At 34.8% G+C, this 72,089-nt stretch overlaps 2 protein-coding genes across 3 annotated transcripts; both read right to left on the reverse strand.

The window, feature by feature from the left end:
- Positions 1-34,732: 34,732 nt before the first annotated feature.
- LOC141689269 (DExH-box ATP-dependent RNA helicase DExH1) lies at positions 34,733-50,484 on the reverse strand. 2 transcript variants are annotated; one of them, XM_074493518.1, is made up of 16 exons: positions 50,201-50,484; positions 49,944-50,089; positions 43,421-43,520; positions 43,129-43,341; positions 42,939-43,034; positions 42,239-42,514; positions 41,666-41,869; positions 41,408-41,569; positions 38,886-38,978; positions 38,500-38,714; positions 36,897-37,056; positions 36,513-36,786; positions 36,236-36,428; positions 35,971-36,157; positions 35,348-35,716; positions 34,733-35,221 (listed from the first exon to the last, which is right to left on the reverse strand). In XM_074493518.1, the coding sequence occupies exons 1-16, from the start codon at positions 50,471-50,473 to the stop codon at positions 35,090-35,092; spliced, it is 3,093 nt and encodes a 1,030-aa protein (XP_074349619.1). In that variant the 5' UTR covers positions 50,474-50,484; the 3' UTR covers positions 34,733-35,089. The 2 variants fall into 2 exon arrangements, with proteins under 2 accessions (XP_074349619.1, XP_074349620.1); XM_074493519.1 differs by lacking the exon at positions 50,201-50,484 and having other exon boundaries at positions 43,421-43,524; positions 49,944-50,082.
- A 1,279-nt stretch (positions 50,485-51,763) lies between these two features.
- On the reverse strand, positions 51,764-52,953 carry LOC141691787 (uncharacterized). The gene is made up of 3 exons (XM_074496542.1): positions 52,463-52,953; positions 52,231-52,312; positions 51,764-52,111 (listed from the first exon to the last, which is right to left on the reverse strand). Exons 1-3 carry the CDS (start codon positions 52,951-52,953, stop codon positions 51,764-51,766), a joined length of 921 nt encoding a protein of 306 aa, XP_074352643.1.
- Between the last annotated feature and the right edge of the window lie 19,136 nt (positions 52,954-72,089).

Consider the following 72,089-nt stretch of genomic DNA (forward strand, 5'->3'; position numbering starts at 1 on the left):
GTTGACATGATAAACACATCACTTCCAAATTCTCCATCTTTAACTCTCTTGGAGAAGCCAAAAATCCAAGCAAGTGAGCATCATCTTCTAGATGATTTGTTGGCTCACTTGCCATTTCTTTCTGAAACTATTGAGATATCTGTGCCAAAATTTTCATCAATCTGCACAAAGTCCACAATAGTTTCCACTCCAAACTCATTCATTTCTACTCACTCGATGGATATTGTTCATCCGTCGAGTAGTGATTGTATCCCGACGGATGTGCCTAACAGCAGTCATCCGTCGGTTAGCAAAATTACTACCCTGATGGATATTCCTTATCCGTCGAGTGTCTCTACACAACTTCAAATTTCATCAATTATTACAAGTGCAGAAGATTTGGTAGTAGTGCAATCACTCCTAGGATTGAGGGAAAGGAGTGAAATAAGTGAGAGTCTGGGTTGCTCCCAGGAAAAAGGAGAGGAGAAGAGTGAACCAATGCAGTCCATTTCTTCAGGACTGGAAAAAGTGAGTGTGAGGAGTTCCACCTTAGATGGTGAAGGTGAGGGTGTGAGGATGGGGAGCCAAGGTGAGACCTTGATGCAACAAAAGAGAGATCAAGAGAGAAATGCAGGTACATGAGTGATAAGGATGGAAACCATTGTAAGTGAGTCAATGAATGTCAATGAGGCAGAATAGGGAAAGACTATTTCAGCAAGAATATCAAGTTGTTATAGATTCCATTTCCCTGGATGCTGAGACATTTACTCACCCTGTGACATCTTACCAAACTCTAGCTGTACAGGGCAATGAGGAGGCTGAAAGATTGCTGAACTTGGTGCATACTACACAATCTTTAGAAAGAGCAAAGGATGCAATCACTGCTATGCCTTCCAACATTGGTAATGATTTTGAACTGGATAAAGCTTCTTTTGGTGATGATGGTGGGGATGATGAGGAAGATAGCATGGACATAAGGAGATATGCAGATGTTCCTGCCTGGATGCTAACAGAAGAATGCTCCTACTCACATCTCCAATCAACATTATTCAAGCTAATTCATGACACCCAAGCAGCCATTCAGGCATCTACTAATGCCAGCATCAAGAAGCTCCTCACAGCACATCTTGAAGCACTCCAGCTACATAAAATTCAAGCCCTCCCACACAGTCAGAGTGTGGATGCAATCAAGCAAGAAATTTCTGAAGTCAAGCAAGATGTCATTGAAAGGATGGATTCTAGACTCCCTGCAACCACCATGACTGAAATTGTTCAAAAGCTAAGGAAGGATGCTGATCTCAATAGGAAAGTTGAGGCCATGGACTCAAGAATATCTGCTGTAGAGAAGTCAATGTCCAAGATACTTAACAATCAAGAAACTCAGACTGCTCTACTCCAACAGTTGGTGGCTGCTCAACTCCCTCCCACACAACTTGATGATAACAAAAAGGGGGAGAAAAGCTCAAGTGAGGGGGAGCAGCAACTTAATATTCAAGTTAGCAAAGTAATTGTGTCTATAATGCTTTCACCAAGCCATCAACTAAGTACAACATTGATCTGATTAATGAAGCAGCAGCCACATTGAGAGCAGTTGAAAAGAAGCAGTTGAGCCCAATCAACTGGGAGAAAATTGATGGGGATATTCAAAAGAGGTTTGGGCTAGCAAAGAAGCCAGAAAAATCAGCCATTCATCACTCTCAAATCAGGCAAATCTCTGTGAATGATATGAGCATGAATAATCTGGAAAGAGGACAGCCATCCTGCATCAAATCTCCAAAAGAGGAGCAAGCTGCTATCTTAGCCAAGTTACAAGCTGTGAAACCCATACAACAAATTTCCGCACAACCATCTAAAATTGTTGAATCTCAAGATCAAGTAATGCAAAATGAACCTCCACAGACAAAGAAGCCAAGGTACAAGCAAATAATCAAGAGAAAATTGGATTTCAGTGATGAGAAGATGGAAGGATACTTTCCAAAATAGTCTATTTCTACAACAACTCAAACATCCATGCCCTCTGTGGCACATGAAGAATTCAAGATAGATCCATCCAAGAATTTCCATGGCGAACCTATCATTTCAAAGGATGAGCCAATAGACTAGGATAGTCTACCAATTCCTGAACTAAATCTACCTCACTTCATGAAGCTAAAGAAGACAAAGACCAGATCAGTCAAGAAAGTGAAGCCCTCAACTCTCAGATCCAAGTCCCTAACAAAAGCTCAAACCAAAGTCAACAAGGGAGACATTATGTACATCTGTGATATCAAGGAATTCTCAGATTTAAACCTCTATCTAGATGAACTGGAAGAAGTTAGAGGGATTGATGCTTACAGGAATCTACCTGAAAGGTTGGTCTTCAAGTACAAGGGAGGAAAAGAGATACAATGGCCACTTCACAGGATCCCTCAAGAAAGCCAATTTGTGCTGATAAAGGTTTATTCATCCTTCAAGAAGAACTTTGGATTCAATGTGACAGCTAGAAAACTAGTTCTAAAGAAGATTGAAGAACTAAGGAGTATTAGAGACAAGGATGCACTCCCAAAGACTCTAACTATTCCTTACACTAAAAGTAGAGTGCATCTAAGGCCCTACTGGCTGATGGAATTCATGGATGATAAGGGAGTTAGAAGATTCTTCAGATTAGAAGACCAGTTGAGCATCTCTAGCAATGAGACTCTTTTGGAAATTCAAGGAATGCTAAATCTCTTAGATATGATGAACTGGAATTCCACAGATAGCTCCAAAATCAGATAGAAGAAAACAACATAAAGCTTGGAAAGAGATCTAGATCATCAAGGAAATAGATTAATCTGCTCAGGCTAGAGGAGCACCTTGAAAGTGACTGTGAGCAAATATTTGTACATTTTGTTATTTGCAGCACTTTACAGTTTTATCTACTTTCATTTAAATTTGTATTTTTAGAATGTTTTGTTATCATCAAGTTTCTCTTAATTTATGGCTACAATTCAAGTAGACATAAATTGGGGGAGATTGTTGGGAATATGTTATGAACTTGATGATTTCATTAACAAAATACCTTAGTAGATTCAACTTAGTGTATTTTGTAGCACTCGATGGATAAGCAAATATAGTCCCGACGGATGGGTCAATACAGTCCCGACGGATGATGATTTGACATCCATCGAGTGAGTAGCTTATGTAACAATAAGTCATGTAGCACATTTCTGTAAACACCTTTGAATAGATTCTGTAGTAGCATATAAGTCATGTTGATTTTAATTAGATATGCAAAATAGGTTGATTAATTGTACATAGATGATGTCTTGTAATTCTGCATAAATGAAATGAAGTCAAGTGCCAAATAGCTACCCGACGGATGATCAACAAAGCTACCCGATGGATGATCAACAAGGCAACCCGACAGATGATCATGTACCCGACGGATAATCAATTCAAACATTTGTTGACAGTGACAACACAATCACATGCGTCAAGTGTATGCAAAAGGAATGTGGAAGCCTATTCATCTGGGTTTTTGAGAATAAAGAAGCATTGACATTTTCATGCTATTATGAAGATATTCAAAGATGCTGGAATAGAGTAATGAAGCAGCATAGTATTAGACTTGATAGGTTTTGTTTTATTATCTTGTCTTATTACTATGTAATCTTGGTGATATATAAACCAAAAGTAGCAAGTAGAATAACAAGGAGACTAAGCAAATATTCTCTCATAGAAATAATTATAAGTTGTATCCTTTAGCATTTCTCTGTAAGTTTAGTTGTTCTTATATATATATATATATATATGGTGGATACATTTAAATCCACCAGAAAGTTTTAAAGACTTGTGTTTTTATTACTTTGTGTTTTGATTCATATTTAACTTGTCATTCCGCACTTTGCAAATCAAAACACTGACATATATATTTTAAGTTAGAACATTTTATAATTGAGAAAAAGTTTCAAGAATTCCATTCAACCCCCCTTCTGTAATTCTTGTTGCATTGTTAGGGACTAATAAACATTTTCTTTTTCCAAAGAGTGTAATTAGCTTTGTCAAAAGTAGGAATTTTGATGCTATTGATCTTCTGTGTATTCATTCTTCCAAAATCTTGAATCTATTTTCTTTCAGATTTTACTCTGATACCACTTGTTAGGTAATGAATTACACACATGGGGGTAAATGTGTTTTAGTATTTTTATGCTTTTCTTGAACTGTTTTGGTTTTGAATAAAGTAAATCAAATCTTGTAGTAAGATATGTTATAACAGAAATTAAACATGCAGCTATGAATAACGCAGATCTTTCAAAACTCACTTAATTTTATATTGAAATTAAGAATATTTTGCTACAAAATTTCTAGGCTCTTTGTTGATAAAGAGCTTAGCTTCTACATGAGAGAAAATACAAGAATTCATGATCTAATTGTTACTCCTAACAAAGGACCAGTGTTAACTTTATATCACAGTTAACTTCTGATTTACACAGTGTATAATAAGACATGTTTTTTACTTTAGTAAACTATCACTTATTATTTCCATTTTAGGAAAAGTATACCTTCCATTTCTGGCTTAGCATATCTTTGCATACTGTATTAACTTTAATCTTCCTTTGTCAGTTAATCTTCACCCTTGATCTTGCACACTCTTCAACCTGCTTTTTGTAGACTTGTCAATCCAACTGGTTGGATTGTTTGTTGATTGTTAATCTTGGATATTGAACTGGTCTGCAATTTGTACTTTGAGATTTTATCTCGAGATGTCCAGTTAGGCATATAGAGATCTTGACATCTCGATAAGTATAATGAAATATCGAGTCTCCAATACTCCATAGTTGATTTGACTTGTAGAGGTCTCTGAATTCTCTATAAGAGAATTTGTCTTATCGAGATCTCTAATCTTCATATCTTCACTTTGACTTATCGATATCTCTGAGTTCTCTAGTGGCTTATTGACTTGTCGATAACTCAGAGTTCTCTAGTTAAATTTGACTTGTCGATAACTCAGAGTTCTCTAGTGAATTTTGGCTTGTCGATATCTCTGAGTTCTCTAGTGGAATTTTGACTTATCAATAACTCATATTTCTCTAACAAATATTGACTTTTCAATAATTATGAGTTCTCTAGTGAGGAATTGACTTTCCGATATCTCCAATCTTCATGTCTTCAATTTGATTGTCGATATCTCTGAGTTCTCTAGTAGCTTTCCTGAGTTCTCTATAAGTCATTTGGAGTTCTCGAGTGACTTCTCTATAACATTAAATCTGTGACTTGTAGATGACTTAAAATATTTTTCTCAAAACAGATTTATTAAACTCCAAGCTTCTTCATAATTCTTCTGAGACATGATCTTTTTGATCTTCTTCCGGATAGAATTCTTAGGCTTGACACTGTTTACTGAAAAATACTCAAGTATGATCTTTTGACATTTTTACAGACTTTAAATGTTACAAGTACAAAATATAAATTAAGATTACGATACAACTTACTTAGGGTTGTCAATTTGACTTAGTCTTGTTAAAGTACAGGCATGTCTTGCACAATATATACATATATATTTGTAAAAATATCTAACAATTCATATTAAATAGGTAGTACTTACACCGTAACTGCAAAAAATTGGTTAAGATCACTTTATGCATATTATATAATAAGAATATAATTTGATTTTTTTATTTAGATGTACTTAAATTTGAAAAAAATAAATTACTAGTTAAAATATATAGTACTATTGTTATTTCTATGTGTATTTACAAATTATTATTAATTTTTAATTTAAACGATAAGTTTTATAATCATTCAATAGTATATGATCACATTTAGTTTTATTTTAATCTTTTTATCCCCAGGTCCTTTATTTGTTTTAACTGGCCGGATTTTATTTTGATTTAAAATATGTTTTATTTTGGATTAGTTCTATAAATTTTTAGCTTTGATGAAATAGTACATATAATTTAATTTTAGTCCGATATTATTATTCCGATCGATGAATTACGAGTTCAATGATATAATTTTTTATCCAAATTAATAATAGTCAATTTTTTGTTTTAACCTGAAATTCATTACACTAATAAATAAATTCAACTTATTATATTTAATTTGATTTAAATCTATTTTAACCTCGACCAGTAATATAATTCTGTTTTAGTCAAGATAAATTATTTTATCTTATCTGAATTATCTCTACTTAATTTTTGAAATAATTATAACATAGATATCAAAGCAATTTCTTGTATTAATCTAATAATTTTATAAAAAAAAGAGAGTATATTTAATCATAAATAAGTTTAAAAGGTTAAAAATACAATATATTTTAAATTAAACATCTATGGATTTGATTATTCATTGTAATCATTCTTCGATTGACCAATTAAATCCTAATTTAATTAGTTAATATTTAATATTTCTATTTTTTATAACTGCTTTATAACAGTTATGAAAAGTACTTTCTTTTATCAGTTACATGTTTAACACATCATAATTTTAAAAGGAGTTTTGACACAATTAAGGGTTCCAGGTATGAATTTACTTGATTCAAGGCAGGGAAATGTTATTTTAAGGATCCGATTCAAGATCATTGAGAGATAATTCAATCATAAGTGTACGCGTTTTCTTGATTCGACGCCTTTAAGTTTAGTGAAATATTATTTTAAGAGCAAATTTTCTATTTTTAGAGAAAAATAAAATAAAACTAGCAAATTACCCATGAACTCAAAATACATACCTCTTGAAAAGATTAAGACAAAGGTAATTTGATGACTTGACACTATTTTGCTCGTTACTCTTGAAATGACATATTTTCAATACCGTGTCTATCTATCAATTTTCTTGATTCTAACCAGTTTGGTTGAGAATTATATTTTAAAACATATTACTCATATGTAGGTATTAATTAGAAAACTATTTTCGAAAAATTTATTACTCAAATTCAGGCACGAAAAATCAGTATCAAATCTAATACAACACCTCCGTCCAAATAATTAAACATAAATATTCAATAAAAATGTAAATCAAATAATAAAAAAAATATACTAAATAATAAATTAATTATTTTTTAAAATAAATTATTAAAAACTCTTTGATTCAAATTTATTCAAATACTTAGCCAAATACAATATATCATAAATTATATTTAAGTACATATTATCGGTACAACACAATAATCACAAATGGGCTCATATCGTAATGGATGAATGGAACTAGTGAAAACCATTTGTCTAATTTAAAACCACAAAAGATTATTAATTTGATGAAATTATTCGTTATCTAAATTCATCGAGTTTCTCCTTTAGCGTAAAATGATCAAATTCAAGTTTATATTGATTTTACTAAGAAGTAATAACTAAAAAATAAGAATACTTTGTATTTAAAGATGGGCATTGACTCTGACGCGCCAGATCCCCGATCCTCGCATCGAAAATGGCAGGAATTCGAAGATTTTTTTGGTAACGAGCCAGGGAACGGGCATGATTTCAGAAAAAAAATCGGGGAGTGGGTTGCGGGCGGTTTTTTATGTTTACCCGGCCCAATTCTCATTCCCGATCCCGATTTTTCCCTCCTCTATAATATAATTATATAGGTCAATGTTCAAGAGAGAGCCCTATTTTATGGAGGTCCGTGGAGAACTTTGATTCTTTAATATAATATTATCACAAATTCTAAAATTATTTTTTAAAAAATATAAAATTGGATGCTAACATAGAATAGAAATTATATTTAAATATAATAAAAAGTTTAATAATTAAAATTGACTAAATAAAAAAATTGCGCACCTTCATTTTATAATTTGGTAAATAAATTTGTAACCATATATAATGAAAAGGAAATAAATTGTATATTTTATATATTTTTAATAATTATCATTTACGGAACTCATATAAGGGAGCCTACATAGATGGATTCGGGTGTTTGCTCCAAATATCACTATTTGGGAGAAAAAATGACCCTCAATGTCATTTTGTGGAAACATGGCGCTAAATGTTAGCAAAGAGCACGGTTCAGTTTTCGGCCAAAATCAAAACCACATATTTTTCGGTTTTTAAAATTGAAAACTGAATCCGCAATCGAAATCGTCGAATCAGTTTCGGTTTAAAAAATCCCGATTAAAATTTATTCAGATCGATTTTGATTTTAAAACTGTATCAAATAAAATAAATAAAATGAATATGATTGCATGTTTACTATAAATTATACTATTCCATGAATATTTCTTGATCGTGATTAATATTACGTTGCCTTTATTGTTAAGGAACATAGTATGCAACTATGCATGTTTATGTTTATGTTTTTAGAATTATACTTCTACATTTTAGAATGATTTTTATAAGGCCAAAATAATATATTAATTAAAGTATCTTCATTTTTGATATTGCTGCTGGGATTGTTAAAGGGCTTCAGTTTGTTCATTTTACTTGTACCCCTAGGATTATGCACAACAATTTATATAATAAATATATTATTAATTTATTTATTTTTGATAATCGGATCGGTTCAGTATTTTTTTAGTTTGGTTTTGACATAAAACCGGAACCGAACAATCGATTTTGGTTTTTAATATTTCGGTTTCGGGTCAAATCGATTTTCATCGGTTTTTACCGGTTTCGGTTCAGTTTTATTTCAATTTTTTGTTCAGTCCTACTAAACGTCACCCAAAAACGGAGTCTCGATTTCAATTTTTCAAATTAATTAAAAGCGCAGTTGCGTTTCACGTTTTATTTTTTTTCTTTTTATAATGCAAAACGCGACTCCAAGTTAGGTTATTGGAGTAACGCTATTTAATTAGTGTTTTGCATATATTTTTTTTATTTTAATTTTTTTTACCCAAAATATTAGATAATGTCATGTTTTCAATATTAAAACGTTATTTCGCCAACAAGGTGTCGGTGCGGTGGTTGAGCTACTGTACTCCTTGCAGGAGGTCAAGAGTTCGACTCTCGGCGTGTGCGTGTGTAATCAATTAGAAAAAAAACGTTATTTCAAGGCATGTTTTGGCATATTTTATACAAATATTTAAATATTTTAAAACCTAAACCCTAAAATTTTAATAACCGTTAATAACTAGAATTTGTTTCTTAGCCCTAACCCTAAATTAAATTAGGGTTTAGGCTCGAGGGTCTAGGGCTAAACCCAAAATCAGTATATTTTTTATTAATTTATTTTTTAATTTTATTGAAACATAAAAAAGGATTGATAAATCCTAAAATGTTAAAAATTGTTAAATTAGGGCCAACTTTTTAATATTTTAGGGTTCATCAATTCTTAATTTAGATTTTAAAAATATTAAAATAATTGTAAATATGAATAAAATACGAATAAAATACCTCTTAATAAAATTTTGAGTTTGGAAACATAACATTATCTAACATTTCGAGTAAAAAAATTAAAAAAAAATGAAAAATGGAAGTTCATGAAGCGTGCCTGTTAGGTCACACAACACTGTCGAAGGGGGTTGAATACAATATTTAATACAATCAAATCGATTTTAAACACAAGTAACAGTAAACAGATATATTCAATAAGATAAACTCTGTTACAATGAAACTGTTCTCTCTCAGTGATGTACAACTATCACTAAGAGCTGTTAGGTTACAATGTATAATCTTCTCGATAATGATAACACATCTAATGTAAACCCAAAGTCTGTGTTTATATAGTATACAGTTACAAGATAACTTCTAATTAATATGGAATATAATTCTGTCCCCTAAAATATATCAATCAGATATCTTCTACAAGTCTTCCGGTCTTCTAACTCTTTCCATGCATATCTTCTTTTATTTCAGTCTCGATCTTCTACTGTAAATCAGCTTCCTTCCTTATATGAAAGTCTTCCCGCACTTAAGTTCTGATATGACCTTAAGTTCTGATATTAAGTTTTGACTTCCAGTAAGTCCTGATTTCAGTAAGTCCTAATATATCCCGTTTGTTAAGATCTTAAAACTAAACATGAATCATATTAGACATGACATCTCAAATATATCTAACAATCTCCCCAACTTGTAAATTATGCAAAATATATAAGTTAATAGATTTGATGATGTCAAAAACATTTAAGTACAAATGCAATAAGAGTTTAACTAGATAACTAACTACAACTTACAGCCCTTATAGCTTTTACCAATCTCACTGAGTCAATCTGAATCCATAATGATTCTTGACAAATCTTGATATCAGCTTTTCTTCTTTAATCCTCAGGACCTGAGAGAGTGTAGTCATGACTTACTTCATCTCTTCATTCTGACTTCCAATCTGATAGATTGCAGTCCTTAAAGTAGAGATATGGTTTCTTTCTAAACCATCATTTAGTCTTATTACCCTAGGATGAGAAGAATCTTCATTGTAGCATAGACATTTCTCTTTTAGTATCACTTCAAGCTAAGCAGAATTCTTCTTCATTGGAATTTCACTTCCATCATCTTCAACAATACTAGGAATAAATTCTGTAACTCTTGAACCAGAAATTCCTGCTTTATCTCTGATGGTCTTCAATATAAAGTTTGACCATCTCCTGGTAATATCAGACTTTACCTTTAAAAGGTAATGAAAGAATTGAAGTTCTTTCAGCGATTTGTTCAGCACATCGGATTCTAACATTTGATATGTCCTTCCATCTTCAAGAAATAGAATCAGATTTTCCTTGACATTGTGCTTGTCATGAGCATCCAATACCACTTGAACAGAGATAACCTTATCAAGATGTTTCTATGTAACATCTTCAAGCGGTCTATCAGTCAATAAAAATGGATCTCTAGTAGCAACTTTAACTCCTGTTTTAATCTTAGCTTCATCAGAACCTAGTCCAACCCTGTCTCTTGGTTCTCTAGCATTTAACCCAATAGTCATGAAAGTAAAAATCATTTGGCTTTTCTTTGGATGTGATGGTTTGACATTTTTCCACAGAAGTTTCTTTTTATCAGCTACTTCCATCTTGTCTAAATCAACTTGAGCAATGTCAGAGGTTGACTTGATGACTTTATCAGAACTTGTTGTTTCAGTTATAACTTGTTGTTCTTCACTCTGAATAACTTGAGCCTTGTCAGAGATTGTCTTTGATTCTTCAGAAATCTTCTTTCTTTTCAGAGTTTGAACATCTTTATCTTCAGCAAGAATATCATCAGTAACTTGAACCATTTTGTACACTGTCTTTATCAGAATTTGAGGAATTTTCATCTCTAGTGGTTTGGTTGGTTCATCAACTTTTCCTTTCCCTTTGTCTTTGGGATCAATCTCAGATTGTGATCTTGGTTTGGGCTTTGATGCCTCAGTTTGTGATTTCTCCTTGATCACGATACCTTTTACCTTAGCCCTTGAAGGTTTCTTTGCAACAGAAGCTTTTGGCTTTAGATTTTTCTTTTCAGCTTTGAATATAGCTTCTTCCTCCTTGAGATTTTTAAAATCCATTCCTCGATTATGCTTCAGAAATAATCTTCTAGCAATTTCCTCATCAAGTGTCTGAATCTTGGGATCCTTGTAGTAGACAATAGTCTGCTTCCCCTTGAGCTTCAGAGTTTGCATGAACTTTTGAGAATCTTGACTTCCACCTTGTATCAGAACATCAAGCGTTGTCAGACTTTGCTCATCAGAACTTGATATCAAATTTTGAGTTTCAGTACTTGCTATCAGATTTTGAGTTTGAGCAGCTTCAGAACTTGTCTTCTTATGAGTAGAAGATTTGCTTGCTTCAGTAATTAGTTTCCTTGAAGAAACCTTGTTGCTCTGCTCTTTTCCCTGAACTTGACCTTTACCCTTGCTAGGGTTTCCCTGGTCATCAGTTTCATCATCTTTCTTCTTCGGTATTTGATCATTAGAGCATTTGGAATTAACTATCTTCTCCCTCTTTTTGGCATCATCTGATAATAGGAGTGAAAGAAGAAGTTCTACTGAAGATTGAATATCATTCAATTGAGCCTGTTGAGAAGCTTGATTTGCCAGGACCTCAGAGATTTGGGCATGTTGCTTCTCCTGAGCTTTCTCCATTGCTTCTACCTTTTCAGACATAGGTCTGATAAACCTCTTTTTATCAAGCTTGGTCTCCAAATCCATCTTTTCAGCCTTTTCTAGAAGTTTGTCAACCTTTTCTTGAGTAGAATAGTGTAGACCTTGAAGATTTTTGGTAGAAAGAGCTGTGACTTTGAGTTTTGTCTTGAAATCAGCATTAGTGAGCAACTCATCAGCTTTACCAGTATGCTCTATCAAAACTTTAGAGCTTGGAATGAAATCAGTTTCATTCCACTTCTTGGTCCACTTCACACCTTTGTGAGTATCTTCCCAAGGAATAAGAGCAGCTTTCTCAACAAACTTCTCAATTAGTGCCTCCTTTCCTAGAATGGGAGCAGGAGTATCAACAGAACCACTATCATCTGAACTTGAGGAAGACTCATTATCTCCTGACAGTACTAGAGTGTGTGAAGCAACTGGAGATTCAGGAACAACTTCTTCTAAATTCTGAGCATCAGAATTTATCTCCAGAATAGGTGTTGTTGGAGTAGATGGTATCTCAGCATCAGCATTTAAAATTGGAGAATGAGTTGGAGATGACTGAGCTGCTGTTGGAGCTTCCAAATACAGAATTGTAGGAGTGTGCAGCCTGTTGATGTTAATTTCAGGACTTAAGCCTAAATCTTCAACTGTAACATCTTCATGAAAAGGAGAGACTAGAGGTGTAACCACTATATCAGGAACAATGTCTTGGTTTGTATTTGGAGGTGGCAGAGATTCAATGATAATTGGCTCTTTTGAGATCAGAGATTCCTGATCTCCTTCCTCAGCTTCTTTAGTATCTTCTGATGAAGGCTTAGCATTATACCTCTTTGCCCACATTTTCTTCAATCTCCTTGCCAGTGAAGGAGTTTCTGTAGCAGCATCAGAGTTTACAGTTCTCTTTCTTTTCAAGGAATCAGAATCTTGAGCTGCAATTTCTTTCTGAGAAGTGATATTCTCAGCTTCAACTGTCACAGGTTTTGATGCATGAACCTATGCTTCCTCTTCACTATCAGATTCATCCCTGAGAATCATTTTCCTTCTCTTTTGTGGAGGCTGAGGAACAGACTTTGTCCTTTTTGTCCTCGAAGGTGAAGGTCTGATGGTATGTGCTGATGATTGAGATTGAGATGACTGTGTTGGTTTGAAATATGTCCTGATGATAGGTTGTGGTTGTGGTTGATAAGTGGTTGGTTGTGTAGTGATTGGAGGTTCTGATGGAGGTTGGGATGGTTGGACATAAGGATATAAGGCAGTGTAGGTGGCTGGAACAGAATTTACCAAAAACTGTCTGACTGATATGGGAATTTGAAGGGGTCTCAAAACAGTTTTCTTATTATCAGCAGATAATAAGTCAGTAAAAGCTCTCTTAGCTAGCTTAAATGGTTCAATTAACTCACTAGCTAATTGGGGTGCAGTAGAGTTACAAGAACTGTAAATAAGTTGACAGAATCTAGCAAACTATACAGTGTTTCTATCTTCTGTCATCCTATCCTCAATAAAGCCTAAAACAACATTTGCATAATCAAAATGAGTTTGATTTATGAGAGCATACCCGATTTTTTGACTGAGAATTGGGATTGCATTAAAATTGGAGCACTTGTTTGCTAAAGTCCTAGTGATGCAGTCGAAGAAGAAACTCCATTCCCTCCTTATGTGAGGTCTCTTCAACTGTCCCAGCTTCGCTAGAGTCTTCTCATAGCCCATATTGGCCATTAGTTGTTGAAGAAATGGCTCTTCAACTGTTAAATATGTGCAGTTTTCTGGCAGATGGAGTGCTTGTCGAATTGTGGCCAAAGTCACCACATGGGCATCCTCCCCTGTTGTAAAGATAATACTTTGGGACCCATTGGCACCACCATCATCATACACGCCTGACCTCCAGAACTCCAGCACTTGAGTTCCTGAGAATGTGTCTGGTTGGGTCAGTGCATAACCTATCTCAGAGTTAGCGAGGAAGTCCTGAACGAAATGAAGATCTGATGGGGCTTCACTCTTGCTAAGAATAGCCAAGTAATTGTTGGGGACAAACTTCGCTCCATTGAAAATAATATCTTTTGGTGCCATTTCTATAAGAAATAAGTGAGAAAATATATTATGCACAATGTGTTTGATAAAAGTCCTGAATGAAAAAGCTTCAGAGAATATTAGAGAGAGAGAGAGAATAAGAGAGATTAATAATAGAAAAGTAGGTAAAAGATTAGAAAATCTTTTAACTCCCATATATATACTCTCTCCACTAAACAGTCCTTTTCAGAAGTAAAACAGACACTTGTACACCTGTCAGCCAGTAAATAGTTAAAGCAGAGTTAGTGGGCACGAGAAATAAGCAATAATTAACGTGCACATGCAGTTTTTCAGGACAAGCACGTTTACCACTAACCCAAATGATTATGACTGTTTTTATCTCACCTAATTATATTCTGATTAAATATGATTGTTACAGTATTTACCACAAATAAGTCAAGTAAAGAATAATGTCACGTAAGCATCAGAGTTTCCATCAGGATTTAATATCAAAACTTGACTATTATCAGATTTTAACAGTCATCGGAACATGGCTTCTTAACTCAAAAAGTGAATGTTTGTATATGTGATTCTTCATATAAATACTAACTTATTTCTTCAGAGTTTAATCATCAGAACTTCCAACAGAACTTGTCCTCGGAATTTATGCATATAACACTTAACTGTTTATTTAAAACAACTTGATCACCATAGTAATTTTCATCATTCATATGGAGTGAGAGTGTGTGTATTTGCAAAATATCATATAAAGATTAAAGTCTGATAAACTTCAGTACATCTTAGAAATAAGACATAACTAAGAAAAGTGCTTAAAATCTATCATTAATAATGAAGTCTACTATAGGATAAATTTGTGCATGAGTCCACCTCAACTGTTTGTGCTCATTTTATGCATCTTTTAGAAAAAAAATTCACAGTGGCTTCTCAGTGTAAGTGAGTCACAACTGCTATCAGAATTTATGCTATTATCAGAGTATTTCTCCAGTAATCAGAGAATGTGAAAAGTCACCAAGAAAATTCATTTGCTTTTCTAATGCATATTACTTAATACCAGCAATGCACTTGGGTCTTCCCTTCCACATTTTACTCTAGATCTCAAAGAAGTACCTGACTTTAATTTTTCTTTTCTTTTCTTTTTCTTTTCTTTTAATAAGTGAGGCTTATCAAGCATGTGGTTCATCCTTAAGATTTACTGAAATCAGAATTTGACAGATAAGAAGCAAGAATCTAGTTTGTGACTTAGTAATAAGATACACAAAATAAATTTGACTAAGTTCAAAATCAAAATTTGCTTGTGTTAATGAGTTTCCACATAAACAACTAATTCAAACATGAGATTTCTAGTATGTTAAAGACTACTAGGTCAGCATCTAGCACAGTAATCCTCATTGGATTGAGTAGTCACAGAACATTCAAATCAATATCAGAGTATAAAGATCCACATCAGATAACAATCAGCATTTAAAGTATTTCAATTTAAGCACATATTACATGAAGATAAGATAATATGTAAACACTGATCATAAAGTCTGATGCATGAGAGCAAAAACTAAGCAGATTTAGAGAAATAACCTAAAACCATTCCAAGTTCATTTACCAGTCTTGTAAAAGTAGCTTCACATAGTGGTTTTGTGAAGATATCTGCTAGTTGTTGATCTGTTGAAATAAAATTGTTATTCCCAGTGGACTAACAATGAGATTTACAGAAGGGGGGTTGAATGTAAATCTCAAAACTTTTTCAAGTTTTGAGTAGTTTCTAAGGCTAAGTGTTTAAGTGAGCAAATGTGTGTGAATGGCTTGAAGCTGATACAGACAGATATATATTCAAACACAAATGTAAAGAACATAAAGAACTTAAAAACTTTTCTGGTGGATTTGTTGTTCCACCAGAGATGTGTTATTTCAGAAAATCTGTGATTCAAAGAATTAAATCACAGCTGCTTCCTAGTACAAACTAGATGATTTTCTCTCTGGATTTTTCTAAACAGCTCTTGAAAATTCACACCTAATTACTAGCTGCTACTTGGTTTATATATCACCAAGTTTATAAGTGAAGACAAAATTGTAAAATACAATTAAAGAGGCTCTTCACATGTTTCTTCTTTATTTCTCTATCCAATGCAATTTGGGTTTAGTTGTTGATCTTTGAATACTCCCTTATTTGCACCAGAATGAAAATGCTGCATTTTCTTGATTCCTCCTAGAGGCTACCACATTCCAGTTTGTCTCTGTCAACCCATGTGCCTCTGTTAGCTTATGAATTTTCACTATCAACTGCTATTGAACTAAGCATCCATTGAAGCTTTCATCTGTTGATGCCTTATCCGTTGAGGCTTTATCCGTTGAAGCTTTATCCGTTGATGCATTAGCAGTTGAAGTCTTATCCGTTGAAGCACTTATCCGTTGATGGATATTATCCGTTGAAGCTTTAGAGACGTCCGTTGAAGCTTTGTTTCTTATCCGTTGAAGGTCTTTAATATCAGTTGATACTTCTTCACTTATACAAAATTACAAGGCATGAAATATTTATAATTAGCCTTCCTATTTGCATATCCACTAGTAGTCAACATGACTGATAATTTCCAACAACATCTAAGAGTTACAACTTGAATCCAGAGAATGAAATGTGCTACAATACTAAACTTATTTCTAAGTAAAGCTACTCCTTCAACGGATAGCCAAGATGGTCTTATCCGTTGAGGCTACAAACACTAGATTTCTACTTAAGTGTTTTGTTTAACTTATCGTCAAACTAATACACATATTCCTAACAATCTCCCCCTATTTATGTCTACTAGAACTGTAGGCATAAATTTGGGTTTAGCTTGATGATAACAAAACACTTGATAAACATATTAACTGTAATAAAGCAGAAATTCAAAAGTGCTACAAAAATATGTATGCTGAGATGGAATTGAAGAATTACATTGTTTCCAAGGGTGCTCCTTTAGTCTGAGCAGATTAATTTCTTTTCCTTTGATCCCTTGTTTTCTTTCCTAGCCTCCTATCATTCTCCTCTATTTGAAGTTGAAGTTGTCTGTAGAACTCAGCTTCATCTTCTTCATTGATGTCCAACTTAGATTGCATATCCTTGAGAGTTTCATTACTGGCAATCTTGAGCTGATCTTCAAGTCTGAAAAATCTTCTGACTCCTTTGTTGTCTCTGAACTTCATCAACCAATGAGGTGATTTGTGAACTGTAATTCCGCTTTCTTGAATGAGTAATGTTCTAGGCAAGGCATTGGGCTCCCACTAAGTCTTCCTTATGTTGGCAATCTTGTTGAGAATCTTAGTCTTGGCAGTCCTGGTAAAGCCAGAATCCCTTTTTATGGCTGAGTAGACTCTAACCAAGGTAGAGTAGCCTTCATTCAGAATCCTGTAGAGAGGCCAAGTTCTTTCCCCACTTCCTTTGTATTTGAACACTAGTCTTTCTGGTAGCTGTCTGTAAGCATCTATTCCCCTCACTTCCTCCAGTTCATCCAGATAGAGTTCAATGTCTGAAAATTCTTTTATGTCACAAATGTGAACATAATCATCCTTAGAGGCTTGTGGCTTGGGCTTAGGCTTCTGAGTGAATTTGATTGAGGTTGGAGGAGGTGTTGATTTGATTTTCCTTTTCTGTTTCTTTGGTGGAGAAGTGGTTAAGAAGGTGGGCAATTTGATGGTGTCCCAATCAATTGGTTCCTCCTTAGGAGTGATTGTTTCACCATGGATATTTATGAAGGGGTTAGGCACAATGGGTTCAGGAATAGAAGGTAGTGGTTTGGATTTTGATTGGGTTTCTTCAGTCTCATCTACCATCTTTCTTTTTGCATTGGCCTTCTTTCTGTTCCCTTTCTACCATTCCTCTCTTTCCTTACTTCTTTCTCCCACATCATCACTAAACATATCCCCCATACCTACATCTTCACTCTTGTCTTCAATTTCTTTCTTTTCTTCAGCTTGACTTGACTTTAGCTGTTTTTCAAGTTTTGCTTGTGCTCTTTTGTCAGCCTTTAGCTTTTTGGCTTCTTCCTTCAACCTTCTGGCTTCTTCCCTCTTGGCTATTGAGAATTTGGGATGTCCTTGCATCACACATATGCTCTTTCCCTCTCTAAAGATAATAGCCATACTCATCCTTTCAACCATATCCATGGTCTCTTTGTGCCTTATGATACTTCTACCCAAAACCTTGTCTTCATCAGGCTTTGGAAGAGGAAAATCCACTTCTTTCATCTGAGCAAGGCTTAGAGGATTCTTTGTAGAGTCCTTATTGGATCTGTTGTTGGGCTTGAGAACCATAGGTTTCATATTCTGGAAGAAGTTTCTCCAACCTTATTCCTCCTAACTGGCTTGAGCTCCAAAATGATTGATTCCACCTTTGTGCTATGCTTCACAGATTGTGATTTAGAAGTTGTAGAACCAAAAATTTGTTGCATCTTTTGATCAATTTTCCTCCTTTGCTCTTTGACTTGCAATTCAGCTGCTGCTATCTGGATTAGATCAATTCCATCAAGCTTTCCTTTGATTTGAATAGTTGGAGAAGTGGTGATGGCAGGAACTAGCACTTGAGATATTTGAACTGTTGTTGATGGCTCTCCTTCCCCTTCCCTTTTATTCTCCCCCTTTTTGTTATCATCAAGGGTAGGGGTCAAGCCTTGTGCTTTTGCCAGCTGCATTAGTAGATTTGTCTGAGTTTGTTGATTCTGAAGAATGATGACCATAGAGTCTTCAATGATCTGAACTCTATTTTCCAATCTGGCCAGCCTCTTGTCAGCATCAGATTCTTTCCTCAGTCTCCCCAACAAATCTTGCATAGTACCATAAGGCATGACTGAATCCAACTTCTCAGCATTGTAGGATTTCAGATCAGCAATGTCCTGCTTGAGTTCATCCACACTTAGATTCTGTTTGAAATACTGCAACTGCAAGAGATGCAGAGAGTCCAGATGAGCTTGAAGAATTGCCTTGGTACCGGCATCTGTAGACTCCTGAAGGGCCTTCTGAATAGTCATTACTTGCCTGACCAAAGTTACACCAAACTCTCCTGGTGTAGAGGCCTTTGCCCATGCCCAATCAGGTAGATCTGGAACAGAACTTGGGCCTGCTTCTCCCCCTAAGTTCATGCTCTCACCCAAAGAATTAGAGTCATCATCATTAGAATTTACTCCAAATTCTTCAGATGGCTCACCAGCTTGAGAAGGCAGCCTGTTAACAGCAGCTTTGTCTCTGAGAAGAGATTCTGAAGTGTGTACAATGTTCAAAGTCTGTTCTGCCTCCACATTGCCCTGAGCAGCCAACAATTGATAGGCTGGAATAGGGTGAGTAAAAGTGTCAGCATCCAAAGAAATGTTATCAATTACAGCTTTATAATGTTGCTGAAATTGTCTTTCCTTTTCTGCATCATCCACTATCATTGACTCACTAGCAATGGCTGGATCCATCCTTATAGCTTCTGTAACTGCCTTTCTCTCATTTTCTCTATTTTCTTGCATCAGGGGCTCCCCCTGGCTCACACACACCCTCACACCCTCACCCTCACCTTCTAAGGTGGCACTCCCCTCACTCACTTTTGCCATGCTGGAAGAAATAGCATGCATATGGTGACTCTCAACCTCTCCTTTTGCCTGGGAGCAACCCAGCCTCTCACTCAAATTATCACTCCCTTCCCTCAAATCTAAAAGTGATTGTACAGTAACCATGTCCTCTACAGTTGGAATTGTTTCTGTTATTTGAGTAGAGACCATCAACGGATAGGGAGTATCCGTTGAAATGGAAACTGATGATATCAACGGATAACTGCTGTTAAGCTTATCCGGCGAAGAACAACCACTTGTCAACGGATGAGAGATATCCGTTGAAGAAGGAAAAAATGTAGATATTGAAAGTGACATAATTGTTGAATCTATGTGAATTGATTTTAAGTGAGGTGACACAGATTCTTCAACTATATCTGAAAGAATTGGTTGATGATCCAATAAATCATCTAAAAGATGATGATCATCAGGTTTTGAGTGGGGCTCCTCCCTGAGTATTAAGGAGGGAGAATCAGGAATTGATGTGAATATCATATCCACATCCAGAGAGGGTGATGGAGAGTTTGATGATTGATGTGTTTCTATTATGAGATAATGGGGTTGTGACTCCATATTTGCTGGAGTCACATCAAGCTGAATTTGAGAAAACAAAGATACAGGTGGATGTATCTGTGCTGTGTGTGCCCCCTGTGTGGAAACTAGGGTCTTGGCCTTCTTCCTTGAAAAGGCTTTGATTGGTGAATGTGTGGCTCCAGTGTCCCTCCCTCTTTTGTTCTGTGTCCCTGGTTGGGGACTATTTTCAATAGCTGCATCCTTTTGGGAGGATGCAACTAGGGATGTGTTTGACTCCTTTCGAATCACCACAGTCTTTTGAGAGACTGTGGCTTGGCTGGCTGGGGTACCACTCACCTCTCCCACCTTATCCTGGGGGGTTTCTTGATGTTCACCCCTCCCCTCACCACTCACACCATGTTCCCTCCCTTCAGGGTTTATGGTAGTTGTTACAACTGTTGTCTTTTGAGAAACAACAGAGGTGGTTTTCTTTGACTTATGTTTTGAAATTTTAGTTTTGGTGGCTTTGGTAGGAACCTGTTTGGACAGAGACACAGATTATATTGCCACATTGGAAGGCAAAGAAACAGTGGGGTTGGAAACAGTAGGAGTTATTGAAGTGTTTACCTCACTTACCTGTGGTGCATTCATGATTGGCAAATATACCAATGGCACCTGGCTGTTGAGGTTGATTCTCAAAAGGTCTGCACGGACCCTTTTCTCTTGTGCCCAGCATTTGAGTTTATTGCTCTCATTAGATATAACCAGTCCTTCAGCAACATGGTTAGCCAATAACATAAAGAATCTAGCATAGTAGATGTTATGTGGTCTATTAGCTTTGTTACCTAACCTGGAACCTAATTCTAGCATGACATAGTTGCTAAAATTAAAGTACCTATCAGAAACTAGCATATAGAGCATATTAACAAGAGATGAAGTTATGGCATCAAAATTGCTAATCTTCCCAGAGAAAACCTTGATAAATGCATCTCCAAGAAAACTCCATTCTTTCCTAAGGCCCTTCCTTCTAATACTACCTAAGCTAGCAGAATCAAAAGCATAGCCTATGGAATCTAACATAGCAGATACATCTTTATCAGTGTGTGGTGTCATGGCATTATTCTCAGGCAACTTGAAGCAAGACTGTATATCATCACAGTTAATGCAATAATCCTTACCTTTGAGAGAGAAGGCAATAGTCATATATATGGAGTTGAACTCTGCAGTTATCCAAATCTCCTCAATTACCTCGCAGTAAATGGTTGGGGCTTCCAGCATTGCATAGCTTAGTTTGCAGTTTTTGATGAAGTCCATCATCTTATGATAGTCAGTATGGGCTTCATTCTTTTCAACCAAGGCTACGAAATTGTTCTTTTCATAAACAAATCCAGACTGAGACATAATTTTGACTACTGGTGCCATTGTTGTGAGTAGAGGTTGCAGAGAAAAACTTGAGAGTTTTGGGAGAGAAGGAGAATAAAAATTACAAGAAAGCGTAAAGTGAAAATAAGAAATCAATGAGCTTTTATACTTCCTTGAATTAAAAAGTAAATAAAATGATTAAATGATACTTTTAAATAAATTACAGCCGTTTAAGAATAAAGAAAACTGTAGAAATTCTGAAAACTGCCTTTAATACAAATATATACAACAGTGTATATCTGTATCAACGGTTGAGTAAAAGAATCAACGGCTGTGACTCACTTAAAGTAACTGATGTGACACTTCAATGGATAAGGTAAATAGTTATCTATTGATGATCAACACTATTTTATCCGTTGAGGGATAAAATTACCAGAAATGTATTTGTCTTTCAACGGATAATGAACATCTGTTGATAGAACAATTTTGGCTTTCAACGGATAGGGAATATCCATTGATAGAATAATTTTTACTTAAAGCCAACTTTGTTCTTGCAGCAAATTCATTTCAGGCTTCAGGGCAGATTATAAAGAGGACATAAATTTATGAATAATTAAGCATACCTAGCTCACTTACTAATCTTGTGAATGTTGATTCATCAAGTGGCTTGGTAAATATGTCTGCAATCTGCTTTTCACTTGGAACAAAATGAAGTTCCACTGTACCTTTCATCACATGATCCCTAATGAAGTGGTACTTGATGTCAATGTGCTTGGTTCTTGAGTGTTGCACTGGATTTTCAGTAATGGCAATGGCACTTGTGTTGTCACAGAATATAGGAATTTTGTCAACAGTTAGTCCATAGTTAAATAGTTGATTCCTCATCCATAGCATTTGTGCACAACAACTACTAGCAGCAATGTACTCAGCTTCAGCTGTTGATGTAGAAATAAAATTTTGCTTCTTGTTGAACCATGACACAAGTTTGTTCCCTAGAAATTGACAGGTGCCAGTTGTGCTTTTCCTGTCTATTTTACAGCCTTCATAATCTGCATCTGAGTAGCCAATTAGATCAAAACCAGACTCTCTAGGGTACCAAATTCCTAGATTTGGAGTCCCTTTGAGATATCTGAAGATTCTTTTAATAGCCACTTAAGTGAGATTCTTTAGGGTCAGCTTGAAATCTAGCACAGAGACATGTAGAAAACATTATATCAGGTCTACTAGCAGTTAAATATAAAAGTGAGCCAACCATGCCTCTATAACTTGAAATGTCCACAGACTTTTCAGCCTTGTTTAGTTCAAGCTTGGTGGCAGTGGCCATGAGAGTTTTTGCAGGTGAACAGTCCATTAAGTCAAACTTCTTAAAAAGATCATAAATGTATTTAGTTTGACTAATGAAAATTCCACCACTAACCTGTTTAACTTGTAAACCAAGAAAATAAGTTAGCTCTCCCATCATGCTCATTTCATATTTACTTTGCATTAACTTAGCAAACTTTTTACAAAGCTTATCATCTGTAGATCCAAATATAATATCATCTACATAAATTTGAACAAGTATTTTAGAGCCATTAACATTTCTAAAGAAAAGAGTTTTGTCAACAGTACCTCTTGTGAAGTGATTATCTAGAAGAAATTTTGACAAAGTCTCATACCAGGCTCTAGGTGCTTGCTTTAGTCCATAGAGTGCTTTCAACAGATAATACACATAGTCTGGAAAGTTTGGATCTTCAAATCCTGGAGGTTGGCTTACATAAACTTCTTCCTCCAATTCCCCATTTAGAAATGCACTCTTGACATCCATTTGATAGACTTTGAAATTGGCATGGGCTGCATAGGCTAGAAAGATTCTGATGGCTTCAAGTCTGGAAACTGGAGCAAATGTCTCATCAAAATCTATTCCCTCTTCTTGAGAATAGCCTTTAGCAACCAATCTTTTCCTTGAAATTGACAATACATTGACTGGTCCAAAAAGATCCATGTGTAGCAGTTGTAATGGTTCATCAATTGCAGATTCAAGCTTCTTACTGAATGATACTTTCTTTTGCTTTCCTTTCTAACAAGCATCACACAGTCCATCCCTTGTGAATTCTACTAGAGGCATTCCTCTAACTAAGTCCTTTTTGACTAGATTATTCATTGTCTTGAAATTCAAATGGGACAGCTTCTTGTGCCATAGCCAACTTTCAACTGAACTTGCTTTGCTGAGAAGAAAAGTAATAGATTCTGCATCTGTAGAGTTGAAGTCAGCTAAATACACATTCCCTTTTCTAACTCCAGTTAGAACCACTTTATTGTCCTTCTTACTTGTGATAATACAGGCTTCAGAATTGAAGGAAACAGTATTCCCTCTGTCACATAATTGACTGATGCTCAATAAGTTGTGTTTGAGACCATCAACCAATGCGACTTCATCAATGATGACATTTTCTTTTGAAATCAAGCCATATCCCATAGTGAATCCTTTGCTGTCATCTCCAAAGGTTATGCTAGGGCCAGCTCTCTCCTTAAACTCTGTGAGCAGGGTGAAATCTCCTGTCATGTGTCTTGAACAGCCACTGTCCAAGTACCATAGATTCCTTCTTTTTCCCTGCACACAATAAAATCAATCAAGTTGATTTTGGTACCCAAGTTTCCTTGGGTCCAGCCTTGTTAGTCTTTTTCCTAGACTTCATTCCTCCTGCATCTTTTGACTTGGGTAACTTTGGATCAACCTTGGTCTCAGATGTAGTTGGTTGAAGTGTAGGGTTAGTCACAGAATTATTTAGCACATTTGATTGAATTTGATAAGGCATAGATTGTGCAAATATGTTATTCCACATAGGCATATTGTATGGCATTTGAGGCATACTGAATGCAGTAAAATAAGGATTATTAATATATGACATGTTTGCAAAATGTGTATGGGGATTCTGATGAGACATAACAGGCATGACATGCAGAGGTGACATAGACATGTTAGGCATGGAGGGATTTAAAGGCATGGGAGCATTCTTAACAGATTTGCAGTTATCAGATAGATGATTAACACTTTTACAATGCACACAGCTTTTTCTAGGAGCATACCTATCAGGTGTGTAATTGTTATGTTTATTAATCCCTACCTTCCCATTTCTTTTAGATTTTCTTTTAGTTTTCTTTTTATCCTCAACCAACTTAAGCCTATTTTTCAGCTGATCTAAAGTCATGTGTCCTATATTCACCTTACTGGCATCTTTGGATGTGCTAGCTCCTTCTTTGACAAAGTTCTTGAAAGTTGAACCATCCTTCTTATTGAGATTTTTATTTTTAAAATTACTTGCCTGTTTTAATTGATGAGCCTTCAACGGATGCTCTTTTTCTTCCTTCAATGGATAACTTTCATCATCCGTTGACAATCCATCAATTAATTCTAACTCCTTTTTGTTTTTCTTCCAGGCATCCTCACAGAATGATTCAATTCCCCGAACCTTGGCAATCTGAACACTAACATCCCTAGATGTTTTCCAGGCCTTGATTACCTCTTGCTCACTCTCTAACTGTTTAGAAAGAATTTCTACTTTCTTAACAGCTTCTTCTAGTTCACTCTCAACAGTCAAGCATTTAAGTTTAATCTTTTCAAACTCAATTACCCAATCCTCTAACACATCATTTCTATCACTTAAAAACACATTATTCTCTTTGATCCTAGTGTTTTCTTTGGCTACTGATTTAAGGGAAACTCGCAAATGATATAATTCATTGGACATATCATTTATGGCTTCATTGCATTCATTTTTAGAAAGCTGAGAGAGATCAGTAGTAATTACCTGGTTGCTTGATGAACTAGTTTCATTTTCATCAGAATTAGCCATCAGGGCTAGGTTGACATATTCCATATCATCATCTTCATTGACTCCATCTGCTGCCCAATCATCTTGAGTGAGAAAAGCTCTTTCCTTTTGTTTGAGCAAATCAAAATACTTCTTTTTGTAATCAACTTGCTCAAATTTCTTCTTATCAGAGGTTGGCTTCCTACACTCACTTGTAAAGTGTCCACTAATGCCGCAGTTATAACATTTGAACTTGGATTTGTCCACCATGTTTTTGTTTGGCTTAGTGAATTTTGTATTTTTCCTAAACTTCATCTTTGCAAACCTCCTGGACAGAAAAGCCAGATGTTCATCAACATCATCAGAGTCATCCTGACTGGAATTGTCTTCATCCTCAGCTACTTGCTCTTTACCCTTGCTTGATTCTGATTTGTTTGTGCCAATTTTGAGACTTGGCATTGTCTTCTCCTCATTCCTGGCTTCAATTTTCTCACTGTCAGCTACAAGTGCAACTGTTCCTCCTTTTCTCTTTCCCTTTTCCAGCAGCACATCCTGCTCTATTTTAAGTTCATAAGTCTTCAAAATTCCATATAATCTTTCAAGTGTGAAGTTCTTATAATCTTGAGAATTTCTTAGAGAGACAGTCATAGGCTTCCATTCCTTTGGTAGAGACCTCGGAAATTTTAAGTTGGAATCCTTGACTTGGTACACTCTACCATACAGCTTCAATCCATTTAACAGTTTCTGAAATCTGTTGAAGGTATCATTTAATGATTCTCCTTCTTCAAAGTGAAAATATTCATACTGTTGAATAAGAAGCTGCATCTTGTTCTCTCTAACCTGCTCAGTACCTTCACAGATGATTTGTACAGTATCCCAAACTTCCTCTGCAGTTTGACTATTGATGACATTGTCAAACATATCTTGATCTAAGCTATTAAACAAAATGTTCATGGCTTTCTTGTCCTTACGGATTTCTTCTATGTCTTCAATAGTCCATTCTGCTTTTGGCTTGGGAATGGACTGTCCAACAGCAACTGTTGCAGTAGCAGCTGTGGCCACTTTGTGAGGGATGTGAGGACCATTTTCAATACAGTTGATGTAGCTTTCATCTTGAGAAAGAAGATGTAAATGCATCTTCACTTTCCAGTGATGATAGTTATCTTTTTCCAGGACTGGAATCTTTATTCCAATATCCTTCCTAGCAGGAGGATTCTTCTGTGCACTCATGATGTTAGCAGAATAGATCTTTAAACTCTTTGTATGTTAAGAGCTTGCTCTGATACCAATTGTTATTCCCAGTGGACTAACAATGAGATTTACAGAAGGGGGGTTGAATGTAAATCTCAAAACTTTTTCAAGTTTTGAGTAGTTTCTAAGGCTAAGTGTTTTAGTGAGCAAATGTGTGTGAATGGCTTGAAGCTGATACAGACAGATATATATTTAAACACAAATGTAAAGAACACAAAGAACTTAAAAACTTTTCTGGTGGATTTGTTGTTCCACCAGAGATGTGTTATTTCAGAAAATCTGTGATTCAAAGAATTAAATCACAGCTGCTTCCTAGTACAAACTAGATGATTTTCTCTTTGGATTTTTCTAAACAGCTCTTGAAAATTCACACCTAATTACTAGCTGCTACTTGGTTTATATATCACCAAGTTTACAAGTGAAGACAAAATTGTAAAATACAATTAAAGAGGCTCTTCATATGTTTCTTCTTCATTTCTCTATCCAATGCAATTTGGGTTTAACTGTTGATCTTTGAATACTCCCTTGTTTGCACCAGAATGGAAATGCTGCATTTTCTTGATTCCTCCTAGAGGCTGCCACATTCCAGTTTGTCTCTGTCAACCTATGTGCCTTTGTTAGCTTATGAATTGTCACTATCAACTGCTATTGAACTAAGCATCCGTTGAAGCTTTCATCCGTTGATGCCTTATCCGTTGAGGCTTTATCCGTTGAAGCTTTATCCGTTGATGCATTAGCAGTTGAAGTCTTATCCGTTGAAGCACTTATCCGTTGATGGATATTATCCGTTGAAGCTTTAGAGACATCCGTTGAAGCTTTGTTCCTTATCCGTTGAAGGTCTTCAATATCAGTTGATACTTCTTCACTTATACAAAATTATAAGGCATGAAATATTTACAATTAGCCCTCCTATTTGCATATCCACTAGTAGTCAACATGACTGATAATTTCCTACAACATCTAAGAGTTACAACTTGAATCCAGAGAATGAAATGTGCTACAATACTAAACTTATTTCTAAGTAAAGCTACTCCTTCAACGGATAGCCAAGATGGTCTTATCCGTTGAGGCTACAAACACTAGATTTCTACTTAAGTGTTTTGTTTAACTTATCATCAAACTAATACACATATTCCTAACAAAAATGCAATTCCACTGTACCTTCCATCACATGTTCCCTTACGAAATGGTACCTAATGCTGATGTGCTTTGTCATTGAGTGTTGAACTGGATTACCTGTCATAGAAATAGCACTTTGATTATCACAGTAAATAGGTATTTTAGATAATTCTAACCCATAATCCAATAACTGATTCTTCATCCAAAGAATATGTGCACAATAGCTTCCTGCAACAATATATTCTGCTTTTGCAGTTGATGTGGAAATTGATTTCTGTTTCTTGCTAAACCAAGAAACTAACCTGCCTCCAAGAAATTGGCAGCTTCCACTTGTGCTTTTCCTGTCTATTTTGCATCCTGCAAAATCTGCATCTGAGTAACCTATTAGCTTAAAATCTGATTCTATAGGATACCACAATCCTAGATCAGCTGTACCCTTGAGGTACTTGAAAATTCTTTTCACAACTATTAGATGAGGTTCTCTTGGATCAGCCTGAAATATTGCACAAAGACAGGTAGCATAAATGATATCAGGTCTACTTGCAGTTAAATAGAGTAAAGAGCCAATAATACCTCTGTAGTTAGTAATATCTACTGATGAACCAATATCTTTATCTAACTTGGTTGCAGTGGCCATGTGAGTGGATGCGGTTGAACTGTCTTGCATTCCTAATTTCTTGAGTAAATTTCTGGTGTACTTGAATTGACAGATAAAAGTACCTTCTTCATTTTGCTTGACTTGAAGTCCCAGAAAATAACTAAGTTCTCCCATCATACTCATTTGATATCTTGACTGTATTAGCTTTGCAAACCTTTTACAGAGTTTGGCATTTGTAGACCCAAATATGATATCATCAACATATATCTGTACCAAAAGTAAGTCATTTCCATGGTTGAGGTAGAACAGTGTTTTATCAATTATACCTCTGTGAAATCCACTTTCCAGAATAAATTGAGCTAAAGTCTCATACCATGCTCTTGGAGCTTGCTTAAGGCCATAAAGTGCTTTGTCAAGCCTGTAGACATGATTTGGGAATTTTGAATCTACAAAGCCTGGAGGTTGTTCAACATAAACCTCTTCTTCCAATTCTCCATTGAGAAAAGCACTTTTCACATCCATTTGAAAGACTTTAAACTTTTTGTGAGCAGCATAAGCCAAAATGATTCTTATGGCTTCCAATCTAGCAACTGATGCAAATGTTTCATCATAATCAATACCCTCATGTCGAGAGTAATCCTTAGCAACCATCCTTGCTTTGTTCCTTGTAATTATGCCATCACTGTCAGTTTTATTTCTGAATACCCATTTTATGCCAATAACAGATCTGTTCTTTGGTCTTGGCACTAGGGTCCAGACTTTATTTCTTTCAAATTCATTTAACTCTTCCTGCATTGCTTGCACCCAATCAGCATCTTGAAGAGTTTCTTCCACTTTCTTTGGTTCAGCCTGAGATAGAAAAAAATGATAGAGACATTCATTTGATGTTGCAGTTATAGTTCTGACACCTGCTTCAGGATCTCCAATTATCAAGTCAGGTACATGTGATTTAATTCACTTCCTTGCAGATGGAAGTTGTTCTCTAGAACTGGATCCTCCCCCATGATCCATGTTGTCCCCATCAGCATTTTTTGATGCTCCCCCTGTAGTTATGCTCATTGAGACTTCAGAATTTGAGTTAGATCCTTCAGGATTTGAAGAATCATAGTTTACAGAATTATCAGTATTTGGCTTATCAGAACTTGATGAATCAGAACTTGAAGAGCCAGTGACAGGTTCTGATACTTCTTGAGAGTCTTGAGTTGTGGTAGGATCTTCAGCTTGCTCCCCCTGGACAGGTGCATTTTCCCTTGCAGTTTTTACCACAGTTTCAATGACATCAGAACTTAACCCGTTTAGAACTTACAGGATTAGAGTTTAAGTCATCAAAATTTACAGAATGAGAATTTAAATCTTCATTTTCAAATCTCAGCTGATCATGATCATTGAAATCTTCAAGTCTAGTAATCTTCTTATCATCGAAAGATACATTGATAGATTCTATGACAACCCTTGTTCTTAAATTGTAGACTCTGAAGGCTTTTGTGGAAAGTGGATATCCAACAAAAATTCTTTTATCATCTTTTAGATCAAATTTTGACAGCTGTTCAGGATGAGTCTGAAGAACAAAACAATTACATCCAAATACATGAAAGTATTTCAGATTTGGCTTCTTTTTCGTCACCATCTCATATGGTGTTTTTCCATGCTTGTTTATGAGTGTAGCATTCTGTGTAAAACAAGCAGTGCCCAAAAGTAGGTTGGTATCTTTGCTTCATCAAGTATAGTTCGTGCAGCTTCTATGAGAGTCCTGTTCTTTCTTTCTAAAAATCCATAATTGAATTCTTGAACTCAGTGCCATTATCACTTCTTATAATTTTAACAGAATCTTTGACCAACATATCCAGCTGTTTGACATGATCAGTTAGAGTAGATGCAGTTTCATTCTTCTTGTACAAGAAATACACCCAAGTGTACCTTGTGAACTCATCCACTATAACCATAGCATATTTCTTTTTTACAATAGACATGACATTGACTGGACCAAATAGATCAACATGCAGTAGGTGATAAGGCTCAAGAATTGAAGATTTAGTTTTGCTCTTGAAAGAAGATTTTCTTTGTTTTGCCTTTTGACAAGAATCACAAAGGCCATCAGGAGCAAATACTGATTTTGGCAGTCCTCTCACAAGATCTTTCTTTACAAGCTCATTTATGTTGTTGAAATTTAAATGAGAGAGTCTTTTGTGCCAATTCCAGGTTTCTTCAATTGATGATCTACTCAACAGACAGATTGCAGAACCATCAGAACTTGTTGAAAGACTGGCTTCATAAATATTACCATGCCTGTAACCTTTCAGAATCACTTTGCCTTTAGAATTGCTTACAACTTCACAGTGTTCTTCAAAGAAATCCACATGATAACCTTTGTCACAGATTTGACTCACACTTAGCAAATTGTGTTGAAGTCCTGAGACAAGAGCTACTGATTCAATGATGACATTCCCAAGATTGATATTTCCATATCCCAGAGTTTATCCCATGTTGACATCTCCGTAAGAAACTCCTGGGCCAGCTTTCTCCACAAAGTCTGATAGCAGGGTTTTATTTCCAGTCATATGTCCTGAACATCCACTGTCCAGAACTAGGATGTTTTTCCCGTTGCCCTGCAATCACAAAGACCACTAATGGTTAGTTTTAAGGACCCAGACTTGCTTGGATCCTTTGGCCTTTTTAAGTTTGTTAGCATTTACCGCGGATTTAGTTTCAGAGTTTATGCTAACATGTTGTTTATCAGAACTTATATCAGACTTTGCATCAGACTTTACACTAGAAGAAATAATACTAACTTTCTTTAAAGAAGGTTTTATTTGATAATAATCATAGTACAAACTATGATATTCCTTCCAAGTATAAATGGAATGCCATAAACTACCACAATGAAAACAAGCATTTTGTGGCTTAAACCTAACAGACAGACTCTTAACTCATGATCTAGGAGGTAAAGAGTTTATTTCTTTATTCTTCCTGCAAAAAGAAATAAGAAGGTTAGAGTTTCCACAGTTATAACATTTCTTTCTAGGAGCAATAGGAACAGACATATAATTATTGCTTTTGTTCACACCTTCCTTTCCATTCCTATTTTTCCTAACTTCCTTTACCTTGTTGACATTCCTAATCTCTTTCAGCTTATGCTTAAGCTGCTTCTTTGTCATTAAGACTATGTTGACTTCAGCTGGTTTATCATGTTTTAATTTGTCAGAAGTTGACTTATCCTTAACTTCTGTCACAGACTCTTTCATCTTTTCAGAATCAGACTTTACAATTTTTGCTACAAACTTAACAGGATTTACCTTTGGCTTAGCAGTCTGTTTAACAACAATTGGATCAATTTGTTCAGTTCCTTTTTCACTTTTATCATCTCCATAACCTAAGCCCTCTTTCCAGTTTGCACTACTTAATAAATTCTGAGATATTCTGCCAGAGTTAGTCCAAGTTCTGATAATCTCTCTTTCCTTTTCTAAGTCAGCTTTTAGAGATTCATTCAATTTTAACACATCATCTCTAACATATAAAGCATCATCTTTTTCTTTCTTAGTTTGACGAAGAACAACTAACTCCTTTTCTAAATAATCATTTCTCTTTTTATAAGCAAGATTTTCAGATGTTAATCTTTCACATGTTAAAGTCTGATCTTTATAACTAATAAACATGGTTTTAAGATATAATCTCAACTCAGTAATATCATCAGTATGAAAGGCATAAGTTGTTTGAGGTACCTTTAATTCAGCAGTTTCAGGGCTGCTGTCAGCATTTGCCATCAGGGCATAGTTCACCTCATGTTCAGAATTTGAAGTGTCTGTCCAGCTTTTCTTCTTTGTGACAAGTGTCTTGCCTTTGTCACTTTTTCCTTTCTTGCAGTCAGGAGATATGTGGCCTCTTTCACCACAGTTGTAGCATTTGACATTTGAGTTGTCTCCTCTGTCAGACTTTTCTTTACCTTCAGACTTTCTGCACCCTTTCTTATCAGAACTTCCACTTTTCCTGGAAAACTTTTTGCCTTTTCTGAATTTCTTGTAGGCTATCTTTGTGATACCCTTCACCATAAGAGTACACAATTTCATCATCTCTTCATCAGCATCCATCTCAAGTAAACTTTCAGTTTCTGAATCATCATCATCAGAATATGATGACTCTGAATCAGACTTTATGATGAGAGCCTTTCCTTTGCCCCTTTTTGAGGCAGCCACTTTAGGAGATTCCTCCTCAGCCTTAAGAGCAACTGTACTTGACTTTCTTTCATGCCTCTTACTCATTTGATCCATCTCAAGTTCATAAGTCTTGAGCATACCATAAATTTCATCAAGAGTAGTTTCCGTAAGGTCATAGTTGTCTCTTATGGTAGTAGACTTCAAATCCCAATTTTCAGGAAGGGCTAAAAGGAATTTTAGATTTAAATCTTCAAGATCATATTCCTTGTCCACCAGTGACAGATCATTCAAGAGTTTGACAAACATGTCATATAAGTCAGTTAATGACTCATCAGCTTTTAAGTCAAAGTGCCCATACTCTTGAGTGAGTATAGTCCTCCTGTTCTTCTTGATTGCATCAGTTCCCTGGCATCTTGTCTCCAGAGCTTCCCATATCTCCTTTGCAGTCTTGCAATGTATTACCCTGTTTGACATGACATTATCAATGGCACTATGCAGCAAATGCCTTACCTTTGCATTCTTGGAAATAGATGAGATGTCTTCAGCTGTGTACTCACCTTTCTCCTTTGGTATGGTCTTTGCTGGTTGATCAACAGCTACAACAGAGAGCTTGGTAGGCTTATGTGGTCCTTCATTAATTCTGTCAAGGTATTCTGGATCTGTAGCTTCCAGAAATATAGCCATCTTCACTTTCCATATGAGATACTCAGAAGGTCTCAGTATGGGAACCCTAATAGTCTCATAACGACTGTAGGTTTGAGTCTTTTGAGTTTCTTCAGTTTTGGTGGGCTTAATTGGAGTTTGTGCTTCTCCAGACATGATTGTTTGGATCTTTACTGTATGTGTATTAACGGATAAGCTCTGATACCAATTCTTAGGTCACACAACACTGTAGAAGGGGGTTGAATACAGTGTTTAATACAAGCAAATCGATTTTAAACACAAGTAACAGTAAACAGATATTCAATAAGATAAACTATGTTACAATGGAACTTTTCTCTCTCAGTGATGTACAAGTATCACTAAGAGCTGCTAGGTTACAATGTATAATCTTCTCGATAATGATAACACATCTAGTGTAAACTCAAAATCTGTGTTTATATAGTACACAGTTACAAGATAACTTCTAATTGATATGGAATATAATTCTGTCTCCTAAAATATATCAATCAGATATCTTCTACAAGTCTTCCAGTCTTCTAACTCTTTCCATGCATATCTTCTTTTATTTCAGTCTCGATCTTCTACTGTAAATCAGCTTCCTTCCTTATATGAAAGTCTTCCCACACTTAAGTTCTAATATGACCTTAAGTTCTGATATTAAATTTTGACTTCCAATATGTCCTGATTTCAGTAAGTCCTGATATATCCTGTTTGTTAAGATCTGAAAACTAAACATGAATCATATTAGACATGACATCTCAAATATATCTAACGGTGCCTATTAAAACATAACTTCTAATGTCGTTTTGTCTCATTAAAAAAACAAAAATAAAAAACATGACAACGGGGCAAGCATATCTGATTTTTTTACCTAAAAACATGAATTCAATTAACATTTTGATTTTTTAAAAAATAAAAAATAAACGGGAGATGCATTTTCGTTTTTTATTTATAAAAAAATGGAACCAGATCCTCCATTTTGGAGTGTCTTTTGAGCCCATTTCTCCAGGAGTGACATCTCTCCCAAATAGTATAGTTATCCCCTATTTAACCAACTGTCAACTCTTGCGGGTTTGTATTTTCTATGTTATTCTATATCTTTCAAAGTATTTAGCCTCAGTGGAATATTACAAATGTACTTTAGTTCTTCATAAAGATTTCATGTGGTGAAAAGACAAAATTATTATAATTTGTAATATAATGCTAATTTTTTGTTCAACATCTTGTATGAAAAAAATTACTTAATAAAAAATTTAGTTTAAATAAAATATCTTGATTCTCTGCAGGGAATCACGTTCCCCATTTGACTCGGGAACGAGAAATGATATATATGGTGTGTTTGGTATTACCGTTGCATACTGCAATAACAGTTTTCACTGAAAATCACTTAAAAAACTGTTTGATAAAATTTAAAAACTGCTTTTTAAAAAAGTACTTCTGGTCCGCCTAAAAGCTGCTGTTAGATAAAGTAAGTCTCTCAATACTTTTAGAAAAAGCTATTTTTCAACCGTTGCGGGGAGTAAATTCTGATTTCACCATCAAATTTTACCAAAATCATTAATATTTTTAATTTTTTGCATCAAAACATATATTTATCAAAAAAATTACCAAACAATTATCTAATTTTACGATAACACTTTTTCATAACAGCATAATATTTTTAACGGCAATTTCAAACAGAGTTTCAACGGCAATGAGTTTGAAGTCAGACAGGGAGCAGGGGTAGCACTATATGACCCAAGTGACCCGATGCGCCTGTACTTTTAAAGCATGTCCTTGTACAATGCTTAAGGCTCTCGGCTGAGCAGCAGCAACTTTAAATTCAAACTCCTTGATCATTGTCAGGGTATTACATATCAATCCTATCACCTTAAAAAGCTAGCAAGTAAAAATAGGTTTTCTAAGAAACTAAGAAAAATTACAATACACCGAAATTACACAAACTAAGATTACCTTGCAGCAACAAGCTAATATAGGCATAACTCAGTAGTGGAGTCCCTCAAAAATGTAGTGTTTGTTTGTAGCTTCCGGCCACCATAAACAATTAGAAAACTAAAGATAATAGAGCATACTAACTTAAAAATTTTGTTAATAAAAAGGCATCAGAAGGGAGTACAACTGGGTGCAATATTCCTAGTATTGTAAATTCCGACTGTGCAACAACTCAACTACGGCATCAACGACACCTTTTCCCTCTTCAGAAATATTTATGCTAGGGTCTTCAATCTTCTTTTTCAGAAGTTTGTCAAGCTCTTCTCGCAGTTTCTGCATATTGCAACATCAACTCAGTGTTCTAGAATCAGAATGGAACTCTTTATAGAAGTGGAATCAAAGCATAAAGAGATGATCAAGCGACATTCTGGACTAAACAAACTTCCTAAAATTAATTACCTGGATCAACTCCAGAACATTCTTTGATGCAGAGAAATGGAGATATCCATCAAGCATTTCAATTCCATTCCCTGATTTGCTAAAAATGAGATGTCCACCAAACATAAGTAGGGCGTAATCTGATATGTTTGTCGAGTCTCTTATGTAGATGCTGGAAGTTTTCACCTTTTCACCATAAACCATAAAAGGTAGAGGGAAAATATGAACTCCAGCATTTACAGATGCCGGATGAATATCGACTTTACCAACTTCTTTTGTGTACAGGGATGTTCTCTTTCCCCTTCTTTTGCACTGCACAACATTTGGATAAAGCCCAGCACACAGGACTGCGCTTACCATCTCTAAATCATTGCTATACTGGTTATATGCCTGCACATGCAAGTATTAGTCATATGTAGCCGGTCGGTCCAACTATTTGTGGATACTTGTAAATGAAATCAATCTCCCTGTCCTCTCTTTCAATGACCCCGTTTCACGTTTATGAAGCAAAAACAAAAGACTTGGATGACTTACCTAAACATCCTAATTATAAGGAATCACAGAAAATTTACATATCTGGTAGACTTATTTGCATACTCACACACACACACCCCTATATGGACATATTATAAATAAGAACTCACATTTACACCCTTTGATTTATCTATGAAGCCAATGTCTGAAAGTAAATCTACAAATTGGTTCTTCATATCCTCCATCATTTGCAAAGTCACTGGCGACAGGAAGTTTTCCCAACAAAAGGCTCTCTCATTTCCGCTTCGCTTTGCATCCTTCCATCCTTCAAATGCTTTCAATAATGCTATATGGTCACTGAATAAATATATCAAAAATCTTAGAACTTAGGTATAACATGCTAAAGACATTCAAGAAAGATTTTTTCAAACTAACCTACAAGAATCACCAGCAAATGATCTTTTTGCATCATCCGCCTCCTCTTTCCTATTAATTGGAAGGACAAATGGATCGCGGTGTGCGAGTGCAGATGCAATGGTTAATGCAGGATTTAGGCATTTAAATATGGAACCCATGAGGAGCATCTTTCCGATGTTAGGCTCCAAAGGCAGAGTACATAAATGCCTCCCTGTCAGGTAAAACTATTTAAAGTAAAGACACTTTGGAAATGGACGGATACTACAAAACAAACATAAAATTACACAGTACGAACCAAGTGGAGTAAGCTCTTCCCTGTCATCCAAGGCACCGATAGTTTTTAGAAGTTCAATAGCATTTTGAACAGAGAGGGAATCTGGAGGCTGAAGTGCCTTCCCCAAAAACAGTCCAATAGCTCCAAGTTTTAAGCTCTTTATATGTAGACATAATTCTTGGAGAGGAGTACGGAGAATTTCAGGCAGTTGATATTGGGGCATAGCATCATGGACCATTTTTGGATATAATCTATAACAGACTCCAGGTTGTACACGGCCAGCTCGTCCACGTCTCTGTAAATGAGGCAAATCTAGCTTGATTACCAAGAACGTTAATGGCAACAGTTACTAGATTCACATTCTCACGACAGGAAATTCCAAAACCATGATATGTGGAGAAATACCTGACGTGCTGAAGCTTTAGAGATCCACGATGGTAACAGGCAAGCGAGTTTGTTCAGAGCATCATAACTAGTCTCCTTGGCTTTACCACAATCTACTACATATACAACATCGTCTATAGTAATACTACTTTCAGCGATGTTTGTAGCTAGCACAATTTTTCTGCATACACAAATTTCAAGAGGTAGAGTTGCTTGTTCACATAGGAACATACTTATTATCACAACAGATAATTAAGCTAATGAAGCAGCATATAACTATTTATACAATCGCATATCAGAAGAGGGTGTACCACCCTGTCTACTTGATCTAGATGCACCACAAATTAAATGTAATTTGCCAATACGCACATACAGTTGGACAGTTTTTGGTTAGTACACCAGCTGTTCCTTCAATTCAACCTTACTCTCACATGCATCTTAAAAGGGACATTCAAAAAGGTAGGTTACCTAATTTAAAGCAGCGCCATAATTTAGGTAAGAGTACAAAATATTATTTATAAATTTATATATCCGGAGTATGGCCATCATAGACATGAAGCAGGAGCACGAAAAGATGCATCAAAAGCTAGCATATGATATCAATATATAAATCAAAAGTTGAGATCAGTTTTAATATAATTGAATCTCATCCCTTGTAAACATTATTTTCATGAAAAAACGAACATGTGAAGGAAATAGGAGGTGGAAGACGCATATATATAAGAGGTAAGAGTGGAGTGCTACTCTATGATAAGATCTGAACTCGAAAGAAATGAAGGCTAGTCTGGAGCAAAAGAATGGAATGAAGAAGTTAATGATCATTAATTAAATGTAAACGGACATATATAAGATTTTATCCTATTTCTCCATCAACCCCTTCAAAAGGAAACAAATGACAAAACATATCACCCCATATGATATATGCATTACATTCCTCGTATCTTAAAAAACTCTTGCCTTTTTGGATTTCCTAATACGATGAAAACATTAATTAATTTTTTTTTGGAGAGTTTGCAATACAATTTTTACCTCCTAGATGTATTTATAACTAATGAACTATTAGTCCGACGATCTACTTTTTCAAAAAACATAGGTTGGATGTTTATAATTAATAGTCCTTGACAGGCCTATGACGATACAATCACTTCCTACAATGCATTCGAATAGAATACTATAAACTGCATAGGATGGCCTTAACCACTTTTTTAATCATAGCTTTAAAATACCTTTCTACCTAACCTTTACTTGCGCTACAGGAATTTTGTTAAGGAATAAAAAGATCTATCCTCACAGCTAAAGAGGCAACAGGGATCACGAAAATGGTTTGTCATTTATTTTATAATATAATAGTTTACTCAACCTTCTTATTTTTGGTATATTCCAAACAAAATATTGGTGAAGCTAATGCAGAAAAGGCGATACATTACACTAAAGTAAGATAACTATTAATAACCGCAGATCGAGGAAAGAAGTTCCCTCACCAAGACTAAGAGAATGTAAGATATGTCAAATTACTTGGCTGACGATATGAAAAGATAGATAAATTAAGAGTGTCAGATTACCGACACAACTATCTTACCTCTATAAAAATATTTGACCTTGAAAAATAAAAGAAAGAAATTACCTTTTGTTCACAGGTGGCCGATCAAATATTTCACGTTGATTTGTGGTAGGCATAGAACCATGAAGTGGAAGAATCAAAAATTTGCTGGGATCTCTTAGGAAATTGTTAGCTTTGACTTTGTCAAGAAGCTTAGAAATGTCATCCCAACCAGTCAGAAAAACAAGTATTGCTCCATCCTCTTCATGGCGACAAATATACTCGATTGTTGATTCAACCTACAATAGGGAAGTCTCATTTAAAGTTTTAAAAAGTACTCAGAAAAGGTTGCACCTATGGAGGTAACTAATAAATACTAGTCAAGCTGGGTAACGGTTGTGCGTTCTGTGTATGTTCTACCCACAAATAATCACACTGCAGAAGAAAAAGGAGGATTGCGATGTACATACAAGACCCAGATCAAGCTGCAAATCCGACCAAGCTTCAAGAGATTGCCTTGTAGTTACATTATAGCTTTTGTACAAAGAATCAATATCTGCTTCCTACAAAATACATATGTTATGAAAATGTTAATAGAAAAATGCCTAAAATCAATTTTTTACTAGTCGATAAATACATATACTTAAATCAACAAACACAAAAAATATCAGAAACCCCATCATTAAACTAAGCGTTTAATATATAGTACTCGACATCAAATCTGAATCCATCCTGATTTTGAATCCCAATAGCAAGTCCACGTCATTACAATGAAACTTAAAGCATTGTAGCACAATCAGCCACAAATATTTGAGGTTTTGAAAAATAATGGTGAAAAAACGATTTCAGCAATAGCACTTGGAAAGTATACATACACGCACAAAGAGACAGTAATTAATGACCAATCTAGTCCCTAAATCAATTGTAAATAGTATATCATATTACATGCTCCTAGACACACGAGAATAGGAAAAGGGGAAGGATTATAGAGTAGCCCAGTGTTAAGAGCTTACTCTCACTGCAAATAGGTCGGAGTTCGATCCTCGTCATTTATTCCCCATTGCAATCCAGAGAAAGAGAAAAGGGCGCATAAGCTTAATTGCGCACAACTTCTGGCAGGAAGTTCCCCAACACGGGCGTTCTTAGGAAAAATTACTGTGGTCAAATTCTGGCTAGGAAAATTTAAAAGGAATTGCGGCATTAAAACTTTCAAGGCTAAACTCAGGTCCAATAACACATCACATTTAGTTTAGTATTGTTACATCGAATGACATTGAGAGTCATGAAGATATTACTGAGGAAGTTTTCTTTTATTATGTTTTTAAATCTTAATTATCACTTCAGGCAATTAGCAATAGGTTACTGTGGACTTCTGGAAATTTGTTTTATTAGCATAGCAAGGAAGTAAATGTAATATCAGATAACAAAGAAGGCATAAAGGTCTTTTTTTCCTTTCTTTACGTAGTGGATCTTCGATCTTGGCACACAAATAGGATTGAGATTAATAAGAAGAAAAGCACACGAGATTCCAAGGAGAGATGTGCAAATCTCAATACACCAAAAATCATCACGCTCAAATTCTACATTGTATTTCTACCAAACTCGAATTTGGCTCGATTAAAACTGATCCAATTCAACCCCTAAAAAAAACAATGATGCACTAAGAAGTACGAAATATTCGTGAGCTTATAACTATAAAATACAAGTTTACACCAAACCATAAAATAAGTGTTGACGCATTGTATTTGTACTTGTCAAGGCGTAGAGACGAACAATGACGATAGCGAACCGCCTGGACGCCTAGGCGGTAAGGCGCCCGCCTAGGCGTCCAATTGGCGAATTAGGCGTTCTACTATATATAGTTCTACTATATATAGACATTTTTATTAGATATTATGTACATACATTTTGACTAGTTTTAATAATAATTACATTAATATAAAGATTACTTTATTTGATAGAAAAAAATAGATTTTATTAACTTTTGTTTTTTTAGTTTTGAGACTTTTTTTATAAGTACGATGGTTCAATCCTTGATTGTACAATTTCATAAATTTAACAACTTAAAGACGAAAATAGGCAAAGTCAAATCACTTATTAAAAAGAAATATTTCACACATTTACATATAGTTGAACGCCTAATGTACTCCTAGGCGTCGCATAGACACCGCCTGACTCGCCTAGGCGTCGCCTTGGCACTGCCTAACTCGCCTAGGCTCCGCCAATTCGCCTACTCTATCAAAATCAAGACGGTTCCGCCTAATTCGCCTACTCTATCAAAATCAAGACGGTTGGGACGCCTTTTCATTTTTTTACCGTCTTTCCGCCTAGGCGACGTCTTAACAATTAATTTTTATGTATCGTTGCCATTTCACTATTACACTGACAAAATAAAATTTCAAATTAACATTTATTTACATGATTCTTTAGAAGTTTTCGTGACAAATATCGGAGTATGCATAGTTATTCATCTAGCTATGGTTAATTTTGAACAGTTTGAATCTTAACTGGTTTTAATAACATTGCAAGATTCTGCTAATTTTCTTCTCCACGCATTTTATAAGCTTAAACTTTATCATATTTCTAGTAAATTATAGCCAGAGTCGGACCAGAATTATTAACTTAGATTTACAACTCAAAGCTGAAAACAGCCTAGAATATTGATGACAAATTGATCGAGTACAGGCACATAGTTCCTAAGAAACAAGGTAGGGCTATCAATTAGTAGTCATATCAATATTTATCCTAGTGTTAAACAATTTCATTAAGAACGCCCGAAAATGTATGAATCATACAAAAATTAAAGTACGTGTTAATTTAGTAGCACTGTGTGAAAGAAATGGCTAATAGATCCGAACGACTGTAGCCTAGTGGATACCCCACTTATCTTCATAATAGGAGGTTGAGGATGTGAGTATCAAATTGTTGCAATTGCCCAGAAAAAGAAAACGCGGATGCAGGACTATAATTTTTAAATTTGACATGGACATACCTCAAATAACTCTGTTATAGGATCAGGTTTAGACTCCTGTTGCCTCCTCTTCCTCCTTGAATTTCCTTGATACTGACTGTTATCGGGGCCTGCTTGAATGCAATAGTGAGTTTTCTCCAGTACATCTTCTAGAAATAACTCTGACACTGGAAAGGTTAGCCCCTGCCAAATTAATAAAGAAGATTAAGAATGAGTTATACATGTGGGGAATGAACCAATTGTGTGTGCACTCAACACGTAATAACTGGATGACTATACCGGGATGTGGATAGTTGGTGCATCTCCAAAGTATTTGGAAAACAAGTCAGCATTGATAGTAGCGCTCATCAAAATAAGACGTAGATCAGGGCGACGAGGAAGGAGATCACGTAAAATTATTATAAGAAAGTCCTCATTCATGCCTCTTTCATGAATTTCATCCACTAGCAAATGGCTAACTCCTGTTAAATTTGGGTCCTCAATCTGCAATCAATTAAAATATTTTTGAGTGTTTTAAAAAATTGCAAGAATAAATTACTTGTGTCTAGTAATGTTGGAATGCAACTTCGGGCATTACTGTAGAGCTAGTGGCATATAGCATAAACCGGAACATGCGCAAACAAATATAATATTTTATAATCTGAAGTCAAAAAATCTCTAGGTCAAAGGGAACCAGTATGAAAAACACATCAAAACACACGTTCTGGATACTGAGGAAGCTTAAACATTGTGATAATCGTTTAATTATGCAAAGATGCACGTTAAACAGACCAGCAAATAGAAATATGAAAGGATCAATTATCACTGAATTATCACATATAGGAAACACACACACTTCAGATAATGTATTACCAGCTGCCGAAGTAAAACTCCTGTAGTGCAAAATAGCAATCTTGTTTGAGATGAGCGTTTTGACTCCAGACGAATTTGGTAACCAACAGTTTCACCAAGGTTTTCTCCTCTTTCAGAAGATATTCGAGCTGCAACTGATATGGCAGATATACGACGGGGTTGAGTGCAAACAATGTTGCAGTCAGCACCTCGAAGAGACGATATTTCCTCTTCCAGGATAAACTGAGGAAGCTGTGTAGTTTTCCCGCAGCCAGTCTCTCCAGAAACCACCAAAACCTATATCACTTAGCAATTTAAGTACAAAACTTATAAAATGTAGAGGATGATTATATATTATGTAATGTTGTTAGAGAAGTGATTTCTTTCGAGAGAAAGAATGATAGACTGATGTGAAGATAATATAGACATAGACATGTCTGACTTTCATCATATTATTTAATGGCCTCATTTCACCTGAAAATAGTTTGATCGAGTGTGCTCAAAATTTACTCTGAATTTAAGTCAGAGTAACTCAATGACACCACAACTCTAAACCCCAAAAGCCATATTATGTAACTACCAAGTGTATGGAAGAAAAATACTAAAATGAGTAATTTAACCGGAAGAATGAGACAAGTGAGACAGGAGGTTTGCAATAAAAGAGAAACACTCATCTTGCAATAGTAGGTGTAAAACAGTGTCAACTACTTGAGAAACCCACCTGATTTGCTGCAACAGCTTTTAAAAACTCAGATTTAACTTTATTTGCAGGAAGCTTTTCTCTGAAAGCCAGCATCTTTTTAACAGTGTCGCCTTCCTGTAACACATAATTTACATTTAGTCAAATGACATATAAAGAACAGCTAAACAATGTCGCATCAATCAGCCAAATTAAGATTTAGCTTATGTACCTTCATGTTCTCCTGTCTTTGTTTCAGTTCACTATGCAGTCTCTCTTTTCTACGATCATTTTGTACTTGAAAGGCAGGTTTAGCCATATCTGAAATATGTAGTTTCTGCACCATATGTGAGGAAGCTCCAGGATTATTATTAACAGATACAGTTCCTCCTGACCCACCCAAGAGATTTTCAACTCTCTTCTCAGTTTCACTAGACATCCGAATCTGCAAATAGTTGAAAATTTAGTATCATAATATCAATCACAAAAATAATGAAAAAGATGGTAAAAATCATTATTGTTACCTCTTTCTGTGCAGATCCATGGCGTTCATCGAGATCTGCACGATAATTTGGCAATGGAACCTTGCTCACAACGAGTGCTTTCCCTTTGTTATAAGCATGGCTTTCTTTCCGAAAAAGTAAACATTTGAAGTAAGATAGAAAATTCAGCTATCATTAACAACATACCATCAGAAACTAAAAAAAAAAAAAATTACTCAATAAATTTGCAAGTCTACACTATGGATTATTGGGAAAGACTATTACAAGACAAATAGTACCATCTTCACTAGAAAAGATCACAGAAGACAAGGACAACACCATCCACTGAAATTCTTACTACCGAGTCAAATAATATTAACATGTATACATGTATCTATAAGTCTAAAAACCATATGTTTTTTAGTCTTTAGCTACATACAATAATAACCGTTAAACAGACATAATAACAACAAACAACAATTTTCTGAATTCAGTATAGTAGTATATATAATCGATAGGTGCTAGGCAATTTATATAACAATAGTTCACTTGTTTCGAACGAATCGAAAAAATATGCAAAAGAAAATGGCTCTCAAGTTACATTTTTTGCCGCATATGGCTCACGATATATAGTATTATTAACTTGAACTTCAGGGGACAAACATGCATGCATATTCAGAGATTACAAATATTAGGCACATTGATGATATAGTAAAGCAATCCCCCCTCAATATATATATATAGGCTTTGGCCAAATAAAAACTAAAAACCTCCCTATTTAGAACTATCCACCACCCACCTCACTTTCACTTCCATGTAACACCCGACTCCTCTCCCAAATCCTAAAACTCCACCCTTGAACCTACTTACCACCACCATCCCCCCCCACTACCACCATCATCCCCACCACCGTCATGACCCCCTTTCGCCACCGCCACTCCCGCCGTTCCCCTCCATTTCCCATCTTCCTCCCTTCTCTGAACTTTTTTTTTTGCAATGACCTCTCCCTCTTCCCCACCTCTCTCTCTTTTTTCCACCTCTCTCTACACGTGGTAATTATTGTATTAATAGTTATAGTTAGTGATTCTGTTTAAAATTATGGTTGTTGCAGGTGATGGTGGTGAATGTTGGAGGTGATAGTGACTGTGATAGACGGTAGTGGTATAATCATTATGTATAATATGTAATAACTCATTATTAATTCTCTTGTACACCACATAAAATCTAACTAGTCAAAGGTTTCTTCAAGTAAATAATATAATCGTGCCACAAACATGCAAGTCATAAACAAGTAAGATGTAAGGTGTATATGTTAATATACAGCAAAATACAACTCAGCAAAGGCCCACATCAGATTCAGAATGAGCGGGAAAATTAGTTAGAATAGTGTGGTGCTAGTTCGTGATATAAATAGTCTCAATACAGGAGAATACAGATCTAGTTTTTCATTTTTACATATTCAGATTTCTGTAACAAACTATGGGTAAACTAGATACAAACTCTTAGCTTACTTCAATCATTTTCTTCTTGAATATCAATCTAGAAGATGAATCTATATGAAATTATCATGGTATCAGAGTGATCCGTAATCATCTTTATGTTCTTCCACATCATCATCTTCTTTGATTGATTCATTCTCAAATCTCTCTTTTGATCTGAAATCTCTCTCAATCTCATCTCTCTCAAACTTACATTTCTCTTTTTATGCTTATCAATTACTTGATAACAGAAGTAGATTTCACTTAAATAAAGCTAATTTCTGAGAAATCGTTTTGATTGAAGACTAATTTCTAGGGTTTGAGATATCGATTTGTGCAAATGACGACTTATGCTGATGCTGTTGCTAGTAATACTGGTTCTTCAAGTGCTGTTGTCATTGATTGTAAACATCCATATCATCTATCTTCATCAGATCATCCAGGTATGATCCTTGTGACTGTTACTTTGTCCGATCACAATTATAATCAATGGAGTAGATCGATGAAAATTGCCTTGTCGTCAAAGCTTAAGCTAGGATTTGTTGACGGTACATTGCCTAAACCTGTCTCTACATCTACTTCATTGATTTACTGGAATAGATGTAATGATATTGTTACCTCATGGATCTTAAACACTGTTTCACCTGAGATTAGGCAGAGTATTATGTATATGGAATCTGCATTTGAGATTCGGAAGGATCTTGCTACTCGATTCTCTCATACTAATGTGCCTAAACTGTTTAATTTGCGCAAAGAAATTACCTATCTCAGTCAAGGAACTTTATCTGTCTCCGCTTACTTTACAAAGTTTAGATCTCTGTATGATGAACTTGAAACTCTTTCTAAATTGCCTAAGTGTGTATGTGTTAAGTGCACCTGTGGAATTAATACCAAACTGATGAACTATACAAAGACTATCATGTTGTCTCAGTTTTTGATGGGTTTAAATGACCAATTTACGGTGATTCGAGGTCATATCTTGATGATCACACCTCCACCTTCTCTGAGTGAAGCTTATGGTATACTTCTGCAAGAGGAACAACAGAGAGATAGGACCTTATCTGTAATGTCTCCAGAAAATGCAGCTATGTCTGTTAAACAGTACAATGAGTATGGTAATAGAAATTCCAAGTCTGTTAAAAAGACAGATAATGCAAACCTGTTTTGTGATTTTTGTCAAACTTCTGGGCATAACAAAGACAAATGCTTCTGTCTTCACGGTTATCCTGAATGGCACAAGATGTTTGGTAAACCGAAACCTAAACCTCGCAATCAACAAGCTAAAGGACAATTTCAAGCTCATAATGTAACAACTGTCAATGTGACACCTGCTAAAGTGTCACAGTCCTTTCAGTCTCAAGGACAGCAAAATATATCACCCGAAGCTTCCTCTAGTTTTTCTGACTCTCAGTGTCAACAACTTATGCAGATGATTCAAGCTAGCTTTAGGGAACTTAATCAAGCTTCCTCTTCTGCTTCATGGTCTGCTGCCAATACTGCCTATACTGCAGGTATTCATAATCATTTTGTTGGTTATCTACACTCAAGCACTACACCAGAATCACAACTGTGGATAATTGATTATGGTGCTACTGATCATATCACTCCTTATATGCATCTTCTCAGTAATGTACATTCAGTGAATTCTGCTTTGCACCTCCCAAATGGTCAAACAGCTCAAGTCACTCATGTTGGTCATATTACTTTGGCTAACAATTTACAACTTGATAACGTCTTGTGTGTTCCTTCTTTTTCTTACAATTTTCTCTCCATTACAAAGTTCACACAGACAAACAAGTGCTCAGTCATGTTTGATCAAAATCAATGTTATATACAGGACCCTGTTTTGAAGACTCTCAAAGAGATTGGTAAACATCATGGTGGATTGTACTTACTTAAGTCAGATTTGGTATCAGCAATCTCAAGCTCCTCTATCTGTAACTCTACTGCACATCAGCTTAAAGAATTCTCTACATGGCATTCCAGACTCGGGCATCCATCTCAGTCTTCTATGCAATTTTTACCTTCTCATATGTTCACTTCCGGTTTTCAGACTCAACATTGTGATATCTGTCATCTAGCTAAACAGACAAGGTCTGTCTTTCCTGATAGTCAAACAGAATATTCTAATCTTTTTGATTTGATACATGTTGATGTGTGGGGTCCTTATAAAATAAGACTCATGGTAACTGTTCTTATTTTCTCACTATTGTGGAAGCAAAATCTAGAGCTACATGGACATATTTGTTTGTTGATAAATGTCAGGTGATTCATCTTATGTGTTCTTTCTTTAGTTATGTTCAGAATCATTTTGCAACTACAGTCAAAACTTTAAGGTCTGCCAATGGGTCAGAATTTGTTAATAAAGCTATGAGCTCTGAATTGGCTAAACTAGGCATTGTTCACCAAACTACTAGTCCTTACACACCCCAACAGAATGGGGTGGTTCAGAGAAAACATAGATCTCTCTTAAATACTGCTAGAGCCCTTAGGTCTCAAGCTTTCTTACCAATCAGCTTTTGGGGTGATTGCCTTTTAACTGCGACATATCTTCTCAATAGAACTCCCATAGCTCTTCTTAATGGTGCTTCACCTTATGAGGTACTTTTTAAAGAAAAACCATCCTATGAGCATTTGAGAATATTTGGAACTCTTTGTTATGTCACTAATTTGGGTCCTGATAAGGATAAATTTGCCAATAGATCATCTAAGTGTTTGTTTTTGGGATATCCCTTTGGAAAAAAGGCATACACTGTTATGGATTTATCTACCAGAAGAGTCTTTACAAGCAGAGATGTATTCTTTGTTGAGGATGTTTTTCCTTTTCAGAATCTCAATCTACCTTCCTCTGCTATTCCTTTGTTTACTTGTGAAAATGACAGTATTGATTCTGAAGATACTCCAATTGTACTTTCACCTAATACAACTCAGCAAAGTGTTCCTACTTTGTCTATTCATGATGATTCCCCATCTTCAAGTCAAGAAAACCGTCCTACTGACATAATACCAGTTGTCTCTCATAGACCAGTTAGACATAAGAAAGTTCCTACTAAATTTCTTGAGTATACTGGTCTTCCCAGACAAATCATTCCTTCTGCTAATCATTGTAATTCACCCTATAGCTTTCAACTTTCCTATGACTTACTGCAACCAGTCTATAGAGCTTTTCTGGTCAATATTGATTCTGTTCCAGAACCCACTTCTTTTAAACAAGCCAGTAAGAGTTCTGTTGTGTGAAGCTATGGCCAAAGAACTTGCTGCTCTTGAAGCCAATAATACATGGACCTTGGTGTCTTTACCTTCTCACAAGAATGTTGTAGGCTGTAAATGGATTTTTAAGGTAAAATATAAGGCTGATGGCACTGTAGAAAGGTATAAAGCACGACTAGTAGCTAAGGGTTTTACTCAAACCGAGGGATTAGATTACTTTGAGACCTTTGCTCCAGTAGCAAAAATGACAACTGTTAGGTCTTTACTGGCTTTGGTTGCTGTGTTTGATTGGAGTGTTACTCAAATGGATGTAACGAATGCCTTCCTCCATGGGGATCTTGAGGAGGAAGTATATATGACTATTCCCCCTGGTTATGTTGTTCCTACTCACCTGCAACACATTCCTAATCTAGTCTGCAAACTGATCAAATCTTTATATGGTCTAAGACAGGCTCCTAGGAGGAAGTGGTTTATTAAATTCTGCAATGTTCTTATTCAGTTTGGCTTTTGTCAAGCGCATTCTGATCATAGTCTGTTTATTCTGAGAATAAAGACCTCTATGGTTGCTATCCTTGTCTATGTGGATGACATCTTGGTCACTGGTAATGACCTTCATCTTATTGCTACTGTTAAAACTCATCTGTCAAAGCATTTTTTGATTAAGGATCTTGGTTCTTTAAATTACTTTCTTGGGATTGAGGCTGCAAGATCAACTTCTGGTATTTTCTTAAATCAACGGAAATACACTCTGGATTTAATTAAGGATTTGGGATTCCTTGATGCTAAACCATCTGTCATTCCAATGGAACAACATCACACCTTATTATCCAATGATTCTTCTCCATTTCTTTCTAATATTTCACCTTATGGACAACTTGTGGGTCGACTAATCTATTTGACCATTACTCGACCTGATATTTCTTACCCTGTTCATGTTTTATCCCAGTTCTTAGCTGCTCCTCGAGCTTGTCATCTAGATGTTGCTCATAAAGTTGTTCGATATCTGAAATATACCATTGGTCAGGGAATTCTACTTTCTTCTTCTAGTCCTTTGACTCTTACTGCATATGCAGATGCAGACTGGGGCTCTTGTCCATTTACTCGTCAGTCATTGACTGGATATTGTGTTACTCTTGGCAACTCTTTGATTTCTTGGAAAGCCAAGAAACAATCGACTGCTTCTCGCTCCTCCGCTGAGGCAGAGTATCGAGCCATGGCTGATACCTGTTGCGAAATTCAGTGGTTAGTCACTTTGTTTAAGGAATTGGGCTGTGAAAAATTAACTCCTGTCACTCTTTCTGTGACAACAAATCTGCATTATACATTGCTTCCAATCCAGTGTTTCATGAACGAACAAAACACATCGAGATTGATTGTCATATTGTTCGTTCTAAACTTCAACAAGGTCTCATTCAGACTAGTCATTTGTCCACCAAGCTTCAACTTGCAGATATTTTCACTAAATCTTTGTCTGCTGCTTCTCTGAAGTTTCTCATGTCCAAGATTGGGGTTTTCAATCTTTATCAACCCTCAATCTTGAGGGGGGATGTTAATATACAGCAAAATACAACTCAGCAAAGGCCCACATCAGATTCAGAATGAGCGGGAAAATTAGTTAGAATAGTGTGGTGCTAGTTCGTGATATAAATAGTCTCAATACAGGAGAATACAGATCTAGTTTTTCATTTTTACATATTCAGTTTTCTGTAACAAACTATGGGTAAACTAGATACAAACTCTTAGCTTACTTCAATCATTTTCTTCTTGAATGTCAATCTAGAAGATGAATCTATATGAAATTATCAGTATAAAACTACAAGTAATTGACATTTCAGCACTTGGTCAACTACATTACAGAAAGTTTTCGTAAAACTTACAAGTAAAGCCCCAACTGATAAGCCATATCATATAAAACTTGTTGATCCCCTCGACTAAAATTCCGCTTAATTACGAGCTCTTGTTCTCCTCCTCTTTTAAGTCCCTCCATCTTTCCCCACCACTCATTCTCATCAAGTACCTCCATCTATCCAACATTAACAAAATCAGCTAATTATAAACACAAATTCAGCTAATTATAAATACAATTATACAAATATTAAATATTATTCGGTTTTTAGAATTGCGAAAAGAGTACCTCAGCTGCTTGTTGAGCCAAGCGTTCGGCTCGCCACACCGGGTCCCACCACCGCTGCTCACCTCGTCCTCCGCCTCCACGACCGGCGCCACCGCGACCCCCGCCTCCGCGGCCAACACCGCCGCGACGACCGCCACCGCGACGACCACCTTGGAAATTGGGGCGGTTAGACATGGCGGATGTTGATAGATTGAGATGGTAACGAGAGGTAGTAATTAGGGGGAGAAATTTGTAGAGTGAAAGGTAGTTGAAGCCGACTAGGCGTAAAGACATTTATACATACACCGCTCTGTTTTGAATAAAAGTAAGTCATATTTGTATATTTAATTTTAATAATATTCCGCAAAAAATAAATGGAGCTCACATAAGTAGGCTGCACGATGGTCAAAAATTTGTTTTATTTTATTTTATTTTTTTTAAAATTTATATATATTAAAAAATTTGTTACTTGGTAGGTCAATAAAAATTTAAAACTAAGTACATGTTTTATTATTTTAAAAGTAAATATAAAATCTTAGGAGTATGAATATTAATATTTTATTACATGAATTACGAAATTTAGTAATTTAAAGTGTGGTATCGATCTATTTTATTATATGAATATATTATCTATTAACTTGGATCAATAAAATATGATATTGGTGAATATTTAATATTTATATATGATCTTATAAGATATAAATTAAAGATAAAATAATTATATATATGAATTCAGGTCCATTCAGGTGTGGACCAGATTTTTTCAGGTCTGGACAGGATTTTTTCAGGTCTTGTACCGGACCGGACCGAATACCGGATTTTTTCAATTATAAGGACCGGAGACCGGACCGGGTATGTCCGGTCCGGTCCAGGTCTTGGACCGGTAGACCTGGTCCGGTCCGGGTTTCAGGTCTAGACCGGAATTTTGTGCAGCCCTAGAAAAACTCTAAGGCCTCGTTTGTTTCGATGTAATCGGACAACGTAACTTAAAATTCCTTGGATTTAAAATGAGTTACGGTGTTTGGTTTGTTGTATTTTAAAATGGACAAGGGAACTTCAAATTTCATGGTTTTTGTAGTTACCACAAAATAGGGGAAGTTAGTTACCAAGATTCACCATGGTCACCACAAGTTACATAGCTATTTAATATAAAAATATTAATTACTTACCAAAATTAACTATGTAACCTCTAGTTACATATCAATAAACCAAACACGTTTACTTTAATTATCTTGGAACTTGTAGTTGTAACTTGGTTACGGGGAAGTTCAAGTTCCCGTGTAATTATAAAAGTTGATGAAACAAACAAGGCCTAAATGGCACAATTTTGAAAATTAAATTAAATGCCCAGAATGATAACGTCTGAAATAATGGCTCAACTAAGGGTGTCTAAAAGGTTTGGGTTGGCCTGGTTACGATATTTTAACAATCCAATCCAATTCAATCAGGTATGTAGTTTTTCAAACCAACCCATAAAATATAAATTTATAATCCAAATGCTTTTTTTTAATAAAACAGCACTTGCATTACTTAAATAGAATCATACACAAGGTTTTCAGAAATAAAATCAAGAGGGATACTTATTCACTCTCGCACATCTGACATAAAATACGTCGCTCGAGCTAACATATGAGTCACGCCATTCGCAGAATCAACTAGCACATTCTCAAAGTGCTTACAATAATCGACACAATCCGTGACAATGGCGTAAAAATACGAGTTTCCTTGAACCCCTTTGCAAGCATCCATCAACTGTTTTCCATCTGTCTCAAAAACACATTTTTTAAACGCAAGATTTTTAACCCAAGACATTGCTTCCTTGAGGCTTAACGCCTCAGCTTCAAGTGGCTGCATCAAACTCCCAATCCTTATACTTTTAGCTCGCAAGAAATTACCTTGGTCATCCCGAATAACTGCTCCCAACCCAATACACTTCAAATGCTTGAATATGGCAGCATCAGTGTTGATTTTTACCCATCCATGGGTAGGTCTACTTCATCTTTTCGAGCTTATACTCCTCCCTGAAACACTTGGAGTTCCCCCTGGTATACCTTCCTCCAATCATCTAACAAACTCATAGTTGCATGCACGCCAAAGGCCGACATATTAATCTTGTCCCATACCCACTTGTACCTACGATTCCAAATGTTCCAGCATAATAAGGTTATTAAGACAATATGTTCACTAGTAGCCACTGCATACACTCGTTGCATCACTTCACATACCGTATCACCTGGCAATATATGAAGAATATGTTGAAACTCACCTGCATCCCACACTGACCTCGCAAAAGAGCAAGTAAAAAGCACATGTATTGCATCTTTGTTTCCAGTTCGACACTGCGGGCACTTAACATCTATCTGCACTCTTTTAGTTACCAATGCTACTGCTGTTGGGAGGCATGAATTACACGCTCGCCACATGAAGTTTACTACCTTCTTTGGCAGCTTGATCGCCCATAACTTCCTCCAAAAAATACCCTGAGATGTATTATGCTCACCCAGCAATTTACGATAACAACTCTTAACCGTAAACACCCCCTTATCATCGAACAACCAAAACCGAGAATCCTTTTTATCAAATGCAGGTAGAGGAATTCTCTTAATTAACTTTGCGTCTCTGTCATTGCAAATGTCGTTCAATATATCCTCATCCCACTTATTTTCCTGCTCCATCATCAAGCTTCTCACTGTGATATTCTTAAGCTGTCCTGGCATATTAGACGTTAAAAAACCATTATCTTCACACGGCAGCCATGGAGCGTCCCATACCATTGTATTATCCCCATTTTCAATTTTCCTTCGACACCCCTATTTAACAATACCTTGTGTTGCTTAGATGCTCCTCCACATGTAAGTCGGGTTGTGTCCCAAAGACGCTTCAAGAAACTCAGTATTAGGAAAATACCTAGCCTTCATCAACTTCGTTACAAGGGATTAGCGTTTGTTATTAGTCTCCAACCTTGCTTTGCCAACATTGCCAGGTAATATTTATCAAGCTCCTTGAAGCCCAACCCACCACTCTCCTTCACCTTACATACCTTATCCCAACTCATCCACCTAATACTCTATTACTCCCTCCACTCCCCCCACCAAAATCCATTCATATGACGTTGAATCCCCGTGCTTATTTCAATTGGCAGTAGTAGAAGATTCATCCAAAAAATTGGAATGGATTGAGTTGCCGTTTTTAATAGTGTGACCTTTCCAGCCTTCGAGATGGGTTTATTCCTCCAACCTTGTAATTTTTGCTCAACTTTATCAACCAAGAAATTGAACACTCCATTTTTATTTCGACCAACTCGCATCGGCATGCCCATATATTTTCCAGAATCAAAGAAATCATTTACTCCAAGAATCTCACAAACTTGATTCCTATTAACCTTACTAGTATTAGTACTGAACACCACACTTGATTTGCCAAGATTAATGGCCTGCCCAAAAACACTTTCATACCTCTGAATAATATTTCTCATATTCGTTGTTTCTGCTTCTGTCTCCCGAAAATATAAATACAGTCATCCGCAAAGAGGGGATGTGAAATGGCTGGAGCACCTTTAGCAATTACAAAACCATGAATCAAACCAGCATCCTTATTCCGTCTAATAATTGAACTTAATCCCTTTGCACAAAGAATATATAAAAACGGAGATATAGGGTCCCCCTGCCTTATTCCACGCTCTAGTTTTACATCACCAAAATCAGTCCCATTATGCATAAAACTATATGTAACAGTTTGCACACAAACCATTACTCTATCAATCCATATTTGGTTAAATCCAAACTTCTGTAATATCTTCTCAAGAAACCCCATTCCAGCGTATCATAGGCTTTAGCAACATCAATTTTTAGCCCCGCAACACCGTATTTTTCTTGTCTACATCTTCTTAAGTAGTGGTTCAGCTCGAATGCAATCAAAGCATTGTCATTAAGTAAACGACCTTCCACAAATGTGCTTTTTTATCTGATATGACTCATGGTAAACAGTCTCGCAATCTATTATCCATAACTTTTGATAGAATTCGCATTAGTACATTGCACAATGATATTGGACTCAAATCCGTCATCCATTTCGGATCTTTCAGGCACACCAGTGTTCGATTAACATCTCCCATCAGTTCCCCTGTAGCAAAAAACTTTTGACAAAACAGCGTTACATCCATTCCAACAATTCGCCAATAATTTTGGAAAAATGCTGGATTAAGTCCATCACAACCTGGTGACTTTTCTGGATGCATGGAAAATACTGTTATTTTAACCTATTCGTATGTAACTGGTGCAACAAGGCATTGGTTTTGCTCCTCTATTACTACCTTCACTGTCTCTCGTTCTGTCAACCCACCCCCCACTATTGATACCTTGAATAAATTTGAAAAATAATCAATAATGACCTCCTGCACATCCTCTTCCTTCTCTTTTCATTCATCATTAACATCCAGTATCCCCTTTAATATATTATTCCTTTTTCGACCCGATGCAAATTTGTGACAGAATCGGGTATTTTGGTCACCTTCTTTTAACCAAAACTGTTTTGCCCTTTGCTTCCAATAAAATTCATGTTGTTTTATAATTTCAAAAACTCACCTCGTACCTCACTATACTTCTTCACACCATACCCATCTCATCTCGATCTATACTTCCTCAGCTCATTCTGGCAGTGATTAATTTTACTTCGCAGTTCCTTCATCTTTGCTCCACCCTACTCCTCTAGCTTCAAGCAACAATAATTGATTTTATCCATAATATCCTGAGCATTACCATCATTCCAGCTCTCTCGAATAATATTAAAGCATTCAGACTCATGAATCCAAATATTTTCAAATCGAAAGCGTTTCCTCTTGGCCGCATACACAGAGTTTAATTGAAGGATCAAAGGAAAATATTCTGAAGTAGTGATATCCAGGACTGTTATATCAGCTAGTGGGAATATCTCCTTCCACCTTTGATTCAATAATCCCCTGTCTAATCTCTCTTGAACCCATGATTCGCTCCCTCTCGACTTCTCCCAGGTAAACTTATTTCCCACATAACCCAAATCCACCAGCCCACACTTGAAAGAGATATGTCCTAAGTTCAATCATGTATGAGGATTTAGGAATAACTTTTATGTAATCTGTTTTGATTTCATTGATATTAATAAAAGACTTATTTTGTTTTTATTGCGGGCTCTATCTATTTAAATGTTTAAATAAGATATACCACAGTTTAGAGTAAAGCTTTTTATGGATTGTGATGAGATCATAATAATGAGACCTAAAAGATGATAACTCTAAACTTAAATAGTTCCTGGTCGTAGGATTACTAACTGGTAATTAATAATCTGCAAAGATCGGTACATACTATGCTTGCTTCATTATGAAGGATGTTTGTTCTCATAGACATTTGTGTGCTGACACTATAGCTAGTATGTAGGTGCTTATTATAGAATAAGTTCACTGAACATGACACACACAGCTGAACAACTGATGGAGTTCACTCACGTGTCAGCAGTTGTTCACATAGTGATAGTTGTACAAGTATCCTTAGACTTGAGGTCATCATAGTCATCTTGTGTACACTGAACTATGCTTTGGTTTAGTTCTTAGTCTCAAGGGACAATTATAAGGGCTCTACTGGGTATAGGAATTTGTACACGAAGATAGTGTATGATCAATAAAGGATCTACCCCTTCCGGTGTAGAAAGAGAATGTTCAATGCTGATCCACTTATGTTAGTTCAAGAATCTCTGGGCAGAGTGAATGAAATTAAAAGGAGTTTCTAATTTACATTAAATAGAACTAAGCATAGTGAATGGGAAAGCAAGTGATTAAATAAGATAGGCTTGACACAAGTTCCATGCCTTGTATTTAATCGTGACATTGCAGGGTAGAAGGAATTAATTGTACGGTAACTACTCACTGAATAGGTTCTTGGTATTCTAAGCAGTGAATTCGTATTATCCGGATAGTCGCGATATGCTGAGAAGTATCCCTCACGATGTAGAATAAATATGATTAATTAATTAATCATATTTAATGAATTAGAGAATTTATATAAATAATGATAAAATAGTTTTATTATTATTTATTTCTACTACCGGCTTAATATTGAACCTACATGGTCACACCATAAAAGAGAATGATTTAATGGTGGAGGAATTAATTAATAATGGCTGATAATTATTTATTTATGAAATAAATAATTAATTGGAAAATTTAATAATTGATTAAATGAGATTTAATTGATTATAAATTAATTAAGAAAAGGTTCTTAATATTATTAATTAAGAATTTAATTTTTGGAAATTAAATCAAGAGAGAGAATTATTTCTAAAGTGTTTAGAAAAAGGATTAATAATTAAAAGGTGTTTTAATTATTAATGAGAATAATAAAGGGTTAATAATAATAATATTTTATGGGAAAATTTTCAGCTGAAAATTTTGCCTATAAATATAATATTATAAACCCTATTTTTGCCTCAACCCAAAATTTTTACAAAACCCCAATTCTCTCCACCTCCTCCTTCTCCATTACATCGTTTTCTTGGTGGATACCGGTGGAGTGCTTCACACTTGAGGAGCAGATGCTAAGGATCTCCGCTCGTGGTTCTTGGATCGCTATTAAAGACCTTCATCTTTCCATTAACGTAAAGCTTCTTAAGGTAAACATACTGAACTACGAATTAAATATTATTTTTCGCATGGATCCTACGGAGGGTTTCGTTTTTTTTAAGGTTTAAATTTACGTTTTCGCTGCGTTTATGTGCTAAAAATCATTCAACACTCACTCACCATCTCATTAAAACCATTCAACAACGACCTCGAATGTGACCGTCCCCCCATTTTTTCATGAGTAAATAATATGTCATTAAAATCGCCTAACACATACCACTGTACATCCGATTGTGTAGCCAAAGAACGTAAAAGATCCCAGGACTCTCTTCGTCTACTTTTTTCAGGACAGCCGTAAAACCATGTATATCTCCACCTACCTGCTTGCTCACAATATACTTCAAAATAAATAAAATGGTTCCCACTACCCTTGATATCAACCCCCTTCGTTTTTCCATAAGAGTGTTAATCCACCTCCATGACCCCGAGCATCCACCAGAAAACAACCAGCAAAGTGCAGTAACTTATAAACTTTATCTATTTGATTATGCTTAACTAGGGTTTCAAAAAGAAAAATTAAACTGGGCCTAAATTTTTTTACAATGTCTTGTAAAAACCTAATTGTTCGTGGGTTGGCCAGCCCACGACAATTCCACCCAATAAGACTCATAATTCTTGGCGGGCCTGGTCTCCAAAGCCCGTCGCCTCCAAGTTTTTTGGAATCATATTTTCCTCTGTGATATTAATAACTAGCCCATCAGTCTGCATATTCATAAGCCCATCAGTTGTATGACCCATCTCATTTTCCACCCGCCTACATTTTGGGTCTAAAATAAAAGTTTCTCGCTTAGTTAGTTTTCCATCTGGTTGATTTGAATTTGATATATCTGTACTCCTATTTTTGCTCTCCTAATTGTGCGCTGTAACAGTAACCACCCCATCATCCCCACTAATCTCGTGTATGACTCCATCTCTTTCCTCAAAATTTGCCATAGTTTCCTCCCCATCACGCCTCCCCGCCGGCATGCTAGTTTCTCCGACACGACTAGTCTTACTCCCTCCATCCATATTTCGCAGCCATCTCGATCCAACGTTTATTCTACTATTATGATTTGGTGCTCGTAACCATGTGCCATAAGCACGTTCCACTTCCTTTTCTGGGCTTGCATATACAATATTACGATCTCTCTCTGTATGTCCCAACGTTCCACACACGAAACAAAATGTTCCAAGCCTTTCGTACTTAGAATTAATCCAGCTCCATGTCCCCCCTCCCTTTTAATCTTCATTCGTCTTTTTTATGGCTTGAGGATATTCATCTTGATTCTTATACGAACATATGTTTTCCACTGTCCATCCAAATTTGCAGGATCCATCTTGACAAATATACCAATGAAATTCCCAACACCCTGTAGTATATTCTAAGAAATAAATTCTTTCGGTAGGTCATAGATTTGGATCCAGTTGTCCATCTCATTCAACTATAATTCATGTGGATCTTCACTCCCCTGTATCCTGCTATACACCAGTGTGCTCTGTTCAAATGACCAAGGTCCACCCTCCAAGACCTTAGTTAAATCCATAATATGGTAGAAAATAAATGAATACTTATACCCTCCCAAATCATGGATCTCCATTCCTTAATTTGGTCTCCATAACGAAGCCACAACATTATGCATTGCTTGGAAATCAATATTTTTTTCCGTAAGAAATCTCCCTCTCAGCACAAAGCTCTCCCTTTTTCCTTGAATCCCCCCGCCACAATGATAATTCCCCCTTCCTCTTAATCATCAATCGTTAATTTGGCATACAAATCTTCCAGTTTTGGCTTTGAATAGTCCATGATAGACTAAGTTAACATTGAAACTTGTCACGAGAACAAGACAAAAAAAACTGTCAGAGAGTGAGAGACATAATTGAAACTTTAATCCAAACCATTCAACATACTTCGGTTTGGATTGGTTCGGGTTGGGTCGTTCGGGTTAATAAACAGGCTTATTTTCTTCTTTTCTTTTATAAACGTGCAAATTGTGGTTAAACCTGCAGCATGTGCACTGGAATAAATGAAGTCTTTCTTTACATATACTTGATAATTTTTTATTTATACTTAATTCAAAGTGGCAAATTGAGTATGTGAGAGAGATTTATTAGCACAGAAAATATCAAAAAAGTACAGTGCATATTGCTTTTCATCAAGTAAACTTAATAAATATCAAGCTTATCTTTTGCACATGAAGATTAAAAAGCATAGATTGAGGAGTAACAGATAAATGAACTGTGTATCGTAATATTAATGGGCTAAAGATGTGTACATAAAGTAGTAATATATTAGTGTTTATATATTTTTAATCGGATTGGGTTGGATCGGTTAAAAAAATCGAAACCCATATACAATCCATTTAAATCGGGTTTACTGTTTTTCAATCAAACATGTTTGGTTTAAAAAAATTCGGTTTGGATCGGGTGAAATAGTGCCGGTATGGATCGGTTTGGTTGGATTAACTCGAACCGTGTACACCCTAGGCTCAACATAGCATTTTGAAATGAGACTTTGTGTAGCTTTTTAAAAATTAACCTCAAACATTAAAAATGTTATTTATTTTTTTAAAACGCTATGCTAGGTAGTGTCTTGTCATTAATTCTTTTTAATTCCTTATTGTGTGTCGTTGTAGACCACAAACATCATTTAGTGATATTGAGGTACATATGTTTGTCTTCCGATTATTGAATCTATATACCGAGTTGTGACATTTCACTCGCTAGAGTATCAATAGCTAGAAACGATGGGGCTGTGACTATTGTAAAAGATGCCCCCCCCCAACTTATGCTTATGCTCCCCATGGTTATCACATTCGCCTTTTTTTATTAGCGTTAAGGGATGGAGTTGGTGCCTTAATTCCTAGCAATTGTTTAATCATTAGATTTTGAAACTTAATATGAATAACCATTTTTTGCATAACTTATTTCAATTTTTTTTCTCCAGAGTTGTAACTGCCTTCGAAGTAAGCTCGTCATTTTTTAATCTAGCTTGCACTTTATTCATGACAATGACTGGCAATCTAGAGTCCAACACAGTTTTCTGTTCATTCGAAAATTGACGGAGTTGTTCCTTGAGTTGCTGAATTTTCTCTTAATTTTGAAGATGGTTAAGCTTGTGAATCTTTAAATTATCTTCATGTAAAGACAAAGCTAGTTTCTTAGTGGGATTAGCATTGTAGGCCTCAGCTGCTATGTTTCTAAATTGATTGATAATTCTATTATTATTAGACCTCTGACCAGTCTTTGTTCGATAAACCATGCAAACTGATAATAGTATAAGAACTTAAGGCAGGTCCAATGCATAACTATATTTAGTCTTGTAGTTATAATATAAAACTAAATCATAAAACTCAGCTCCTATAGCTATACATGAATGGATACTTAGTCTTATATATCAGACCAAAGCTGGATATAACCTAACTTACCACATCATCACATAACTAATAATAGAGTGCAAAGAGATCCATTTTAAAATAAAGTGAATGAGTTGAATAAAATTTTAGCTAAATAAGAAATTATTTGGTTGTATAATGGAACTAGAATTGGAGTGCAAAAGCTATTTTAGCACCAAAACATACTTTTTAGTGCCAAATTATGGCTATAGTCATTTTTCATTTAGTATTGAATTTGCTCTTATACCACCTTCTTTACTACCAATAGCTACTACGTCTTCATCTTCTCGATATTTTCAAACTCTCAATCACCTTCAGTATTACAAGTGAAGAAAGTTGATCACCCGCACCTCAATCGATAATTTCCACCCTTATTTATCATGTACCTGCATTTCTCTTATTATCTCAATTTTCTTATAACAAGGGTTCCCCTGGCTCACACTCTCACATCTCTTCTATATATAATAAGAGAACATGGTGATAATATTCACGAGATTAAAAAGTCTCACTGAAATGACTAAGAGCTTGTTGGGAGGAATTGAACCCGAGTCTTTACATTCACAAGCACATCACTTTACCGCTACACCACACTGTTACTTAAGTTTTTTATCATACACATAATATGTGTGTGTCGTAAATATTGAAAATTTATTTAACTTTAAACATGATTACTAAAATATTTGTAGAGTTAGTTTTGAACAATTGAATTTGAGATATAAAGTTAAGCATAGTATATAGAAGGATCATTCCCTCATTTATTAAATAATTTTTAATTTGAAAAGTATGTCTCATACATTTTTAATATATATTTTTAATAAAAAATAAATTGTACATATAACTAAATTTTTTTATATGTTGAAACGAGATACACTTATATACATAATATATATTTGTACTACATATTTAGATTAGTTATAATTAGCGTATTTCGATTTATTTCGAATTCAAAATTAGAATTTGACTCATTTTTCAAAAAATACTCGAAATTTGACTAAATGACCTGCCCGTAAATACCACGTCACTACCTAGGTTTAATTTAAATTACGAGCTCGACTAGAAAATCTTACCAACAAAGAAAAGTTTTGTGATATCTTATATTGGTAAACATTAATATCTTTGAGGTATTTATAGAATCAAGTCAATTGATAATATGTATCAAAATTACTAGCTTCAAAATCAGAATTTTACCCATTTTGGAAAAAATACTCGAAATTTGACTACATGACTCAGCCGAAAATACATCATCACTATATAGGTTTAATAAATTTAAATTACGAGCTCGACACGAATATCTTGCCAATAAGGATAAATTTTATAATATCTTATATTAATAAAAATTAATATTTTTGAGGTCTTTATAGGATAAAGTCAATTGATATTATGGATCAAAATTACCAACTGTCTGGTTTTACATTATTACATCTGGAACTTGCCCCAAAATTTAAACATATTCAAAATTTGACATAAGATTTCACAAGCTCCTTAAAACTACGAAAATATACTAAATCGATTTATTTATTATCATTTTCCTTTACAAAAAAATAGATTTAAAATATTATTCAATGATGGTGAATTTATAAAGATGTGATCCTAAAGTCCTTATTTTTTTCATTCTCTTTAATAAAAATTAAACTACAACTATAAAGTAAAATTAATAATTTTCATTAACATGTTATTTGAAAAATGGTAAGACATTTGATGCTTTTTCATAAAAAAATAGTTGATTTATTACATTATTTAATTAAAGATGTATTTATATTCAAATATTCGTGAGACAAATCCTAATTTTTATATTATTCAGTTTAATATGGTTATTTTAAGTAATCATATACATAAAGTATTTTGAAAAATTATAGAATTCAATATTTTGAAAAAAAAATAGCAATAATAAATTTACAAAAAAATATTTAGTGTTGGAAAATATTGTACAACTATTTATTTGAAAAAAGGTTAAAACAATAATGTATTATATTATTTGATTTAATCCATGTTATGCTATCTAAATAAAAAAATTAATATTAGACGATATTTTAAAAGGATTAACAAGTTCAACTAATATTTAAAAAAACATCATATTGAAAATATTTAATTTTAGAAAAATGATATACAGTGTTATCAAGTTACCCAAAAAAGAAATATTGGAATCATAAATGAAAGAAACTTCAAAGTGATTTGAATGATGATATATATTAGTACAAATTTATTTTCAAATTCTTGAAAAAAAACTTCTTAATATTAATAGTTAGTCTTTACGATATATGAATTATTTTTATATCACATCCATGATTGATGCTCTCTGTTGAGTAAAAATAAATATTGTTTGATTTTCGGGGCTACTATGACTACGATATATAAATAATTATAATATATGTATTAGATAATTATAATTTTTGAATAATCATAAATACATGTTATTTGAGTAATTTACTGAATAACAATTAAATATATACATGACCAAGATATCTAACATATAAATAAACGAGACCAACATAATTTACTCGAAAATATAATAAATAATAATTTGAATACATAAACACACATGTGACTTTATCTTTATCAATATTAAAAGATTCAATTTTAATGGTGTATTTCAGAGTTATTGATATATATACTAGAAAAAAATAACAAAATTATTTTATGTTCTGAAAATAAGAATAATCAATTAAGTTTAAGTTTTTTTTCCAATGTGTTCAAAACTAAATAGATTATATCAATTTTAATTTATGAATTGACAATTATTTGGCATCTTATAAAATTAATTTTGTATAATAGATAGGACTAAAGCCTAAGTACACGGCCGAGATCAACTTTGGTTAATGAATTAAGACATCGACAATGATATTAAATCAACATAAATGTTGAATTAAAAAAATAATATTTTTCTTAAAAAATAAACTTATATTAATTGTAGTGTAAATTCTACTTTGTTGAATATTACGATTGCGGGTCTTGACCACTTTAATTATGCATTACTAATCCTTTTAAATTAAGCAATGTAATTGTAAATTGGTAATGATTTTAGTAATAAAATATCTCATTACTCCAGATTTATTTGACCAAAACTCAAAAAAAATTACTCGACTCTGCAATATACATATATGTTAATTTTTAGTTTTTTTTATAAAGATATTGGCAATATTTGATGGATTAACTTCAATATTTTTCTTTTACACGTACAATGACTACTCTGCTTGTATTCATTTAATAAATACAAATTACACGACACAAACAAGAAAATATGTATTATTATTAATGAGATATATTAAAAACGTTATGAACGTTATTAATGTTTTACATGAAAATCATACACATTGATAAATACTCAACTTGTATTTGATATATTTTAGACGTTATACAATATTTATCAATTAGAAAATGATCAAGAATTTTACTAATATAATTGTATGGTGTAAAAAAATATAGAAAATGACTCGTGCCTCGCACGGGTTATTATGCTAGTTCATCTATTACTGTGGAACTCACCTAAATTGTTGAGTTATAAGAAATAGTCTGTAATATCCAGGAAATTCGTGAATAATATTATGTAAATAAAATATGAGTTATTTGAATTTTGTGTTATTTATGTGAATTAGTGAGTAAATATTTTTTAAAAAATATTACGGTTTGATCAATCACTATATGACTTGAGGTGTGATAAATGATTAATATCGAGTAGGGACATCAAATGAGACGCGACCCATAAAGTATCCTTTATTCATCAAGTGAATTTGTTTTGATATTAAAGAAAAGGGATGTTGATTGGAATACGATAATGTAAAAATATGTGAAATGAAGAGTACTATGTATTTTTATGGTTACTTAATTAAAAATATTTAAAGGCGGGTCGTCAGTGGAATTGTTATGTGATTGGTAAAAACTATAAGTGAGCTATAAATAAAGATTAAATAGAAAAAAATAGGTGAGTATGACATTTGTGTGATTGGGAGTTGTAATTATATGTTATTTGACTCATACGTGATTGACTTTATAGTCAGACTGTTTTAATATTTTTTTTAATAATTTATTGTGTGAAAAATTGGATTTATTGATTGATTTTTATATAAGATATTGAAGTAGTGTCTTTTATTTTGTGTAAATACGATATATGGGTACGTAAAATATAGCAAAGAAAGGGGTGTTATAGAAAGCTAACGAGAGTTAATCTCGTCAGGCATTGTAAGGTTTGAAAAGCGAGGACGCTCGGGTTAGGAAAAATAAAGGTTGCCCTGCCCAAAGTAACAACTATGATTTCTTGGTAAAGAAGGAAAACTTTTTATCGCAAGTAACTCTGCCATTTCTTATAGTGATCATGATTGTGAATTGAATAAGGTTATGATTTTTATGGTGAGGAAATGATTGTGTTGATACCATTAACCTAATACCTTGTTACATTTGTTATTAGCCTAACCTTTCTTGAATACTTGTTTACTCCGATTGATTTTGATACCCTCTTTCCATATAAAACACTCATGTGTTGTTCACAACCTTGCGTTGATTATAACTTTCCCTTATACATATTGATAACACTCATGATTACCCCTTTGATTGCATTTTAGCTTATGTTCTTTTTTTATACATTTGTTATCCCCACTTGAATTCCTGAAATAAAATTAAGAATGTTTTTTGACTTGAAAGGGTCCAAATGATTTCAAAGGTCGGCAATTCCTTTAAAAGAAAATAAATTTTATTATTACAAAGATTTTTCCAATATAAAAGATTGCGTTGAAATCCTAAAGATTAGATAATTAGCGGGGATAGTCCAGTTATGTAAGAGGCTAGCGGGGCTAGTCCAACATTAAAGGTTGATATATTGCCTCAGGTATCTTATGACCGGAAGGGAGGTCAATAATGGTTGATAAATTGTATTATGTTTAAAGGATGGACAATTTAGTCAAACTTTACCGATTTTATATAAATAAATATTTAAGATTATATTTGTGTTTTATGCACTATTCATATAAATTATTATGAATTGATTTTTAGAAGTGAACTTTAGATCTTATTTGTTTTGACGTGGACTTTCTTATAAATGTTGTATTAAACCAAACCACTCGATCCTTTCAGAACCGTGATCTTGAACCCTTAAAATCCTAAACCAGAGATTTAAACATGTTACGGTTTTGTTACTGTCAAGTTTGTTAGATAGAAATTGTTATTATAGTTACCTGATGAGCCTTTTAGCTCATATCATTTTGTGTTGATCTAACCTTATCAGTTAAGCAAGAAGATGACGAGATTTGGGTGTTCAGCTCATGTGAAAGCTTTGTGAGATGATCAATTATAATCTTTTGGACTTTCAGATACAGTTGGGTTATCTGGCAATTACAAGTCAGAAAAAGCTTGTAAAAGTTTCAAATTATTGGTTGATAGTTGTATATTGTTTCATACATTCTCTTGTGTAGATCCTTGTAGCTTTTCAGGATTTTTATATTAATTACTTATTATATAAAGTGTCGTGGGTCCTCAATTTTAACCCCGAATTTGAGGTCGTCACGTAGTCGCCCCCTTATGTGTTAGGGTTTCGAGCATATAAACACAGCGGAAAATAAAAATTTCGAATCCCTACCTCAGGATCTATGTATAATGAACGGATGATTATGGAGAATAGGATCATGTACCTTAATAAAGCTTTCCTTCTGAATGATGAACATTTTAATCTTGATGAACCACAGCAGCCTCCTTGCGAAGATCTGCTCTCCAAAGGCATCCACACGAACGTCCGATTGTCCAACGATCATCGGAGCCGGTATTAGCCGATTGGTTGCCTCTTCGTCTCTCTCTCTCTCCAGCCTCTCTAGGATGTAGAGCTGCTAGGGTTTTCTTTAAAACATAGTGTAACAACTAACCCTAAAATTATACATCTTAATGTATAGGGGAGAGAGGATTAGGGCATAACCCTAAACCTAATGGGCTTCTAAAAAGACCCATTCTGTTTTGGGTTTATATTATTATTAAATTCGAATTCTAATGTATTTACAATTAATCAAGTCTCACTTTATTAATTTAATAATTAAATTCAAATAAATAGTAATAAAATATTTAAATTCATAATTTAAATAATACTCCGTTTAAACGTTCTTTGTGTGTAACCCTTTAGGTTATTATTATGTTAGCAATAATTTTATTTTCCAATAATAAAATTATAAACAATGAGTGACATCTAATAATACATCATTGCTCTCAAGTAATAATAATAATGCGTTATTCAATTAAACCTTTCGTGAATAATGTACAATGTAATATAATCCCTTTAGCCTTATATTATAAATCAAACTCGAGGCATGCATTGTGTCATCCTCTGCAAATGTTTAATCCTACTTTCCTTGATCAATGAGTAAACTATTAAACAAATCAGTATTTGAGCATGACCATGCATTTTATAGTCTTATTCAATCAAGAGGCCAATAATATCACTCTTTTAAAATAGGAGGGCTAAATCACATCTAGATCATTCATATTTCTCAAACGATTCATAATATACCCAATGTCTCTTTTATGATTACCCGATCAAGGATAACTTTCAATATTATCAAAGTATATTAATTCTCGTATAGAAATATAATGATTTCAGGTCTAAGGACCAATACATCATTATCACTGTGAGATTAACTTATGACATATTAAATATGTAGTATCTCACAACGGGTCAATCCAACACCATGTCTTTAATACATGTGCCTGTGTTTTGACTTTAGTATCACCATACCTATGATCAATGAGATGTGATCATCAGTCAACAAACACACTAGTCTCAACGCATTTATTATCGTCCCTTAATAATAATACTTGACTAGGGATCTTTAGAAACATTAATACTATTCTCATAATCACATTTCTAAGTCACGTACTTAGAGATATAGATTTACATATCATATTCCAAGGACATTTATTAATCTAACATATTATCGCAAAAAATAAAGATACAATAAATTACTAAAGAATAATCCACAGAATCATAATTAATAATCCAAATGTTTCATAGCAAAACATAATGGTATTGTCTCTAGGGCACAAACACTAACATTATGCACTCCCACATTTTACCTGCTCCCAAAGCAGCCTCCCACCATCAGTCATGAAATTCCATTCCTTTAATCTTAAAAGTGTTAGGGCAATTGTGAGGTTCAATTAATGAGAATCTTGAGTTTTTGAAAATGTGCTAATTGAGTGTCTGTCAATGGATGAGCGATAGCCATTGATGCCACAATTGTTTATATCATCTATTGTAAAATGTTCATACTAGTCGTTAATGGACTACCACTTATCAACGGATGAGAGATATCTATTGATGAAGGCAAAGAGCTAGTCGTTGAAGTAGTCACCATAATGGATTATGTGTTAATTGGGTGAATATTTAATCTCAAAGAATCACTCTGAATGACTTGAAGAAAGGGCTGATGTTCCAACAAATTATCTAAAAGATTATGAACGCTAGAATCAAAGTGGGGCTCCTTTATGAGTCTTAAAGATGGAGAATCAGGTTGTGATGTTAATAACATATCAACATCCAGATAAATGTTTGGACATAGAGATTAAATTGTTTCAATATGAAGGTGAGATTATATTTGGACACAAAGATTAAACTGGGGCCGCGATTCCATATTTATTGGAGTCACATCAATCTAACTTTGAGAAGGCACATACACAAAGTATTGATTTTGCTTTGTGCAATATGTGTACCCTGGGAACCCTTGATTTGTCTATTTTTTCCTATTGCAGGTTTGTGAAATAGATTTGGGGCTTATAGTGTCATATCCCTCTTGTGTTGTGTTCCTGGTTGGGAGTTGTTGTGACACCCTCAATCTCGGGGTTAGGAAATGAGGACCCACACACCTCTAATTTACTAATTAAATAAGCATAAACCCCGATTAGCTACTGACATGATCAAACAGGATAAAATATGAGACAAGGTTACAACTACCAATCATACATTATAACTTACAACCCCAAAATAAAATTTAATAATCATAATCGATCTCGGCTTGAAACCGACAGATAACCCATTATATCTTTACAACTCTCTGGCTAAGCGCTTGCTCACTCAAAAACTTTACTACCTGCTCTGGCAACCGGAAGCCCTCAACACGATAGGGACCACCAGGTACGCTCTTACGAGCAGTGCGCCTAAGCCTGACCATCTTCTTGCTTGACTACCATGGTTAGATTTAAACAAAACATATGAGTATAAAACTCAGCAAGTAACTATAAAGCAGTTCTACGATATCAAAATCCACAATATACTTTACCAATCTCAGGGCATTCTACTTTATCAGATCTAGGTGGAAGATTTCTATCTTTCGGGTTAAGAAAGGGTTATGAAGGAAAAATTTGGGGCTTTCAAGGAACAAGGCTCAAAGCAGGGTGAAAGCCCACATTCATCACAAATCATTAAGGGATCAAAACAGATCTTTCAAAAAGGAAAGCGACAATCTTTTCATTATATGGAATCAATTACATGATCAACAGAATAACAATCAGGGTTCACGAGTTATAAGCTTCACAATATCACAATCAGCTATTTTCAAAGCAATATAAACCATTTTCATTTTCAAAGAATCAATTACTGAGTAGGAAATTGCAATTCCTTTTAAAATAATCAATATGGAACCCTTGATTGGACCACTTTATCTTTCATTTCATTATAATACGGGTGATCAGCCCGTACCGACCTCCATCCGGTCTTTAAGGTACCAAACGACATAATTTCAGCTTTAAACTGGACTAGCCCCGCTAGCCTCTTAATATGACTGGACTAGTCCCACTAGCCTCTTACGTCCCAATCCAATCCATCATGAATTCCTTTGGAAAACCTTGAGTTGGAAAAAGTAGGTTTTCTAAATTCATTTTATCATTACCAAGAATATGAAATCATTCGGACTCTTTCAAGTCGAAATTCATTCTTAGATTTAATTTCAAGAAATCAAAGTTAAGGAAATGAATCTAGGATAGAAAGGTGCAATTCTAGGGATCTTGAATCAATGATAACAAGGTACTTAAGTTAGAAGAATCAAAACTGTTTCAAGGATCAATAGGGAATATGGTGATCTAGGATTGTAGCATCATTACAAGGAGTTCGTAAAGGTACTTATAGGGTTTATAACAGTTCATGGTATATCAAATAAGTGTAACATGAAAAAGAGTTACCAAAGGGGGTTGGATCAATAAGCTTATCAATAACAGTTTAACAAGATCAAAGATAGGGTATCTCAAATCAATAACAGGGGTTCATTATTTTAACAGTTCAATACTCTACATGGCATGAACAATATCCTCTCTATAACCATTTACACAAATAATTAGAGTTACTTGCCTGAATTCGCTTTCCTGAAGGTTGAACTACTGCCACCTAGTATACCCTTCCCTTTCCTAGCATGAATGCCCTCAGCTCCGAATCTACAATAAAAACCAAACCCTTAATCAGTTCTCAACTCTCGTTCCCGGAACGTTCACTCAATATGATAGCTCGGTTATACTCTTGACTCGAACTATACGAGTATAGCTTATATACACACATGCACATAACACATAACACATTCTTTTCTCGTAGCCTCTATATCTTTATATACTCAATCATCAACTTATTCTCGCTTTAATCTCGACTATTCTTTAAATCAAATGATTATAACTCATACGAGTACACGATTCATACACAACTAAATCTTTACGATTATAACTATCACTTATAGCTTTTAAAATCAGTCGTATTAGTTCCATTTTTCTTTTATTCCTTAATTCGAACCACATACTACAATCAAACAATCAAATCCATAGACATGTACATATACACACTCAATCATTCTTTCGATTATCAAAAACCAAGTTTCATTCTAAGTTTATATGGCCTATTCGGCCTTCTTGCAATTACCAGTCACAAAATCAATCAAATACTCACTTAGTTCGTATAAACACATACTCATTCAAAAACCTTTAAAGAATCATTTTCCTTTCTTTCAATTTACGAAAATTCGAACCATAAATATATATATACAATCAAATTTCTCAAAAATTACACCATACAACTTTAGTTCTAGCATAATCCAACATTTAAGCTATCACCCTTTTCTTTATTGATAAAATTCGAACTAAATCATACAAATATGCTCACATGCAAATCAAGTTCATCATTTAATTAAATCAAACACTCAGTATTATCACAATTTTCAAATTACACATCAAAACATCACTTAGTGACTCAAGCTCTAATCAAATTTTCCAATTAAACATGCATGCATTCACTTAGCATCAAATCAATCTCTTTTGGACCCATTTTCCCATTCGGCTAAAATCATAAATCACAATTCAAGGACCAAACAATGACATGCATCACAAGTTCTTCTTTTAAACCAACATGCAATCATATTTCTCACTAATTAAGCTTAGTTTACACTAAGATCAAGTCACAAAATCTAATTTCCCTTTTTATTAGTACAAATGCCGAACCAAAACCCCAACATGCAACCCTCAAATTTGATTTCTTAAGCATCCAATCAATTACACACGACCAAATACTTTTAAAACAATTATAGCAATCCTTTTATCAATCAACACACTTAAATTTCAAAGTAAGTACAAAACCCTTTTTGAACTCTTCAAGAAACCAAGACATGCAAAGGCTACATAAAATTTTTTAAAGGGCATAAAGCTCAAAAATCACACCAGTACAACTAACACATCATTTTCTTAAAATTCCACCGGCTCTCCTTGGATCATGGCCGGTGGTGGTCGAACTTAAGAGTGCCCATAACGGGTCTCCTCTTGAGTTTTAAACCACAAAATCTCTTGAATTTTCTTTTATGATCATATATCAATAAATCGTATTTCCTTGAACACAACCATATAGATGAAATCCATGAAACTTACATAAACACTTACATGCAAGTGGTGTTTGAGTAGTATATCGAAAATAGAAGCTATGGATGGTGAGACCTTTGAATTTGGGTGAGTATTTGGTGTTGAATGCAAGAGAGAGATGAGAGATGGGGAGAGAGCCGAGAGAGAGTGTTCGAGAGAGAGAGGAAGAAAGAAAGAGAGGGAGAGAGGGGTGCTCACGGAAAGAAAGAAGAAAGAAGGGGGGGTGAGTTTATATTTGTATTAGTGCCAAGGGTAGTTTAGTAATTTACTAATTCCCATTTTGTTTGATTTATCCTTTCTTTTTACTCAAATAAGATTGGAATTGAATATTGAATATATCCAACTCGGAAAGTCAAAAATTATTGCAAATGACAATTTTAAGACGTAGATCTCGAAATTAGCTTTCCAACCAATACTCATAATAAACTTTTGAGCGTACAGTTGATTTTATATAATTTTCACAAGTTTGTGCTAAATATAGCATTTTCTCACATAAAAATCAATTTAAAATGCAACGATCATCAAATAAAACCGTCCGTCATTTTTAGAAAGTCTCTAGGACTATTTCGAAGATAACAGAACAAATCTCATGCCTTTATCTGACTCAGATAATTTTATAAAAATGCGCGAAGGTAAAATAAATCTTATTTAAATCAAATAATTCCCTTAAATCCATAAAAAAAATTAACAGATCACGTAATCATGCATACAGACAAGCAAGCACATATATGGACACATCACAACTCATGTCTGATCATAAAAATTTTCCTTCTTTAATATTATTCCTTTCTGCGCGTACTGGGTCACGTTCAGCCTGACGGCCCGGCGCTTAGCGTTTCATTTACGTTTCACAATATCGTTATCGACCGACACGTCACTAGAACACATTACTTTACTCAAGCATTTCATTTCACGTAATAACACATAATTCACACTTTAAATACTTTAATCCCCTTTTTAGGACGAGTTCTGTTCTTCCTGACCGCCCGACAACATAGCTTAACTCCTAAGCTGACTCTTTAAATTGGAACGGTTCTAA

This window comes from Apium graveolens, chromosome 10 (assembly GCF_009905375.1).
Source record: "Apium graveolens cultivar Ventura chromosome 10, ASM990537v1, whole genome shotgun sequence".
Classification (NCBI taxonomy): Eukaryota; Viridiplantae; Streptophyta; class Magnoliopsida; order Apiales; family Apiaceae; genus Apium; species Apium graveolens.

What these genes read in the sequence shown, in the direction of transcription:
- LOC141689269 (XM_074493518.1), bottom strand. Translation starts at nt 50,473, where the DNA reads ATGTCTTTACGCCTAGTCGGCTTCAACTACCTTTCACTCTACAAATTT. An exon ending in CTATAACAGAGTTATTTGAG is followed by an intron (nt 38,979 to 41,407) that starts GTATGTCCATGT and finishes TGTATTTTGTAG; the next exon opens with GAAGCAGATATTGATTCTTT. An exon ending in TTTGCTGGTGATTCTTGTAG is followed by an intron (nt 36,158 to 36,235) that starts GTTAGTTTGAAA and finishes ATATTTATTCAG; the next exon opens with TGACCATATAGCATTATTGA.
- LOC141691787 (XM_074496542.1), bottom strand. Translation starts at nt 52,953, where the DNA reads ATGGTATGGGACGCTCCATGGCTGCCGTGTGAAGATAATGGTTTTTTA. An exon ending in TTTACTTGCTCTTTTGCGAG is followed by an intron (nt 52,313 to 52,462) that starts GTCAGTGTGGGA and finishes TTGGAATCGTAG; the next exon opens with GTACAAGTGGGTATGGGACA. An exon ending in TGTTAGATGATTGGAGGAAG is followed by an intron (nt 52,112 to 52,230) that starts GTATACCAGGGG and finishes AAGCATTTGAAG; the next exon opens with TGTATTGGGTTGGGAGCAGT.